The 72,089-nt window shown below is 40.7% G+C and overlaps 1 long non-coding RNA gene across 1 annotated transcript; it reads left to right on the top strand.

The window, feature by feature from the left end:
* The first annotated feature begins 19,081 nt into the window (after positions 1–19,081).
* Positions 19,082–23,060, top strand: LOC126094734 (uncharacterized). Its single transcript, XR_007521866.1, has 3 exons — positions 19,082–19,228; positions 21,347–21,461; positions 22,956–23,060. It is a non-coding gene; the product is annotated as an uncharacterized LOC126094734 (long non-coding RNA).
* Positions 23,061–72,089: the final 49,029 nt, after the last annotated feature.

Raw genomic sequence — 72,089 nt, 5'->3', positions numbered from 1 at the left:
GTTAATAATGGTTAACCTTTAAGATGGTCAAAGTGATCTGGTCTTCGTAAGTGAATTTCCCGCAGTATGGACAGGTCAGCTTTGCACACTGGTAAAGACTTGTGTTAACACGTACCTTTCTGAGATAGTGACACGACGCAAGATGATTTTACACCGAGTCGACTCATCAGCTGCTGCCTCAATGTGTCCAACCCTTGTTCGATGTCTCGCACCAGGCACGCAAATTGGTCCAGCCAGACTACTGTTGACATCAGGAGCATCTCTTCCAAAGTATTCAGCACTGTTAAGCAAGGGAAATATATGCTCGTCTTTGACACGTAAGCACGTGAGGCCCAAACGGCGACCATCAAAACGACCATCGCCACTGGCACGAGGTCCTGTGTCCTGCTGCCAGTTTTGCACCTGCTCCTCAGGCCTCGTACAGATTTCAGAATCGACAAGACTTCGTCCATGTTTGCCGAACGAAGACCCTTACAGACGAGTGTTAAGGATGTGGTTTGCATCAAGGACATAGTTACGAAGGACACGGAGGCATCACGGAAAGTAACTTCGAAACAAGTAAATGATCCAAACACAACAAACAGTGTTGCACATAAGAAGGTTGTTATCCAGATAGCAGTTAGGATATGAGTTGCCGTCCTGTGGCTGTTCTGGTGGCTACGGGGACATGGCAGGAAGCCAAATGCCCACCACAGCTTGAGTCTGCCTGGATGGTACCACCCCATGGCACCGTTTGTTTCTCTCAGGGTCCACCCACGTCGGCGCAGTGAGCGGCCAATACGCATCTGGAGAGTGTCCGTCCTCACGTAGGTAAAATACGAGACTGATAACAGGCTACGGTGTCGACCTGTTTCAGGACATTAACACATTGTTATTTTGTATTAATTTGTATACTTACGTCAAGTGTCCCAATGTAAGAGAAATGCAGAGTCCATTTTTACTTGTCAGCTTGTGTTCTTTTACAAATGGGAGCTGGAGCAATTACCAAACGTTAACGCAAAATCGTTTACATAAAAACGCACGTAAGAAGTCTGACAGTGCCACTTTCCGATCGATGTTCTGTCCATTATCGAAATGCCAGCCGCAAGCGGAGAGGCTATTCTCCAAGGAATATTTCAAAGTAATGGACTGCTTATTTCTTAAGCCTTCATGTGGCAAGCACATTATTGCGCACGAACAAAAAGGACGAACGTGTTCTCAAGTTATTGACTACACTGCGTCTTGAGAGCGATGCATTAATATTCTGGAAGACAATTTTTCTAGTCATTGTGTAACAGCCTCGCCTAGCGCCATCTGGTCTTGCTTAAATGTTCACCCGCCTAACAGCTTTCCGTCTTGATTGTGATCCATCAATCAGCCTCCTCTCATACTTGCAGGCGTAGTTAACCGTGGCCTCTAGTATAGTTACTGTATTTATAATCGAGCTACTGAGGAGTTATAATTAAGGAGCAGTTCCAGTGTGGGCTGTAATTATCGTATGGCAGGGAATATTGCTAGATACGCTAATACGTTAATGCGAAAACGATTTTCCAGTTTTGGCCACGAAGAGCAAATCTAGCGCTGTACATCATCTCGTCAACGTCTCCGGTGGCTATATTGAACAAACTGTGTAAGTGGCAGTTCAAGTGGTTCAAGTGGCTCTGAGCACTATGGGACTTAACTGCTGTGGTCATCAGTCGCCTAGAACTTAGAACTACGTAAACCTAACTAACCTAAGGACATCAGACACATCCACGCCCGAGGCAGGATTCGAACCTGCGACCGTAGCGGTCCCGCGGTTCCAGACTGTAGCGCCTAGAACCGCACGGCCACTCCGGTCGGCAAGTGGCAGTTAATAATAATAATAATAAAAATTATGCCTTCTCACTTCTGTGTCCTTTTCTGGCCATGTATCGCTCTTAACCCATTACATATGCAAACATTTCTATATTTTTTCTTCGCCAGATTGCATCTGGTGGTCAAAATTGGAACTAATTTTTTTCCAGCGTAGATTGGTTCCACATTAAGCCATAGAGGTTTCACTGCCATACGGTAATTAAAGCCCACAATGGACCTCTGTGAGTAGCTATACTGCATTATAAATTAAAAAAATCAATGATCGGTTGCAGGATTACAAAACGTTTAAACAAAGGTCATACGTAGACTCAAAGAAAAGGGTATATTGAATAAAACTCTCAGATACAGACAGAAAAACTTGTTGGAGTTACTGCATCTAGTGCCCTGTCTGTGGGAAAATTAATTATCATATCGTCTCTACTTGCGGAGGATTCTAAATTCATTAACTAAAAAACTAAGGAGATAGAAAGAGGATAATTTTATCATTAAAATATTCGTAGACTATATTAAAATGAAGAAATTTCACATTGCCGGGAACACCCTTCACAAACGTACAAATGCAGCCAAGGGTCCACTGCAGACGACCATGAGCAACACACCGACACATAGTGAAACAGACATCGTTAATAAGTTACTAAATAAGTCATGATTACAGAGTGGTGGACAATGCTTTGCTAATCTAGAAACAAAATTTAACATCTACACTGAACATCTTACGATGTTTTGTACATAAAACTGCCTTTTCCTGCTGCTAGTACTTTATTTATCCCATACGCGTTTCGCCTTCTCCTGTTCCAAGGCATCATCAGTGGCATCTATAACGATACAGTTTTGTTAGTTATGGATTATCAAACAGTTCACTTCGCGATTTTTTGTAAAAAAGTAATTACTTACGATTTACTGATATGCGTTTCTTCACATCTGGTCTGGAGCTCGCACTACCACTTTTATCACTGCCATATAATCACATCTTTGTGTTCTCGCCTACTACACACTGTTCACCATGTTTCTCACTCTTTTTGTGGTGGACTATTGTTCTTTTGTCGCTCGATACAACTATTTCGTCTACACTGCTTTTCACAGCGTAAATATTGCGACTCCATTACGTGTTTCATCTTCTTTGGTATGTTTACCTATTTGTTGCCAGCCTAACGAAGTATATGTTCGTTACTAACTTCTATTTATGATGTTTATACAGTGTGTGTGTGTGTGTGTGTGTGTGTGTGTGTGTGTGTGTGTGTGTGTATGAGTGAGAGAGAGAGTGAGGGGGATAGAGTTTTTTTTAGGGGGGGGGGGGACTAGCTGTTAGCGACTGGCTGAAAGCTGAAAACTTTGGTGACAGCTGTTTTGACTTTTCGTTTCAATATTCTGTGGAGGGCTTCATGGATGAGTGAGTGTAAAGGTGTTGGGTTCTATTATTATTACATCTGACGGAATTAGACGGTATTATTATATTAATACTTTTTGCGAACGTTATTCTAATATTTTACCTATTAGTGCAAATAATGAATTGCTTGGCATGTGTTGAATGACCAAATACACATGCCAAGCAATTCATTATTTACACTAATAGATAAAATAATAGAATAACGTTCGCAAAAAGTATTTATATAATAATACTGTCCAATGAAATAATAATAGAACCCAACATCTTTACACTCACTCATCCATGACCCCTTCCCAGAATATTGAAACGAAAAGTCAAAACAGCTGTCACTAAGGTTTTCAGCCACTCGCTAACAGCTAGTCACCCGCCAACCACACCTCCCCCCCCCCCCCAACCACCCAAAAAAAAAGTCGACTCTATCCCCCTCTCTCTCTAACTGATACACACACACACACACACACACACACACGGTATAAACATCATAAATATAGAAGTTAGTAACGAACATATACTTCGTTAGGTTGGCAACAAATAGGTAAGCATACCAAAGAAGATGAAACACGTAACTGAGTCGCAATATTTACGCTGTGAAAAGCACGTGCGACGAAAAAATTGTATCAAGTGACAAAAGAACAATAGTCCACCACAACATAGGGTGAGAAACATGGCGAACAGTGTGTGGAAGACGAGAACACAAAGATGTGATTATATGGCAGTGATAAAAGTGGTAGTGCGACCTCCAGACCAGATGTGAGGAAACGCAGATCAGCAAATCGTAAGTAATTACTTCTTTACAAAAAATCACGAAGTGAACTGTTTGATAATCCATAACTAACAAAACTGTATCGTTATAGATCCCACTGATGATGCCTTAGAACAGGAGAAGGCGAAACGCGTATGGGATAAATAAAGTAACTAGCAGCAGGAAAAGGCAGTTTTATTTGCAAAACACGTAGTTATATGCTTGCTGCGGAGGATGGCCACACAAAAAAACTTGATCTTCCGATGTATGTGGAGCAGTTAAATGAAAACGAGACAAGTGGAGAAAAGTAAGTAAACTGTTCATTATTGCAAGAGTAATTGCCCCAAAGAAAGACATTCGTGGCCATCGATTTACTTCGGACGAAGAGGTGCATAGCTGGATACTATCATGTTTCCGTTGGAAACAGCAAACATTTCTCTGTGAAGGCAGTGACCGACATTTCTCACAATGAGGTAAGTATATTAACAGTTATGATGATTAACTTTGAAATAATAAACAGGTCACTTACATTTTTTCCATATGGGTCTTTTTCATTTGACTGTCCCTTGTTGTTGTTGTGGTCTTCAGTCCAGAGACTGGTTTGATGCAGCACTCCATGCTACTCTATCCTGTGCAAGCTTCTTCATCTCCCAGTACCTACTGCAACCTACACCCTTCTGAATCTGCTTAGTGTATTCACCTCTTGGTCTCCCTCTACGATTTCTACCCTCCACGCTTCCCTCCAATACTAAATTGGTGATCCCTTGATGCCTCAGAACATGTCCTACCAACCGATCCCTTCTTCTAGTCAAGTTGTGCTACAAACTCCTCTTCTCCCCGATTCTCTTCAAGACCTCCTCATTAGTTATGTGATCTATCCATCTAATCTTCAGCATTCATCTGTAGTACCACATTTCGAAAGCTTCTATTCTCTTCTTGTCCGAACTATTTATCGTCCACGTTTCACTTCCATACATGGCTACACTCCATATAAATACTTTCAGAAACGACTTCCTGACACTCAAATCAATACTCGATGTTATCAAATTTCTCTTCTTCAGAAACGCTTTCCTTGCCATTGCCAGTCTACATTTTATATCCTCTCTACTTCGACCATCATCAGTTATTTTGCTCCCCAAATAGCAAAACTCCTTTACTACTTTAAGTGTCTCATTTCCTCATCTAATACACTCAGCATCGCCCTATTTAATTCGACTGCATTCCATTATTCTCGTTTTGCTTTTGTTGATGTTCTCCTTTCAAGACACTGTCCATTCCGTTCAGCTGCTCTTCCAAGTCCTTTGCTGTCTCTGACAGAATTACAATGTCATCGGCGAACCTCAAAGTTTTTATTTCTTCTCCCTGGATTTTAATACCTACTCCAAATTTTTCTTTTGTTTCCTTTAATGCTTGCTCAATATACAGATTGAATAACATCGGGGAGAAGCTACAACCCTGTCTCACTTCCTGCCCAACCACTGCTTCCCTTTCACGCCCCTCGACTTTTGTAACAGCCATCTTGTGTCTTTACAACTTGTAAATAGGCTTTCGCTACCTGTATTTTACCCCCTGCCACCTTCAGAATTTGAAAGAGTATACCAGTGAACATTGTCAAAAGATTTCTCTAAGCCTACAAATGCTAGAAAAGTAGGTTTGCCTTTCCTTAATCTATTTTCTAAGATAAGTCATAGGGTCAGTATTGCCTCACGTGTTTCAACATTTCTACAGAATCCAAACTGATCTTCCCCGAGGTCAGCTTCTACTAGTTTTTCCATTCGTCTGTAAAGAATTCGTGTTTGTATTTTGCAGCCGTGGCTTATTAAACTAATAGTTCGGTAATTTTCACATCTGTCATCGCCTGCTTTCTTTGGGATTGGAATTATTATATAGACCAGAAGGATTAGACATTGTACTTGCACTCATAACGGCTTGATAGAAAACACAAGAGGTTGGGGGGGGGGGGGTTCAATGTCTTCTTACCACATGGCAAATATCGAAGGTGGCATACAGTCCAACAGGCTGCTACAGTGCCCCAGCCTGGAACTATCTAGTCAAGCAGTATGAATGGAGGTTGGATATAACTGTGAAAACTGTATTCACGATGACAGCAATAAAGGGACTGCTAACGAGTGGTCATGCATCAAGCGAAAAGCCCTAGACACTGATGCTCTGGAGACACAAATAACAGCACTGAGTCCATTGGAACATGTCAATCCACTGCAGAATTATTTTACGACAATCTGCTTGAACCGAGGATAATATCAACTCTTATTAACTTGGGATTTGCAGGTCTACATGTGCAGGAGTGGCTGTTTATGCCCCCAATAACAAAGTGAATGCAGATGGTTGTGGATGATGTGATTCTTTATGCTTCTAACAAGACACAACGTACGGTCGCCGTATTGTCGGTGAAACTCTGTGGGTGTCCCCCTCTGGTATCTCTTATGCTACCGCCATGTCATTGACGTCTTCTGTCGAGGAGAGGTTAGCCTAGATTAATCTGGACTAAGTGACCCTACAGTACCGATTATATCCTACTTTTCGAGACAAATAATATCGAAGTATCATTCCTCACTCGTTGCAGTATCCAATAGTCATTCACTGGAAGTTTATCACATGGAATGAATGGTATCGTAGCCAGTTAATCAAGCAAACAACCAATACTGATATTTCTCTGAGCAATCAAATAACATATCAGTAATCAGTCAGTAAGCGTTTGAGCAATCACGGCACATTAGGGATACCGTTAAGCCTTTCATCTACCCCCATACCAGGTCTCCGAGTTTAGCACTGTGTTCGTCACAGCTCGAACAGCAAAACAAAGAAAAAACAACAACTACAAACAACATACAATAATGGGAATGTTGATACTCCATTCATGTGTTTAACTATCTAGATGGACACTCCAACTTCTGTGGACAGGACTAGGTGATACTACCATGGTAAACAGTTTGAGTTTGTTGATAGGTTTTCTGTTCTCCAGGGGTATGCACCTAGCGTGGTGTGACTGGTGATAACAGAGACCCCAAGCTGTTCACAGGATTCCCTTCCAACTTGTTTCATACTACGATCCACCTACCTTATGATCAAGTTACCCTGTGTCATCTTGCTATTACACAGACACCCACACGCCTCACAAGTACTCTGAACACTACATTGCTTCAAGTACGTCGTACTGACCATACCCACATTCGAAGTACTCCGTATGTCTCAGACTTGTAGCCATGTTTTCATCAGTTTTGTACGTGTTATGTCTGTTGTTGGATGGTAGCGGGAAATGGGCATCTGGGTAGTCAGACATTTTTGACAGAAATTCAGAACAAGGAAGTTTGCAGCTTCAAAACTGGAGTTTTATTGGCTCCAAACCTATTCTCTAAGGACACAGATGTGCTGCACCCTGCGGAGAGAGAAGGCTTCCAACGCCAGACAGTGGGCATATTGGCCGAAAACAGGAAGGAGCTGGTAAACACACCTAGTGAGGGGGAGAGCTGGCACGTGACCACTTATAGCCCTCCCACTGGCTGTTCGAAGGGCACTATTCACGTACCTTGGTCAGCATTGCCTTTGGAATAGTGGTAGCCTCTGTGGGAAAGCTACCTACATGTGTAGGTGCGCATCGTGTAACATCCGGTACTCCACCAGTCGAGAGCCAGAAGGCAAAGTCCTAAACAATGAAATGTAACAAAATAAAATTTGGAAAAAATGATTCCCCACTCCTTGCATTAATCCCTCTGTCTGACTGCTCACCACGCACATTCCCTCCCCCTTCTGTATGAACCCAGTTATTGGTATTAATTTTAATTTAGCAAGTACAAAGGCAGAAAACAAGTTAAGGATTCCCTTGGAGGATTGGAGGACATTTAGTATAGGAACTTAATGTAGAGGACATAACAGTGAATTTGAAAGACTCCTTTAAGCGAATCCAAAACTGCCAAGGGCGCAAAAGTTATCAGTTTTAGTTTTCATATGACTTGATTGAATTTTGTCAGTTTGAGAAGATAGAAGGAGCGATCTGGTTTACTTGGTATAAACATTTTAAAACCGAGAGCACATAAATATTTCTTTATTTAAACAACCAGATTTGAAAGTTTTTGCTGTCATCTTAAAGTCTTATAAAAATCTCGTTGTTACTAAACGTGTTCGTTTTAAGCTGGACCTCACGCCAAGTTGCCATGTAGATACCTGTCCATTGCGGTGTCACCGCCAGACACCACACTTGCTAGGTGGTAGCCTTTAAATCGGCCGCGGTCCGTTAGGGTACGTGGGACTCGCGTGTCACCACTGTCAGTGATTGCAGATCGAGCGCCGCCACACGGCAGGTCTAGTCTAGAGAGACTCCCTAACACTCGCCCCAGTCGTACAGCCGACTTTACTAGCGATGGTTCACTGTCTACATACGCTCTCATTTGCAGAGACGACAGTTTAGTATAGCCTTCAGCTACGTCATTTGCTACGACCTAGCAAGGCGCCATGTTCAGTTACTATAATTACTTCAAGAATGTATTCTGAACAGATAATATTGTGAATCATGTACCGTCAAGAGCGACGTTCATCATTAATGGATTAAAGTTAAGTATCAAACTAATTACGTCCGCTTTCTGAATTCTCATTCCTTGTTCCAGACCTCACGTCAGTAAGCTAAAACGCGTGCATTTCGGCCTCCACTCGTAACACGGTGTTGGCTCTTCTGCTAACACAACATCCATATACGCCGTTTAAGGTGTATTTTCAACGTTTAGAATATATCCAGCTTATGTAAACAGATACGCTACTGTGTACTGTGTTTTTGTGACGTAACAATCATCTGCGAGTGATATGTACACTAAAGTGCCAAAGGAACTGGTATAGGCATGTGTATTCAAATACAGAGGTTTATAAACAGGCAGAATACGGCGCTGCGGTCGGGAACGCCTATATAAGACAAGTGTCTGGCGCAGTTGTTGGATCAGTTAGTGCAGCTACAATGGCAGGTTATCAAGATTTAAGTGAGTCTGAACGTGGTGTTACAGTCGGCCCACGAGCGATGGGACACAGCATCTCCGAGGTAGCGATGAAGTGGGAATTTTCCCGTACGACCATTTCACGAGTATACCGTGAATATAAGGAATCCGGTAAAACATCAAATATACGACAACGCTGCGGCCGGAAAAAGATCTTGCAAGAACGGGACCGATAACGACTGAAGGGAATCGTTCAACGTCACAGAAGTGCAATTTTTCCGCAAATTGCTGCAGATTTCAATTACGGGCCATCAACAAGTGTCAGCGTGCAAACCGTTCAACGAAACATCATTGATATGGACTTTCAGACCCGTAGGAAAGCCGGCCGCTGTGGCCGAGCGGTTCTAGGCGCTTCAGTCCGGAACCGCGCTACTGCTGCGGTCGCAGGTTCGAATCCTGCCTCGAGCATGGATGTGTTTGATGTCCTTAGGTTAGTTAGGTTTAAGTAGTTCTAAGTTCTAGGGGCTTATGACCTCAGATGTTAAGTCCCATAGTGCTCAGAGGCATTTTTGAACCCGAAGGAACACTAGTGTAACCTTGATGACTGCACGACACAAACCTTTACACCTCGCCTGGGCCCGTCAACGCCGACATTTGACTGTTGATGACTGGAAACACGTTTCCTTGTCGGACGAGTCTCGTTTCAAATTGTATCGAGTGGATGGATGTATATGGGAATGGAGACAACCCCATGAAGCCATGGACTCTGTATGTCAGCAAGGGGCTATTCAAGCTGATGGAGGCTCTGTAATGGTGTGGTACGTGTGCAGTTGGAGTGATACGGGACCAATGACACGTCTAGATACGACTCTGACAGGTGACACGTACGTAAGCACTCTGTCTGATCACCTGCATCCATTCATATCCGTTGCACATTCCGACGGACTTGGGCAATTCCAGCAGGTCAATGCGACACCCCACACGTCCAGAATTGCTACAGAGTGGCTTGAGAAACACTCTTCTAAGTTTAAACACTTCCGCTGGCCACCAAACTCTCCGACATGAACATTATTGAGCACATTTGGGATGCTGTTCAACGTGATGTTCAGAAGAGAACTCCACCACCTCGTACTCTTACGGATTTATGGACAGCGGTGCAGGATTCGTGGTGTTAATTCCCTCCAGCACTACTTCAGTCGAGTCCATGCCCCCTCATGTTGCTGCCCTTCTGCGTGCTCGCGGGGGCCTGGACGATATTAGGCAGGTGTACCAGTTTCTTTCACTCTCCATTGTGTAAGGACATTTGCACAACGTGTTTACGTTTATAAACATTTTATTTATGACAGCCCTTTTGTAATGTGGCGCTGTTTTATCCACATGACAGCCTGGCGTGAGGTCCAACTTAAAATAAAGATCACAAAAGATTTTTTAAGACCTGAGGCTGACAGAAAAGTCTGTCGAAACCAGTTAATAAAGAACCGTTTACTTGGCTTTAGAATATTTCTTCAAATAACAGAATTAACTACACTACTGGCCATTAAAATTGCTACACCACGAAGATGACGTGATACAGACGCGAAAACCGACAGGAAGAAAATGCTGTGATATGCAAACGATTAGCTTTTCAGAGCATTCACACAAGGTTGGCGCCGATGGCGACACCTACAAAGTGCTGACATGAGTAAAGTTTCCAACCGCTTTCTCATACTCAAACAGCAGTTGAGCAGCGATGCCTGGTGAAACGCTGTTGTGATGCCTCGTGTAAGGAAGAGATGCGTACCATCACTGTTAGCAGAATATGGAATCGATGGGTTCAGGAGGGTAATACGGAACGCCGTGCTGGATCCCAACGGCCTCGTATCACTAGCAGTCGAGATGACAGGCATCTTATCCGCATGGCTGTAACGGACCGTGCAGCCACGTCTCGATCCCTGAACCAACAGAAGGGGACGTTTGCAAGACAACAACCATCTGCACGAACAGTTCGACGACGCTTGCAACAGCTTGGACTATCAGCTTGGAGACTACTGCTGCGGTTACCCTTGACGCTGCATCAGACAGGAGCGCCTGCGATGGTGTACTCAACGACGAACCTGGGTGCACGAATGGCAAAACGTCATTTTTTCGGATGAATCCAGGTTCTGTTTACAGCATCATGATGGTCGCATCCGTGTTTGGCGACATCGCGGTGAACGCACATTGGAAGCGTGCATTCGTCACCGCCATACTGGTGTATCACCCCGCGTGATGGCATGGGGTGCCACTGGTTACACGTCTGGGTCACCTCTTGTTCGTATTGACGGCACTTTGAACAGTGGACGTTACATTTCAGATGTGTTACGACCCGTGGCTCTACCCTTCATTTGCTCCCTGCTAAACCCTACATTTCAGCAGGATAATGCTCGACTGCCTGTTGCAGGTCCTGTATGGGCCTTTCTGGATACAGAAAATGATCGACTGCTGCCCTGGCCAGCACATTCTCCAGATCTCTCACCAATTCAAAACGTCTGGTCAAATGGTGGCCGAGGAACTGGCTCGTAACAGTACGCCAGCCACTACTCTCGATGAACTGTGGTATCGTGTTGAAGCTGCATGGGCAGCTGTACCTGTACACGCCATCCAAGCTCTGACTCAATTCCCAGGCGTATCAAGGCCGCTATTACGGCCAGAGGTGGTTGTTCTGGGTACTGATTTGTCAGGATCTACGCACCCAAATTGCGTGTAAATGTAATCACATGTCAGTTCGAGTATAATATATTTGTTCAATGAATAGTCGTTTATCATCTGCATTTCTTCTTGGGGTAGCGATTTTAATGACCAGTAGTGTAATTTTCATACTAAAGAAGTTTGGCTTTGTAAATAAGACATAAAGAGAGAAAGCAGCTCTGTTTTGGTTTGTTCCTTTGATGCGTTGCCATTCGAGCGAAGATGGTGCCAGAATGGCGACGAAGGATGGAGCTGATGGGGCAGTGCGAGGACAGGCCAAGAGCGTCAGCCGGGCAGCGGCTGGATGGCGCTCTGCAGTATCCGGGCGCAGTGATAGGGAACATTAATCAAGACCAACAGTGCTGGGACCGAAGAAGGGTCGGCAGGCGGGACGTACAGGCGTCGCAGCAGACTGCAACACTCGGTGAAGAGGGCGCATCGGCGGATGTGTATAGGAGGATGTCGATATAAAAGGGGGAAAGAATTACAGGTAACAGTGGCACAAACTACTTTCAGTTTACAGTGAAATATCGAATAGTGGTTGTATCACACTTCAGTTGCAAAAACTCTCTTTTGAACTGACTAATATGTAACACATTACTTTAGTATTTGGCTTCATATGGTTCAAATGGCTCTGAGCACTAAGGGACTCAACTGCTGAGGTCATTAGTCCCCTAGAACTTAGAACTAGTTAAACCTAAGGACATCACACACATCCATGCCCGAGGCAGGATTCGAACCTGCGACCGTAGCAGTCTCGCGGTTCCAGACAGCAGCGCCAGAACCGCGCGGCCACTTCGGCCGGCACTTTAGTATTTGGATTATGTAAGTTATTAAAAGGTCATTAATTGTTTGATATCCCCATTACTAGGTTTCCATCATACAAAGTTACGTGTTCCCTTAATACAAGACATATGAGGCTTTCAGCATTTCAGTCACAAAACCAACGGTTGCATTTGCATAGCTGACTGCTGTAGCCGAGCGGTTCTAGGCGCTTCAGTCCGGAACCGCGCTGCTGCTACGGTCGCAGGTTCGAATCCTGCCTCGGGCATGGATGTGTGTGATGCCTTAGGTTAGTTAGGTTTAAGTAGTTCTATGTCTAGGGGACTGATGACCTCAGATGTTAAGTCCCATAGTGAAACTTCCTGACAGATTAAAACTGTTTGCCGTACCGAGCCTCGAACTCGGGACCTTCGCCTTTCGCAGGCGAGTGCTCTACCAACTGAGCTACCCAAGCACGACTCACGACCCGTCCTCACAGCTTCAATTCTGCCAATACCCTGCCTCCTACCTTCCAAACTTCACAGAAGCTCTTCTGCGAACGTTACAGAGCTGTCACTCCCGGGAGCGCTAGTTCTGCAAGGTCCATAGAAGAGCTTCTGTGAAGTCACGCGAAGAAGTTAGTTAATCACTTAGGGAAGAAATTAAAAATGACCTTCAATCAATAATTAACAATTTTGCAACTAGATTACGTGACCTTGAAACAGAAGGGGAAAATTGAAAACAAGTCAGTGTAATGACAAGGACGAATTGTTAGCTAAAATCAACATTGTAGTTCCGACTGCGATAGTTACACAGGTAAAAGAACAGGACGAACATCTTAACACAACGGTAAAATAAGTTAGCGAACTGATGGAAACTTTGACAAGAACGAAAAGAACAGTGAAGCACAGCTAAAGAAAAAGTTGATGACCTAACAATGAAAGTGGCAAATTTGTCAACGAATGCAGACAGAGATTCAAAGGACACAATGCCAGTACAATTTTCTGACAAGGCAGAGTATCAGTCTTTAACAATTTTAAAGAAAATCAAGCGAAAATTACTCGGGAAAATAATACTATTAATGAGAATGTCGAACGTCTTGAAAGCTTAACCGCGACGACGAAAAAGACGAAATTGATCGTGTACATTCATATTCAGAAAAGTTTGGTGACCATAGAGAACAGAACCACATATCCAGACACTAAAATGAATCGCCGATGTCTTGCAAGCAGTGATGAATACAGCCACTTTCCCCCGGGTAGGGAGGGGGGGATATATAGCTTGACCGGGGGTGGGTGGGTGGGTGGGGAGAGGACAAAGTTAGAGGCTTAAAATTTAAGTGATAGCGTTCTAAAGACGTAGCAGCGCTATTAACATTTAAAATTTTTCGTGAATAGCTAATATATAATTAAGTAACTAACTAACTAAGCTGTTAGGCTAAGCCTAAGTTCATTATATTAAATAATAAAATAATTTTATTGCATGCAAAAAAACTCACATTTACATCAAACTAATACGTCGAGGCTTTTTTTACAGCATATCTCTTGATGACGTCATCAATAAAACTTTCTGTTGGCTCGTCGTCCCCTTCAGTTGAAATCTTCACACAAGCTTGGAGCGCTTCCTGACCCATACTCTTCCTTAATTTTGTCATTACCCTGTTCATTGTGCTAAATGACCTTTCCACACTGCAAGTCGAAACGGGAATGCACAGTACACATTCAGCGAGTGCCCATAGTGCTTCGTAGCCGATGTCGGCTCTCAGAATGAAAGAAGCATCATCAGAAGACGTATCGTCTAATTTATTACTAACAACGTACCTAAAAGAATGGAAGTCTGCAATAACAGAGTCGACATTTGTAAGTCCTAAAATCAAGCACAGTTCTTTACAATCATTATCACTAAACTCTAGAAATTTTTTAAAACTTTCAAAATATGCACTTAGTTCTATCACTTTTATTGCCTTCTCATCAAACCGTTGTCCAAGTTCATCAAACATACTTTTAACAAATTTCCTTGCGCTTTTCATAGCTTGAATCTGTTCTTCTACGTTCGTGAATAGCACATCTTTAACTTCTGTTGCGTCCTCCTGCAGTTTTTTTTAATTTTAGAGTTTCATTTTCTGCACTATGTCCATCGCAGTCACAAAGACAGTCGATGTGTCTTAAATGTTCCAGAGTTCCAAAAACAAGTAGAGGGATTTGCGAAATTTTAAGTGATTGTCTCTGCAAAACTTTACATAAGTTTGAGATTGCATTTAACGTATCGTCTAAAATCACTAAACCTACAATGAAATTGGAATTCATCATTTCTAACAAGATTCCTCCAGCTAAACTTGTAAAATCCGCACCGAACTTGTGTATATGTTCACATGCCATTATAATGTACTTGTAGGTTAGGAAAATAGCATGAACTGTGCGATAGGCATTTAGCCATCGGATGTCAACAGCTTCGGGTATTTTTAAAACAGGTTGCTCTATAGCACACTGAATTTCATGTAAAACATTTTCTCGTTTGGAAGAACCATGAAAAAGTTTGTAAATGTCTTTAACAACATGTAATGTGCGTTTTATAATGGGGTGTTAATTCCTAGAGTTAGCAATTGACAAAACATGTGCTCTACAGTGAATGTAAGGCAGATTATGGCCCTTCCTCTCTGACAACCGAGCGCGGACTCCTGAGATAGAACCACTAAAATTAGCAGCCCTGTTGAAAGAACAAGATAATAATCTGTCGTAAGAAAGTTTTCTTTTCTTTAGTTCAGTGTCAATTGCTGTAAATATGGATTCAGCTGAAGTTCTTTTTAACTCAACGAGACATAAAAACCTTTCCTTCACTTCAAACGATGGAGACGGTGCAACATATCGAACTACTAAAGGCAGTTCACTTTGGTTGGAAACATTTGTAGATTCGTTTGCCATTAATGAAAAACATTTGTCATGGAGAAGTGTTTCATCTTGAAAGTCTAAACACTCTCCCATACAAGTCAACAATTCTGACGCAGTATACTTACTAAGATATGTGGACCTTTCGCTCTGAAATTTTAACCACTTTTCAAGATTAATGTCGCTTTTCAGTACTACCTTACGAATTAGAGGTTTATATTTTGTTGTGTGGGGTATTTCTTCCTTACTAAGTAAATACAAACTTCGAATTAACGATGACAATGCTTGGCGGTTTAAAGCTTTTTCATTTTCATTTTGTTTAAATATCTGTGTATGAATTGGAGCGTTTAATCCCTGTAATCTACAATTTTCAAGTGCAACGTCTCTTGCATGTTTTTCTGTGTTGGTTTGCTTTTCTAGTTTTCCCGTGCTTCCGGTATCTTTTCTAAATTTAGTAAAAGGTACAGAAATGAACACTCCTCCTTTTTTCTGAAGAGCGTCGATATGGTTTTTTAAATGAATTTCGCACAATTTGCAGAAAGCCCCACCCCGCTCGTGATCAAAGTACAACCAATTGTACTTACACTCCCATTTTTGCTGATACTTAATCTCGCGTTGAATACCTTGTTTAGAATTGCAATTTACGTATGGGCCAGAAATAGCACATTTATCGTTGGAAAACTGTGGAAGGGAAACTGAAGACTTGGTAATCTACGCAATTCATCGTCACAATCACTAGCACTTCTTTCAGTAGACTCACACTCGACTTTGTCTTTTGCAATACACTGTCTTTTATTAGAAAAGAAAGAAATTAAAGTTTGTTGTTTCGACACTAACACTTCTTTATATGTTATAAACTGATGAAGACTGCACGTAGTACACTACATAATCACATCACACTTCCACAGTAACCTGTCAACTGACTGTTACAACCTCACAACAGTTCCAACAATGCATTGAGTTTTTATACAACAATGAAAGCTTAGATTATACTGGTAGAGCAGCGTTGCCAAACGTCCCACTCATGGTGGAATGTACCACTTCTTTAGGCAAAAATTGTGTGTCCCCATTGACACTCCGAAAATCATTGTCAAGTGTACACAAATATTTGGTTTGAGCTTTGGACTCATCGATTAGGAAAAATCTATATGGCTATTAAATCTTTGAAATATTCCCAGTAATACAATAAAAAATTACAACAATGTTTTATAATGTCAGATGGTACTTCCAATTCCGTAGCAATACCTGGGGACGTGTTTTGCGACATCAGGTTTATTCTAAGGGCAAATAAAGTATAGATACGAGTGGCGGATAAGAATAAAGTTCGCAGCGAGGGTGGGCTGCGAGGTGAGGGATTAGCTTACACGTTAGGCTGATTGGAGGTGCGGTGAGGGAAGACATGAGAGAGGAAAGGCTGACTTTTCCACAACTGACGTTGCCAACACACCTTGCAACGCTTAGCTTTACTGCACACTTATTATACAGCAACTGCTAATTTGTTAGTGTTGGCAATAATAATAATAATAACAGAACAATAGACGCTAAGTGTTCCAAACCGAACCGATAAGTAACGAAATCAAACTACAAGGACCCAGCCGCCACCTATTGTGTTACACATTCATTTTGCTTGTAAAAACTGCATGTCATCATGACTTCTCCATAGTTGACTCCAAACTTCGTTAGCAACAGCAGCTGGCGTAGTTTAAATTTTGTCACAACGGTACAAGTTAACAGACCAGGTGATAGTTTTTATGTTTCACAACAACTATAGATATGAATTTTGCGGGGGGGGGGGGGGGGGGAGGGGACTTTTCCCCCCAGATCACCTCCTGAATTCATCACTGCTTGCAATAGAGAACAGTGTAGGTCACACAGAAATGGTAACTTCTATTACAAACACTTTTTGACAGTACATAAATTCGAAGTTTTTAGGAATTACAGTAACGAAATTCACCCCAAGCTTGAACTGGTCAGTTCCTATATTCATTTCAATCAAAGACTTTGAAGCGAAATACTTTGAAGACATGGCACGCAGAAATCAGTACTTATCAAACACATACAGTCAGTCGGAATTAATTCGCATTTGTGTAATTCTGCAGTCGCCGCAGCGCCTGTCCCTTGCATGGTAAATCGGAATAACACAGGTACCGCAACATGGTAGAAAGTCTCTACACTAGCTCCTGGACTTACAAAAAGAAGCGAGCAGAGGACTTCAGTTTGTACATGAGGAGAGAGAAGATTTAATAAAATATTTTTGTTACTTAACAAAAACGTGACTACAACTGACATTTTATGTTTGCTTGTAGTAATATTTTTCTATTATGCTACTGACAGATGATGAACACAGTGCAAGTTTTATTGGCAAAAACATATTTTTCATGTGGTACAATTACAGTTTGACAAGTTCAGGTTTTTTCCTTTACTTGTACTGTGAAACCTTGCTTCTTGTCCATTTCATGATTCTAGGTCAACAGGACGTGTCCTACAGGTTTTTATGAGTGGGTTCACGAGTATCAAAATATTTTATAGTATTGTCTTATAACGCTAAAGTTTTTCACCACCAGGTTACGACAAATCTTTGTATGTGATAGAAATTTCAACTTGATGCATCTACCCACTCCTAAGCAAATTGGTTTTAACATTTCGACGACACTCGGATAACAGTTGGCAAAAAAAAATATTTTTTTCATGTGATATAATAACAAATAAGCAATATTTAAATTTGCAAGACGCAATATTTACAAAGGGGCAGGAGAAATCGTGACTAAACACTGTCAAAATACGAAACATAATCCATGAATAACGAATTACACAAAACAGTTCGCCTTACCTTAACATTCACAATACTTTTACCAATGTCCACAGGCTCAGCGTAAGTACACAAAAACATGTTTGGCACACAAAAACAACTTGTCACAGTCCAGGACTAGGCAAATACTGCAATGGTAATGCCAAAATCGAGCTTATGCCACGGATTTTACCTGAGCACACATTGCAATGTTTGCAGATAACATGGCGTACTAATTCAGATCTGTGGCTGATTTCGACTGGCAGTCAGAGGAGACACACAATTGAAAATAAAAGTTAAAGTGCATATATAATTTAAATAACAACAAGGTTTGTGTAAATGCACCTTAGAAAAATAAAAGAAAAACAAAAGAAAAACCCACTGAGGATGCCATTGCTGTGGTGAAACACGTTTGAATGTTAAAACAAAACAGTATTTTGTGTACTTGCAAATAGGCGGACCAATCCTTAGTTCGTTATTATTTTCCGCTAGCGCGGAACAGACCTCGAAACTCCAATACGATATGTAATTAGCGATCGCAATTCTCGTGAGGCCGTCCTTCGTAAACAAAATAACTGCCTGCTTATGGTAAAATAATGGAAGTCCCTTATATGGTTGCAAAGACGAATTTAAGATAGAGAAAAAAATACTATATGATTTAGTATTCCGCGAACACGAAAGAATCGCGCGATGGTTCACGATGACCGGCCAAGTTCAGACATAAGTAACACCTGAAAGCTATTGCTAGAGTTCGCACTTCGTCCAGCTGTAGGTGCTGACGCCGCTTCGGTAAATGTTCACTGCTTCGAAAGAGTGAGATTGTTTTCCGCTTTCTGCTCGTAATCGTGACTCATGGCCGACCGCGGACTGGCGTGCTACAGCAGCAGGGCACACCCCTTCCCCTCCCACCCTCCCCCTCCTGATACGTGTGACGCTGCCAGTGGCTGGTGGCGGCAGCAGCGTAGCGTGATTTAGCGCGGGATTCCGCGTGAAGTTCACGGCCCATGCCGCGATTGCTGTTCGCTGCGCACGGCACCAAGCTCACGACGCCCTCTATATATGCCGTGGCGGGCCGGCGGTAGGCATTCAGTCGTCATCAGACGCCACTATCTCTCACTGAAACTTTGAGCCGTTCACCACAGCCAGCCAACATGCCTGACCCTTGCTGCGGAACTGGAGAAAGTAAGTTAACTTTGCCTCGATGTATGATACAAACGACGACTAAGTGCCGTTTACATCTGCTGTCAGTGACAGAGTGGCTAACATAAATGACTGTCAAGAGTGCTTAATCGTGTAGAGCACTTTTTTATTAAAAAAATTGCTCTTGGCTCTATGGGACTTAACTTCTGAGGTCATCAGTCGCCTAGAACTTAGAACTACTTAAACCTAACTAACCTAAAGACATCACACACATCCATGCCTGAGGCAGGATTCGAACCTGCGACCTGAGCGGTCGTGCGGTTCCGGACTGTAGCGCCTAGAGCCGCTCGTCCACCCCGGCCGGCACTTTTTTATTCTTAGTCCTCTCTGCGTCTTGGCGAAGTCAAAGCGAGGGAGAAATAGTAATTGTTAGTCATCTTCTCTGGACAAACTGGGCGCGAATTCCCTAGTTCTACTATTGCAGTGTATTCATGCCATCATATGATGACAGTTTGTTGTGTTGATTCTCCTCAAGATGGTATGTGACATTGAATAAATTTTGGGTTCCAGCATTCAGGTGCCATTATCTACATCTGAACTCCTTTTCGAGAGGTGCTAGTCGCTTTCCCAGTTACGTCTGACAATTCGAATATTTTCAACAAATCATTTTGCAATGTTCCACTAATGTGACAAATCTGTCACTATTTGTGCTGCCCTACGCTATACACATCCAAAGTTCCCTTTTGTTCCAGCATGAGTAATAAAAGTGTTTTCTAAACAATGTTTATAGACGAACTGCTGTTTCCTAGCATTTTAACAATAAGTCAAAGCCTGCAATTTTCATTACCTACAAAACAGTGTAGCAGTAGTCACTCTTTCTATCGCTACATCTTGTGACTCCTAGGTTATGGACACATAAAAATGTTTTATTTACCACAATAGACGAAATATTCGTCTTGATAGCATCGGCAACTTGTATTTGTAGTTGAAATACTCCTCATTTATTGTTCAGTCTCAGTTGCAGACCTTTTTATTTATTTTTTTTAAAATGAAATGACGCGTTTCGATCACTGGATTATCTTCAAATCTAAATAGTTGTGTGAGCAAGTTTCTTCTCTGTTCAAAAACTCGTACACAGTACACTGGTATGAGTTTCTGACTAGACAAGACGCAACTACTGAAATCTGAAGATGATCCATATTGGTCGAAACATGTAATTTAATTTAAAAAAAAGTGCGACTGAGACTGAACAATAAGTGGGAATTGTTTTATTTATTATTTGATGAGCAGTCATGAGGCTTTCCTTTATGGACGAAAAAATCGTGTGCCTACAGATAATTCATATAAGTCCCATAGACCATGTAACCAGCTTTATTTGTAAATAATTATACCAGCACTTTTATGCTTTAATAATAAGCACACTAGGCTCGTTTCTTTCAGACAAAGAACTGCTACTTTGTTGACCTGTGATTTGATATTACAATAATTTTATGTACAGTCCACTTCTTTGTAGTGTATAGGATACGTCAAGCAAGGTGCATCTAGCACGTCACTCCTATTTTAGAATGTTTATTTCTTGGAATCACTTGTAATATGGTCGTAGTAGGAGGAACCAATGATCTCTGAAGGCAGTGACAAAGAAAATACTCATTTGGTTTAACAGTTGTGTTGCAATAGCTTGTTAGTCATGCAATGGCGGTAATATTCATGAGATTACACTTCAAATAGGTCGTTATGATTATTGTCAATAAAATCGAGTGCTTATTCTGAAATATGGCTGAGGCCGACTGCAGTAATAACGTGACATCTTTTTCGGTACTATTAATCGATGTTGATGCTGCTTAGGTAGGTGAACAGTCAAGCTTCAAATCTGACACCTTCAGCAGTTTTTGATGTTGGGATTGTTGCCTCAAATCTCCACGGCTTGATCTTTCCAGTGCTTACACATAGTATATTCTTACTGGTCTAGTCTTAACTGTCATTCATTTGCCACAAACGTGTCTTTATTTCACTAAATTACATGTTAACTTCAGCGACATCTAAACCTCTTGAAGCTCCTGTTTCCCAGAGAATATCAAAGTTAGGAAAACACACGTAAAATTCGCCGAGGTTGCCAGTGTTGTCCCTGTGTTTTCTGAAGTGGTCTGTCTTGTTTTCCAGCTTGCGAGGGCTCCAGCTGCAACTGCGGTCCCTCGTGCACCTGTAAAAACTGCGCATCTGGCACCAAGGGCTCTGCCACCTCCAAGTGAATGACTGTTTCCTTAAGTCCAACATGGTGAGCACCAACGCAAAAGCAAACGTTTGCAGTTGCTAGTTCTAATATTAGAGTAAATACCGAATAGATTATCCAAGTTATTCAAACACACCTCATCTACAGTTTTCTTCAGTGCTATACTAACATTTTTATAAATTTTTTGTTGGTGACATTGACATTATGTAATAATGAAATACATCTTGATATGACTGCCATCGTTCACATAACCTATCTGATATTGTTTTCACATCCAAGTAGTGATATCAAATAATCGATACTAGCATATAAAATAAATATCGAAAGGCTTGTTGCATGAACGCCTTGAGATGTTCTGATGTGATTCATAAGACATTCACAAGAGATTAAATGCCTCTTTTGGAGACATGAATCAATTAGCTCGCTGCAATGATTATATTCTATCGAGTCTCAGAGTACGTACTGAAATATTTTGCCACATTTCTGCTTGTTTTCTGAAACTCGCTGCACACAGGTGAGGTGTAGAACTTGTGATCCAGGAAGTAGAGATACAAAGCACAGGACCTCTTTCTGAAGCACAGGAGTTCCATATTGCTATATGCTTCTAACATAACTTTTCTTATCTCTCCATTGGTGGTCCTGAGATTAGGTACAAATCTTTATTACAACCACGTAACCATTCTCGTTCACCTTCCCAATAGCCTCGTTTCAAATATTGTTAAGTGCAAACGCACACACGTCTTTCCACTCAGAAATATGTTCACCTTTGAATACAAGCAAAAGCTGCTTGGTTAAAGATGTGAACTTTGAAGTAGATACGCAACATCTTGTTACCAAATAGCTGTAACAGCTCTTGTGCATCATGCACATTACTACCTACTCTAGAGCGTTATTTCAGTGTTTGGAGTTGTCAGGCAGGTCGGACAATAGACATTCTACGAATCCGGAGGTGCACTACTGCGTCGTAACAGGTCGGTGTAGCCAATATGAAAGTATAACAGAAATGCTGGAGGAAATTAAAATGCAATCATTAGAAGAAAGACGACATAGTTCTCATGATCTCTGCTCAGTAGATTTAGCGACTCAGATAATCTGAATCCGAAGAAAGACTGTGCGACTAATATGCTGTCATCATGTAGGAGTTACGAGGGTAAGGTAAGAGAGATACTGGAAGTTTAGGAAATTATCCGGTATTGTCACTAAATGAAACTGCAGAATTTCCAACATTCCTCTGCGTTGTTTCATTTGTTGATCCCGAAACAGTTCGATTACACTCACAGCTGCAAATATGGAAAGAGATATCTCTTTACCATGTTTCTTGCAGTTTTCTGTGGCTAACCTCAACACTTCAGGGTCATGTGTTCTAAAATGCCACTGGCAGAAAATCTGAGGCAGCAGATTTCTGCTGTTGCTTTGCTATTGGATTTCCGAGTGTAAACATTTGGATAAATGCTTTGTTTGTGAGCTGTGTAACCATGTATATGTTTTCCTTTTAGAAAGTATTTACTTCGCTCTAACGAATTATTTCTTTTGTTACAGGTGTGACAACCGTCTTGCTACATCTCACTCTATTTAAATTTCACTGCACTATTTAAATGTTTCTTGCTGCATTTATTCATCAAAATAAAATGCTAAAAATCTAAGTCTTTGTGTACCTTATTGGTTCAAAGTACTGCCCCCAAGCTACCATTTCTTTTGCTATATTACGACTAAGCGAGCAAGTGAGATATTCGTCTCCAGATACATGAAAGAGTAAAAGTTCGCTATAGGGCCACGCAGTACAACTAACCCACTGCTGCAGGCAAAATTGAAATGTGGTGTCAGGTAGGGAGGAAGAGGCAAGTTTAAATTGAAAGGTAATCACTCACATGTGTCTGGGTGGTTTTTGTGGAAATCCACAGCCCGCAGATGGCAAGTACACTGCTTGAGGTGCGATCCAACTCTGTGTGTAAATGCAGACTATCAGCAGATGCCCAGCAAGATGAGGTGATAACAAAAGAGTGCGGGTGAGGCTTGCCTGTAGCATGGTTGCACCAAACATGGAGAATCTGAATATTTCTGCTAAGAGATTACTTGCACAACTAATTTCCAGAAAAATTCAGTAAACCCAGACCTCTGTCAAATTCCTGTAATTTCCTGTCTTTCCACCAGGCCTGTCCTACAGTATATGTTTTCAATGGACGCAGCTCCTAAATATAGACACTGTATAAGCAATTAGTGGAAAAACTAAAAATGCTATGTTTGAAAGCTGTAAGGGCAAAAATATAAATATCTGTGGAGTTTGAGCACGTTTATTAGGTTGCTACAATCAACTGATTACTTTTTTGTCTTATGACACGTTTTGGCCTTAGCCCATCATCAGAACATCTACCAAAATGAAACATGGTTCTCATGAATGCAGAAACGCAACAAATATATGACATTAAGAGTAAAAGTAGTTAAAACACCCTACCGAGCGAGGTGGCGCAGTTGTTAGACACTGGACTCGCATTCGGGAGGACGACGGTTCAATCCCCCGTCCGGCCATACTGATTTAGGTTTTCCGTGATTTCCCTAAATCACTCCAGGCAGATGCCGGGATGGTTCCTCAGAAAGGGCACGGCCGACTTCCTTCCCTAATCCGATGAGACCGATGACCACGCTGTCTGGTCTCCTTCCCCAACCAACCAACTTAAAACACCAACAATTAAGTTTACATACCGTATAAAATATCTTAATGCATACTATTCCGTCGCATAACTGCATCTCTGACATTGATGTTTAACTGATGACGAGGTTCTGTTTCAAAAACTGACTACCACTGCCGGCTTCCAGGTGGAATGATTGCATGGTTGTAGTGGCATTAAAAGCTTAAATGACAAGAAGATGGAAAAATTAATTATAAAAATAGTATATGAAAAAGTGTAAATATAAGGAAAATTAAAAATAGGCAAAAGCGTTAAAAACAAAAGGTGCTTCGTCTGAGCGCTGATGGGAAGGGGATGAAGAGAGGATAAGGGGGCAGCATACGGGGGCAGTCACAAACCAAATGTAGCTCATTCATTATATTGTAACAAATAAGCCCTCTGTCACAAATATTAAGTAAAAAATTGACCTGGTTTCGACGCTACTATGAGCGTCATCTTCAGAATTAGACTAACTGTACTAAAACATTAGGTATATAGTACATTAATAAAATTAAAGTTTGTACTGACTCGAAAAGATGCAGTACTTACAAGTCACATATTTAAAAAAGATCTCAGTCGGAATGGCGACGTCATGAACACTTGTCAGATGGCGAGCCGCTAAGGGCTGCTCGTACAGTGGACAAGGGGTGCAACAAGATTGAGGTGCCCACTTTAGAAAGTGTGGGCAAGTAAACATGGTGTTGCTACGAGCGCCATCTAGTAGCCGCAGAAACAACTAGGCTACTGTACATTCAAAATTAGACTCATGAAATTGTGATGCAGCTGATTCAGGCATAACGTAAGCATTAATAACAGGATGAAGTTACATATTTATCTGCTTTAAACACAGATACATTTTGTAACGTAAAAACGTTAGTTATGACATACAAGAAAACAGCAAAGATGTGACAGGAAAACAACATTTCGGTAAACTGCACGAGGAAATCTGAATCAAAGATCAAGCAATGGCTTTATACAGTCAAAAAAGTTTTTATTTCGCAGCTGCAGCTGTTCGTTGAGAATGAGGCCATCATGACGAATGAGATGTTTGAAAATCTCCAATTCCTCTAACAAGGGAACCTCCCCATCGCACCCCCCTCAGATTTAGTTATAAGTTGGCACAGTGGATAGGCCTTGAAAAACTGAACACAGATCAATCGAGAAAACAGGAAAAAGTTGTGTGGAACTATGAAAAAATAAACAAAATATACAAACTGAGTAGTCCATGCGTAAGATATGCAACATCTAGGATCGTGAGCTAACGTGCGCCGTGGTCCCGTGGTTAGCGTGAGCACCTGCGGAACGAGAGGTCGTGGGTTCAAGTCTTCCCTCGAGTGAAAAGTTTACTTTCTTTACTTGGGGAGGTTCCCTTGTAAGACATCTAACCTACGCCCCTTCTTTTCGGTATGCAGAATATTGTTATCGCCTATGGCTTTAGGCACGTGTCCAGTAATTAAGAGATGATCGGCAAAGGATGAATTTAGTGGACTGGTGCCGTTCTTTCTCAAAAGACGTTCTTTATATCTGACGGTGAAAGCACGTCCGGTTTTCCCTATATAATAGGAGGAGCAGGTATCGCAGATGATCTTATAAACGCCAGAACTTTCTGTAGGGGAGCGAATGGATTTCAAATTATGAATGAAATTTCTCTTTAGATTATTATTAGTAGAGAACGCAACATTGCAGTTGTATTTGTTGCGAAGCATGCGCTGAATCTGATAGGAAATGGGTCCTATGAAAGGAATAGAAAAACGTTTTTTTGGGTTAATTTCAGTGCATGAGGTGTTGAGCGTGGTAGTTCTTGCAGTTTTCTTTTTTAGGATATCGTCCACTATGTTAGGCGTATATTCATTATTGACTGCTATGATTTTAAGTAAATTAATCTCCTCATTAAACTTTTCTGTTGAGAGTGGTATGGAGGTGGCTCGGTGGACGGCAGAGTGAAAAAAGGCCATTTTTTGAGACTGTGGATGAAAAGAGGAAGCAGGCACGATTCGGTCAGTATACGTTTCTTTTCGAAAGATATTGAAAGTGATGTTATTGTCTTCTATTGTAAGCGTCAAGTCTAAATAATTTAATTGGCGGTTATCGTTTTCGAGTTCAATAGTGAAAGAAATTTTTTCATGGAGGTCGTTGAAAAGTTTAAATATATGATCAATTCTATCGGCGGGTCCGTTATAGATGACTAGAATATCATCAACGTATCTTGTGTAAGAAAGGATACCTAGTGAAGCGGCTGAGACACGGTTAAACAGTTTTTTTCCAAGGAATTGGTGAAGATGTCGGCGAGGATGCCGGTTAAAGGGTTGCCCATAGCGAGCCCATCAGACTGTTGGTACAGTTGTCCGTTGAATTCAAAGTAGTTGTACTTGCCAACGACATTAATGAGATTCATAAAATCAGTAATCTGTTGATCTATCAGATGAACAGATTACAATTTTTTAAATTGACGTAAGTTTTCTTCCACAATGACGAGCGTCTCATGTACCGGGACATTGGTATAAAGATTTTTAATATCTAAGGAAAAAAGCTTGGTGTCTGAACTGCATACTAAGTTTTTAATATTTTGGACCAAAACGTGGCTGTTATGAATGGAATAATTATTTTCGAAAACGAAGGATTTTTTCAAAGTTTCGTGTAGAAATCGGGCCAAATCGTGATATGCGCTATTCGTGCTACTGGAGATTGGACGTACTGGATGATTAGGTTTATGGATTTTGAACTGGGACCGAAGTTTAGGGGGCTGAGGGTTCATATTGATGAGTAGTTTCTTTTGGAAAGGTTTTATAAGAAATTTTGCATTGTTCATGGCTGACCTTACTTCTTTCTGTAATTTAGGAGTCGGATCATCATGCAGCTCCGATATGTTGTTTTCACTGAAGAAATTTTCAGTTTTAGAAATATACTCAGAAATATAAACAATGACTAGACAACAACCTTAATCGGATTTAGATATTAAAGCATTTGCTGTTTTAAGTTTATTATTAATGGAAGTTACTAAATTCTGTCGTTATGCGTAGCATTAGACAAAGTAGCTGCATTTTTCTCTAGCATGCGGGTTACATCATACGCAATTCTGGTTTGAGAAGCATTATCTATCTTATTATAATCGAGTCCGATTTTTAAATCAACAAGCATATTTTCTCTTACATTTCTATCTGACAGGTTAGGCCTGACATTGTATTTTAGTCCTTTTCCTAACAGGACTTTTTCATTCTCAGTTAAGACGATGTTGGTTTTATTTAAAATTCTTTCATGAAAGACGTGACTGCTTTTTTGAAATGTATTCTGAGGACACTTTTCATTATTTTATTAATGTACTATATACCTAATGTTGTAGTACAGTTAGTCTAATTCTGAAGACGACGCTCATAGTAGCGTCGAAACCAGGTCAATTTTTGACTTAATATTTGTGACCGAGGGCTTATTTGTTACAATATAATTCTGCCACTGTCACTGAACCTTAGCAGCTATGCTCAAAGTAGCTCATTCAGTTGAGAACTAACAATATACAGAATATACAGCACAGCTGAATCTAACTTCATACATGAAATAATCACGTAAGGTTCTTTAGGAAATGCACATAGCCAGGCCAAGGTGAGGGAGGAGCTGAGGCATTAGGTATGGGGAGAAGCAGCGCCTTTTTTCTAAAATTTTCTAAATGTTACTCTCAGTTGTAGTTAACAAAACATCACGATCTTACAATTTTCGGCAGTTATGATGAGTAAGGATAAACTTCATATGGAACTAAACAAAGACATAACATCATTGTTATTGAATTAATAGAACGTAATCAAAAGATCAGGGGTAGATTCTAATCAGAGGCCTGTGGCACAGAGGTTATTTGAGTGTAATTAAGGGTTCTGATATTTATTAAATGAAAGTTTGATTACACTGGGTTAATTTATTAGCTGTCAATATGTCAAAGTGGTAACTGCACTTAGCATCTCTAATCATTTTACATTATAAACTTAATTACACAAATAAAAATAAGATTGCGGAAGTGTCTCATTTTGCTTACAGTGAATTCCACACGGGTTAAAGGGGCTGATCACTGCCATCTTCACGCTTCCCCTCCTTGCTTTCCGTGTCGATCGGCAGATGTCTTCCTTTCAGGTACCATGAATTCACTTAATCCACAGTTTTGAAATTTCGTAGTAGAGGGCCAACCAACTTGACGAACATAGGATTTGCTACTGTATTCACATGCTTACTCTTGTAGGAGTCATGATAAATTTCATTTGTGAAAGCCTGTTTCAGATTCACTTGTCGAAGTTGGAACGCTAGTCGTAGAATTAACAAGGGGCAGCGGAGACATTGGATATTTCTTCTCAGCAACATATTACGGAAACGTATAAAAATTAAAGCCTGAAACGTTCAAACAAGTTTCGTATTTCTGCTTCTCGATAAGTTAGATCATGACTTTCCGGCCAAGTGGTATCGTCCAAAACTGTAGCCTGTTCTGGGGTTTCATGTCTTCTGTGTTAGAAAGCGGTTCTCCATACACCAGCCCAGCCACTCAGACACTCACAGAACTTCACAGTACAATACGATTTCCTTTATTTCAAGCTGACATCAAACAAATGCCAGCTATACATTAACTGTATACATGTGGCTGTACATTAACCGCATAGCCAACATGTAGCACTGAAATACTTGTTTTTGCCTATACGAGTAAAATTTCTTCAAATAAGGCAGCAATTACTAAGCTTAAGTTGGGCAGATAATAATAAGGGCTAATGTTTCTATTCTGCTGCTTACTGCCGAGTTCCCGACCAAGAGAAACTGATTCGATAAGTCGATTTCAATGGAAGATCACTTGAAATCTTCTCCAGCTGTTGTGAACAGCGCGTTGATGCCAGCTGATCGGTTGACTTCCGAGTCGGAAGTTACATTTGCTCGGCTAGACAGAAGATAGAAATGTACCGATATTTTTTAATTAAACAGTTTTCAGATGTTTAAGGTTTATGCGTGCCACCGCGTTCCCCCTCTAAAAAAAAAAAAAAAAAGCCCTGGGGGAAAATATCTTTATTGACTTATAGTGTGATGTACTAACAGAATTTACGGAAAAATGAAATATTAAAATTGTTAAATAGTTCATGCATTTACAAATTTCATTAGAATAATTCTGCACATTAATCCTCTAAAGAAAGTAAGAGAGGGGAAAAATACTATGGATTTATTAGTGACCTAATGAAACAGTAATATAAGACGTTCTCTGAGTTTACACAGTGGTCGAAGGGCTCCTGCGCGACCTTCTGTCGCAACAAATGCCATTTGGTACTTTACATAAAAATATAAGTAGCTTGTTAAATAAAACAGGTATGCTTCTTACTTCAGTACAGGAAAGTGAAAAATTTTAAAGGAATTTCTACAGGTATACAGTGTGTGAGACAATCTTATCTAGAAGTGCGTAAAACAGGAGTACGTAGATGGGTACAAATTAATATAACGTTACTAGATGTAAGGGGGAAAGGCTGTATACACCAATGGAGTAAAGTCACAGGCCACAGACCTAAGTGAGTATTGCATTGAATGTCTCTTTGCGTGATCCATTTCAGTGATACAGGGTAGTAGTTATAACAGTCCACAGGCCCCCAAGAGGAGATATTTTAAAATTCATTAAGCAGTTAGGGGGAGTACCAACGCGACTTTGTAGAAATAACTGAGAAGTGGTTGTATGTAGAGATTTTAATATTGACCTTATTTCGGATAGTTCTTTCACAGGGCGTCTAGAGTTACTGGTCGTCGCTCTTGGTTTGATATAACCCGTAACATTTCCAACATGAATAAGACATAGTGCAACAGCGATTGATAATTTATTTCTAAATCAAACTGTTTTTCACGAAATATGTGTGGAACCTATAATGAATGGTTTGTTTGGCCATAACAGTCGAATAGAAGCGATCAGTTTCCAAAAAGAAGGGTAAAGTGCAGTTTCACAGAATGGTAAGTGCTGACTCAGCTACACTACCCAGGGAAGTTTACGAACGACAATCGATAGATGAGAAATTTGATTATATGCCAGGAAATATTTTTGTGAAACGATTCTAGTTTTTTTGTAATGAATTGGGGACAATGAGAACGCAAGCCGAGGAAAAGAGTAAATAACATCTACCATGAAAATATACAATGCAAGCCGAGAAAAAAATAACATCTGGCATCAAAATATTTTGCACTATGAAGAAACAGCTTCACTTAACGCAGAAGACTATCTCTAAACAAGGCTTACAAGTACACTCCAAGCAGCTGCAAAATTCTTCAGTGTATCAGCAAAAAGGGAAAAACCGTGTGCTGCGCCCAAAAAATTCAGTACCTCAAGCGCAAGGCAGAACAATATGGATTTGTTTTAGGCATGAAACGAATAAACACTATAAGACAAATGATATTCGACTCTCTGATGACTAGCTGTGAGCCAGATGACGTTAGATCCAAATCATCAGCCACCAGATTGAGTAGATTCTCCCTAGCAGTGCAGAAAACACAGGGACAGAAATGGTACACTCGAAAACAGTTACCGCGCAAGAGGGTGCAGTGGTTGAAACACTGGAGTCTCATTCGGGAAGTCGACGGTTCAAATCCCAGTGTGGTTCTCCTGGCTTTCCTGTGATTTCAGTAACGCTGGGAGAAAATGCTGGAGTGGTTTCTTCGAAAAGGCACGGCAGATTTCCTTCCCATCCTTCTTTAATACGAGCTCAAATGACCTCGATATCGAGGGTACATTAAACACAAATCTTCGTTCCATTGAAGACAGGCCGTAATATTTACTGAGATAGGCATCACCAGCACAGATCTGTTTTGCCAACTCATCTGTTGAAGAGAGCACAAAGATCATGAGGTCACTCATTTAGCTCCGATGCTATCTGAAGCAATGTACGAAAATTTTGTGCTGACTTATTGGCCCCACGCTCCTCCCCGCTCTTGAATTTCCCTTTGTAATTAAGCTATGATTGAAAGTGTATTTCCTGAAATACTAAAATCTTCAGTGGTATTACCCACTCGTAGAAGTGTAGATAAGTTTTGCTATGTCCTGAAAAGTAATTGAAAAGGTAGTTCCAAACTCTATATTGTTCTGTTAGGTTTCTGTAAGTTTTCTCTGCAGAGAAAACAAAATATAATCTCTCAAACTCTGCTGTTGTAGGGCTAAAGAAAAAAAATTGCCTTTGAACTTACTAAGAGCTTCAGTGGTCTACATCAAGAAATTCAACTTGAGGAAACTAAAATATTATGGCGTTATAGGGAAGCTCCTTGATCGACAGACGGCAGAAGACTGGTAGCTTTAGCAAGTGATGGCACAGAAAAAGATCGGAATGGAGTAATATTTAATATGACGTTTCGACAAGTTCGGTAGTCTTTTCTTTGACCTACGTAAATGTTTTAGCACGAACATTGGGGGGCTCTTAAAAACTGTAACGTTAACTGGCGACAAGAACACTCTAAGAAAAAAATAAATAAAACTAATGAAGCTCAGCAACGGAATTATCCGAATGGGACGGAAATCGTTAGATGTGATGTATACGTGCAGACAAACAAATGATTACAATTTCAGAAAAACCATATGATTTATTGAAGAGAAAGAGCTTCACAAATCGTGCAAGTCAATAATGCCTTGGTCAAGTAGAAGTCACTTGCAGGTACCATAAACTCCCTGTACAAAACTCTTAGCCATTGAGGTGGGAAACAAACTGAGGTAGCATCATCGTGATCAGCAGGTGGATATGCTAAGCAAAAAATTCAGTTACTTCTGTTTTGGGCTCTCAATGCATTGTCTTACAGAGTGGTTTACTAGTGTAAACTTCTATATTGTACACTTGACACTGTCTTGTGAGATAATCATCTGCGACAATGCAGTTAAGAAAATTTCCCCAGAGGTTTGAAACAACTACACAGTCACAATCCTCCACAGCTACAAATTTCTAATCAAAAACGCTCCTGTTTTATTGTAACGTCACTTGGGTTTCCATTCTATCACTCCCTCCAAATCCTGAACTAAAATTCATCCCCACCTCATCTACCGTGTCCGTCTCTTCTCCTTCACTCCGATCCTGTATTAGCTTATTAATTTCCTCTCCCACACTGAACATCTTCGATTTGCTACTCGTCCTGTATACTTGACGCTAACCACCCAAACATGTAAGTGTAATTACCATGCCTTGTCTCTGCTGCCCTTATACCTGGAAATACCCCCAATCTTACACACACACACACACACACACACACAAACACACACAGACTCAAACACACACACACACACACACACACTTTCCACTTAATATCCCAGCAAAACTGTAATCACCTCCTGCCACCTAACATGATACTCCATTTCCTGTTCTCCCAACTTTCCTCCTCCTCTTTCCAACAATTATATTCACAATCTTCATACTTATTTCAATCCGGTAACCTTACCTGCACATACAGCTCACTACTTTCTCAAAATCAAAGAATGACATTTCTCATTCATCTGTGCTCCCTGTACCTTCCGTTACTATCGCCATCAACAATACCAAACTCGTGGGGAAGACATTATGTATATAGGGTGTTTATAAATGAACATCGGGGATTTAACGCTTTATAATATTTATTACGTTAAATTTACAGTTATAAATGATAAGTCAAATGAAAGAGCAACTCACACAGTTTGACCAAGAACGTTATAAATGTTCAATGTGAGCACCTTTTGTCCCACGGCACACATAAAGGCTATAGCCCCAAGCGCTGGATAGGCCGTAAGGGGCCCAATGACAGGGTTTGCTTTGCATGGCCTCCACGTTCACCCGACTTAAAGGCTAGGCGCAAATTGAGACGCGTATAGCGCGTGTGGCGCGACGCAGCGATGTTTTTGTAACATCACAGGTTCAAATGGGACCGCGCAAATTGCGACGCGACGCGACTGGGACGCGCGGCGTTGTGGTTGAAGGACAGTTTCTCGCGCCGCGCGTCGCGCGGCCTCGCTAGCACGGTGGGAAATTTGAGGCGGGGAGCGGAACAGTAGCCCGGCCATACGCTCACATCGGAACGGCGCATATGAGCAGTGGCAGTATTGGCCATACGATAAATTTTGCCTTACTGTGTACTAGATTTTATTGTCTTTGGGTAGTGTTTCGTTTTCCGCCATTTAAACGCTCCAATTTTCTTCGTTAGTACATCATACGATTCTGTTATTTATATCTGTAAAGTTTTGTTTTGTTTTTCTTCTGTAAAAAAAATGCATACTTCAGTAACTGATGAGACATTGGCCGCTGGAATTGCTTCATATGCCTCCGCGATGTTTTCAGATCGCAACGAGGGACAGAGGGTAATGAATATGGAAGCACGGAATATTATAAAATCATGTGATTAAGAATGAAGGCAGGAAAGTAAAAAAAAAAAAGGTTATCTTCTCGCTGCCTAGAATGCTGGGGTATCTGTACGTTCTGTTACAAAAATTTAGAAAGAGATAATCTCCACAGGTGTGATCCCTTTGTGCTTCTGGTAAAAAGCGTCCAAGATCTGTAGTATAATAGTCTCACTGTGATTACTCTGATATGGACGTGATAATGTAATACGACACACTGTACTACATGCATGTGAACATCACATTTCCACTGCAAGCTAGAAACAGTCGAAAAGCAGTCACAAATAACAATGTTTTAATTGGTTTGGCGTGATAAGAAAAAGAATTTCAATTGTTGCATGCAAATTATCAGCATTAATAAACTAATTATACAACAGGCTACACATATGAAGAAAATGGTCGGTATTATTACGAAAGTAGGAATATCCTAAAAGAGTATTATGATTAGATATATTTAATTTGTTGAAATGTACTGCTGACAAACGCGGATCTACTTTCATGACAATGTTTTTCGAACTCAAACTCACAAGGCACACATGGTTAGCTTGTGCATTCCTGTCGTGCGCATTATCCTCCGCTACTGACAATACACTGACCATTGTGTTGTGCAACAGATCAATTGTTTATTTTTCCCAATCACAACTATTTTATTCGCGATCACACATTGTCAGTTAGGCAAGCCGTAGGTGAGTAAACAGTATATGGCATGTGCCTATCATTCCACATGAAGGAACGCTCGTCATTATTTTAATACTGCTCAGATCAAGAGAAGGAATAAAATCCTTTTGTAAGTTTCCATTCCAGTCGCTCAGTATTAAGAATACGATGGGTTATGGGGATTCCACCAAAACTCCAACTGAATTGGCAATCTATTTTTGTGTGAGTTGTTAACCTTTTTTCATTCGAAGAAGCGTCACCGTTTGTGAGTAACGGCCACATTTCTCTTGGTGACTGGTTTAATTGTACTTCCTTTGTCACAGTGTAATTTGCCAAACTCATCTCACAGCAGCTATTGAGACAGAATTCCGAAAAGGAGTGCCTCATTAAACAAGTAATTGGCAATCACACACCTCAATAGCTTACGCAAAACCTCATGGTGTCGGTTTGCAGTAACATAAAAGAAGAAATTTCATGTTTATTTTCATATTAGGAAGCTCTTGTTTCGCTAGCTGTCGATAACTCTTAAAAAATTAGTCATTGGAGTGAAATAAATAAAAAGGGAAGTGTAAGTACCGATATATCGCCATAGATAAGTAAGTTCCGTGTGTTTAAGAATTGGCAAAACACTCTCCCCCTTGTTTGCTATCATTCGCCAAACTTTCGTTTCGATGTCTCGAGCGGTTTAGGAGATATGAGAGACGTTGCTAGTATTTCATTGTCGCGGGCGTGGGATCGGGATTGAGCGCGCTACATAGGATCCATTTTCTTGAGATTGGAGGCAGATAGAGACCTCCTCCCAAGTCTAAACAAAAATTCAGCATGTTAGCTAAATTTCACACGCAGCAACATATGGTGTAATACGCACCAAACGCAAAATCATAGCGACCCCTAATTTTCGATGCAAAACTTTTTCAGTTTTGCGTAGTGTCTGACTATAATGTGTACATCACAATAAGAACGGTCATTAACGAGGTGATGAGCACTGTGGCAGGAAGCTGACATATAACGCTACAAGTAAGGCAAAAATCATATATTTTCAGTTAATAGTTTCTGTAAAATCGTTTGAGAAAGGTAACAGGTTGCGCGCGCTTCGGTTCTGTCAGCGCAGAGCGTCGCCAGTCGGCGCGTGCGAAGAATGGTGTACGCGGCGCAATATGCGCTGCACCCGCGCGACCCGTACGGCACGTGCGTGTCGCGCTGTAGTGTCGTGTCAAGTCACACGTGCTATACGCGTCTCAATTTGCGCCTAGCCTAACGCCATGCGATTTTTTCCTTTGGGGCTTCATCAAGGATCGTGTGTACGTGACTCCGCAACCAGCAGACCTCCCTGAATTAAGAAACTGGATTGAAGCAACTGTTGCTACAATCACACTTACCAACGTTTGGGAAGAACTCGGCTATATACTTGATGTGTGCCGTGTGACAAATGGTGCTCACATTGAACATTTATAAGATTCTCGGTAAAACTGTTCGAGTTGCTCTTTCATTTGACATATGATTTATAACTGTAAGTTTAATGTAATAAATATTATAAAGCGTTAAAAACCCGATATTCATTTATAAACACACTGTATTTATATAATCATAAAAAACGACTTTTATTCTTTAGGAGCAATTTAAAAAATGACCACTAGCTTAACATCTGCAGCTTATCACCTGTTTGATGTTTTTAAATAATGCTGGTACATATATTTATGCCCGCCCGTTAGCAGTGCGGTCTGACGCACGGCTTTACGGGCGGGAAGGAGCGCCTGGTCCCCGGCACGAATCCGCCCGGCGGATTTGTGTCGAGGTCCGGTGAGCCGGCCAGTCTGTGGATGGTTTTTAGGCGGTTTTCCATCTGCCTCGGCGAATGCGGGCTGGTTCCCCTTATTCCACTTCAGTTACACTATGTCGGCGATTGCTGCGCAAACAAGTTACCACGTATGCGTACACCACAATTACTCTACCACGTGAACATAGGGGTTACACTCGTCTGGTGTGAGACGTTCCCTGGGGGGTCCACGGGGGGCCGAACCGCACAATAACCTGGATTCGGTGTGGGGCGGTGGAGGGTTGAAGTGGACTGCGGTAGTCATCGTGGAGTTGTGGACCACTATGGCTGCGATGGGGACGGAGCCTCTCTGTCGTTTTTAGGTCCCCGGTTCACATACAATACAATACAATATGTATACTGATCAGAAGTATCCAGACATCCCTGTGTAATTCTGAAATGACGACTAGACGTCACGAGCGGAAGACCAGCCAGTATAAAAGGGGGCAGGGAATAGTGTGTTGCCATGAGAGATTCCGCAGCAGACGAACGCTTCAGTCAGGAGAGGTCATGACTTCAGACTTCGACTAACAATTGGAGGTCACCCGAGTAATAAATCAATCATGGACTTTTCAGTCCTCCTAAAGCTGCCCAGATCGGCTGTTGGTGATGTGATTGTGAAGCGAGAATGCAAAAGAGGAACCACATCTATGACAAGACTGGGTAGACCTCATGTACTAGCGATCAGTGACCGTCGTATATTGTGGGGGTAAAACATCGCATGAAATCGGAGGAAGGCTCAAAATGGCTCTGAGAACTATGGGACTTAACTTCTGAGGACATCAGTCCGCTAGAACTTAGAACTACTTAAACCTAACTAACCTAAGGACATCACACACATCCATGCATGAGGCAGGATTCCAACCTGCGACCGTAGCAGTCGGGCGGTTCCAGACTGTAGCGCCTACAACCGCTCGGCCACTCCGGCCGGCTCGGAGGAAGGAATCACTCGTGAGTTCCACAGGGTTACAAGCAGTCCAGCTGGAGCAAAGACTGGCCATAGAGAGTTCAAAGGAATGGGGTACAATGGTCGAAGAGCTTCTCATAAGCCACACATTTCCGTAGTTAACGCTAAGCAATGCTTGATGTGTTGTAAAATCACGCTACACCTTTTGGCAGTCCGATGGAAGAATTTTGGTTCGACGAATGCCTGGAGAACTTTACCTGCCATCACGTGCAGTGCCAACAATGAAGTGTGGGGGAGCTGTTTATACAATAGGCAGGTGGTTTTTCTTGGCAGGCTGCGTTCCCCTTACTGTGCTTAGGAAAACACTAAATGCGGAAGGATATGAACACATTTTACGGTATTGCTTACAGTAGAGGAATAATTCAGGGATGATGATTGTATCAGCATGACAATGCACTCTGTTATAAAGCAATATTTGCGAGACAGTGGTTTGTGGTCAATAACATTCCTGACATGGACCGCCTGAGGGAATCCCGATGAGATGAGTTAGAACACGAACTTCGCTCCAGACCCCCACTTCCTTCTCTGATTGGACTCTTGAGGAAGATGGGCAGCCATTGCTCCACAGAAATTGAGACATCTCGTTAAAAGTGCTCCCAGCAGAGTTCAGGCTGCCATAAAGACGGTAAGTCCGGATATTTTCCACGAGGTAGCGTATTTTGTAATTCTGTCTCTGGCTGGAGAGGGAAGACATTATTATTGCTGAATCTCCTTCCCCGTCTGTACAGAGTTACAGGGATAGAATTACAACAGAAGAAAAAAAATCGCAAAAGTTTCAAACTTCACATTAGTATTTAGGAAGATAAAGGGGATTAGGAATAGGACACTTAGCACAGTCAAGGATAATCGAAAATTTAGTTTGGGAAACGAGTGGTAGACTGCGCGAGTGCTCTTGTGTAGGGCGTCGTCTTTGACTTTCTCAGCATGGGGTCACGGTTGACCTCCCAGCTGATGCGAGGCGTAATCGTTTCTTAGTGTTCGTTTTTACTGGAGTTGAGTTGATGTGATGAGATGAACAAGATCAATAAGCAGAGTTCAAGTACCTACTCGTGCTTATTTGAGCGCTGGTGTCCCATATAACCTCCTCTGACAGAAAACAACAGAGCGTCACAGTCTGCTGCGTTACTCTCTCGTTAGAAAGAGGCACAAGGACGAGCGCTTTGTTAGAACGTCGAGCGCGATTTTTTTTGCGAGAACTGTGAGCGATTTCTATAGTAAGAAAATTCTACAGTTCTTACCATATCAGTGGCGGTGTTACACGGCTATTAGTCTGCGAAATACGAAAACAACAAAATAAAAATAATCGCTAAGTGGAAATGTGTCGATGTTTTATATGTGAATTAACAGTTTGACTTCCGTTCCATGACGTGATGAGAGGAAATACAAATGGTAGGGGAACAGTGGCAATCTGCCCTCAAAGGCCCGTTGCTGTCCTCAAATAAACAAACTGGCCACCTGTCCTCGTCCAGTTCAATGATCCTTATGTAAACAAACTGCTTACTTCGGTCTCTAGGTTTGTTTATTAGGCACTAATTATTGGCTGAAAACTAATTAATTGCCATAATTTGTGGCCCAAGGTAGACGCCGAGTAGGGTGTCTGCGCTCATATTTTCCTACATCTCCAACTATTTTAGTCTAATCTTATTTACCATAATTTATAATCCAAAAATGTTAATATCCCCTCCCCAATTATGTAATGCGTTCCCATTCGTCCCCCATCACCAGTCCCCTCCCCACCAACACTCTCCGCCTACACAGCATCATGAGAAGAAACTTAGCATTCCTGATCTGTAGCTCTATTGCTGAACAGCAGCAACAGTAGCAGCACATTCAGATAATAATCGTAATTTCGTTCCTTTTTCACCCCAAGATTTCCAGCAGAGTATCACGCCCAATGCTGCTTTCTGCAGACACGTCACTGTGTGACATGTTTTTTCGTTTTGGAGTTATTTGCTACAATTCTCCCGTTTTTCTCCCACTTTCCAAGAAAACACAATTTCCATAGTGTGACACTTTAACAAATACACCGACCAATTTCCTTGATGCTTTGTTTAACATACATACCTTCTGCAAGAACACAGCCATCCTCCATTACTGCTATCTGCTTTGGGGCAGTTCGTTAGTGTTCTGCGGATTTTATCCGACTATTTCAACGCCATTCGAGACTTCTAAATGTTAAACAATAACCACCCTGCAAATTACACAGATACCCTGTGTTATATATTTCCACACTTCATTGTTTAACAACAAATACGCTCTTGCTATGCATGAAGTATACAGGGTATTGCAACGGAATATTATCGTAGAAGGGGAAAAACGTATGGCAGAAGAAAAAAAATGGTGTGAAAATTGATCAATAGCTGACGCTGTATGTGTCAGAATACGTAAATGAAGACACCTGTCATACGCACGAGCCACTGAAGTCGGCGTGAACACGCCGTGTTCACGACTTTTACTCCTTTCGCGTCTGCGACTTTCGCTATGACTGTCTCAAAGCAGGATCGCGCTCTGCTTGTAAAGCTGTGTCACAAGAATGATGACTGTGCACACGTCGCTCTGCAGAAGTTCCGGACACTTTTGAAGAAAGCCGTTGGTCCGGTGACTCCCGTGTGTCTGGAGAAAATGATTCCGAAATTCGAAAAGACGGGTGTGCAACCTGGTAGAGGGAAAAACGAGTTGATTCGACGTCAGTGGAAGCAGTAGCCACAGCAATGCAGGAGGAGACGAGTGGTGGTGTGCAAACGTGTAGTGCACGGAGAATTTTCCGAGCATTGGACATACTCTAGAGCGCGGTGCGTAAAATCCTAAGAAACATCCTTCTTTTCTATCCATTCAAAATTACCCATGTGCACCAGTTGCTTCCTCTTGACCTGTCAGCAAGAGAGATCTTTGCTTTAGAATTTTTTGCTGGCGTGGAAGTGGACTATGATTGGCCGTGGAAGATTTTGTGGACAGACGAAGCCCACTTCCATCTTACAGGATATGTCAATAGACAAAATTGTCGAATATGGGCGCAACGGAAAATCCACACTTCAGTAAACCAGTACCACTTCATCCTGAAAAGGTCACTGTGTGGTTCGGGTTTACGGCATCATTTATCATATGTCTATATGTTTTCGAAGAGACTGGTGCTTCCGGTCCTGTTACCTGTACCGTCACACAGTGGATCAGAATCCCAAAAAGCTGGTCAAAATACAGTATAAGTAGTTGTTCAATTTGTACCAAACTTAGTATGTACGGGTTTACGGAGTTTCTGATTAAGAATATGATATCAAAAAGTGAAAAAAACAAAATGGCGGACCCAAGATGGCAGGCTCTATGTACACTACTATCATTTTTTACGTATAAAAGTAATTTTTAGGGAATTAGCGAGGTTACTGATGATGACAGAGTTCAAAAAATTTAAAAATGGTGGATTCAAGATGGCGGTCGAAATCTATGTCTTTTTATTTATTTATATTTATATATTTTTATTCATATAAAAGTCAGTATTTAGGGGTTACTGTAGTTAATGCTTAAAAAATAAACCAAAAAAGTGGAAAACTCGAAGAAAGGACCAAATATAGGTTACAAGATGGTGTAAAATATTACAAAAAATTATTTCATTTTAATTATAATTATTTATTTTGTAAATTTTTTATAACTTAATTTACAAGTTTTCATTTTCTTATTCTTTTTCATCTTCTGCTTCAACTGAATCGTCATCATCCTCAAACACTGTTTCCTCATTATCTGCATCTGCATCTGAATCTTCATAGTCTTCCGCCACAGGAACTAAGAGGGCAACGGCTTCTGGCGACAAACTCTTCAGTTTCTTCGGCGAAGATTTGCGTAAGGAAGAAACGTAGGGGTCTGTCGTTGCCAACAATCTCCTGAACACGTCTTCCATAGTCTTAACTCTTGAAAACTTTCGAGAAAAACTCAGGCGATATTGCTTTATCAACTTATTGGTTGATTCCTGAGCATCCTCCGATAGTTGACCGATGGGTAAAATAACCGAAGAAATAATGTCTGGACCGTGGATCAACAATCTATGGACTGCTGTTGGCATGTTGTACCAGGGGTATTCTTTCACGTAGTGCCTGGCAGTTGCTCAGGCGTATGCTCGAAATTTTTCAACGTCGATCTGACGTCCGCTCGAAATCGTCTGCAAAATTATATGGAAACGGTGGATTAGTTCTTCGGAAACTCCAGTTATCAGCGCTGATGTTGGAGTGTTTTCAAAAAAACGTCGAGCGGGGTTTCCGTCATTCGTACTGCCAAACCCTTGTTTCGGCATGTCAATTACAATTCCAAGCTGCTCTTTGAAAGCTTTTTGAATGTTGGCTTTCAGTATTGCTTTTTCCTCTTTATCTTCTGCTTTACGTGCCTGCCACTTTTTTGTTTTCATTTGGTATGCCAAATGAATACAACATTCAAAACATCGAATCCAGGCGTGAAGAGTTGATAGTCCGTATTGCAGATAATCGGCGGTAACTTGTTTTTTCAAAACATCGTCAATGTTATTAAATTGGGCAGACGTAGCCTTGCAGAGATAGCACCGTTGCGCAGATTTCGTGTTGGTGATAGCATTGCACACTTTACCAACTGCCATGGTCATACTTAAATTGTATTTAATGGAAATGTCTTTCCCATGAATAACTGTTTCGAATGACTGGAGTTGTTCGATCTATTTGTCGTAATACGCTTTCTCATTTAAAGACGTTTGCTCTGATTCCTTTGTAAATTCTAACTTCAGTGGTCTGCAAAAGAGGGTTGAAGACGGCTTCGGATTAATCCATAAGATCTTTTCTTCTTTAGTTTCTTCATTTACACCTGCAAGTTTCAGTGGAACAAGCGAAGTGAAAAAAAAGTTGCATCTGAAATACTCGAATCTGAAAACTTCATTTTATACATGCTTTGCCCGGAGGTTCCGTCAAAGCCCCACTTACAAATAAGGGCCATATCAGACATTTCCGAATCACTCATATGTAAAATATCGTCTCGTTTCAGCAGTAGAACATGTTGAACAGTGTGGTCTAACAAAGCTTGCAACCGTACCTCAGCTTTTGATTCGGTAAAAGTGAAGGTTACGTCTGGAGGGCAGCAAGCTTTTTTTGCTACCAAAACAGCTGAATACGGTGGATATAGTGTGTTTAAGCCTTTTCCTTTAGCCCCATTTCTCAAATGCTGGTAAGATTCTTTTGACAATTTCAAGTCGAAAAGGAGTGCTAGACCTTCATTTGCATCCTATGAGGATGGCGATGATGTTGAAAATCGCAAGCCTGCCCTGTATTTTTTCACCTTGGATGGACTTGAGAGTGTGACATCTTTCACAATCTTCGCAGCATCTGGGTGCCCCGAAGATCGAAGACTCATTTGCGCGGCGAACGATAATTCGACAGGACTGAACGTCGTACGAATCTCCTCAGTTCTCCTTCTTTTAGACCTATCAGATAATGTTTCAAATTTTGTAGCAGGTCGGCCTGTTGATTTAGTCACACTTGCAGGTTTCGAATCATCGGAGTATATACTATTGTATTTAACCAGGTTTCGTTCTTCTTGAAAAAATATTCTTGTCGCCGAGTTGATTCCTTATACTTGCTTCTTAACTTTGTTAACAAAATCGAAATGGTAGGCCTCATATCATAGGGAATTTTAATTGTATGTACACGTTTTTCTGTCAACGACCTTTCCAAATGTTCTATGACACCTTCCAAATCATTTGACAAGTACTCTTTTGTTATTAGAAAAATATCTTTCCTCGAAAATCCGATTCTGGAATACGCAGGATCAGATGAAACTAAAATTTAAAAAAATCTGTGTTATACTTTTCGTCATTTTTCTAATTATTTTATTCTTTACAATGCTTCTACGTGTCGATTGTAATTTAAATTGTACAAATAAAACTCATAATTAATTGATTCTACTGTCATTTTTGAAGATGTCTGACATTGACATTTTGCAAGTGTCGCTTAAAACGTGGCTCAAAGCCAGAGTCGTAACTAGTCGCAGGATTTGAAGATTAATTTACAAAGGTAATAATGTATACTTGCGTACACAGCGCAAAAGAAAGCGGAATGTCGTGGAATTCGTAACTTATCTCTATTTTTTAAGCGCATTTTACGATTTTGTCATTCATTTCCCTGTAGTACGTTAATTATAATGTAAACGTGCATAATTGATGATTTAATAGTGATATAAGTGTTTTTCACCACTACATACCTCCTGGAATACATTCCATATTGAAAGTATTGGTTTCACTTGCACAAAACATAAATAGCTTCCTTCAACAACACGACTGTTTTTGTAGCCTGGCCAGCTGCGCGCACGCTAACAATGAACTGCCGCATTTGACCTGAGATATTACCGAACAAATGAACATCTGGTCGTCTGCACAGCCGGCATTCAGTTGTCCCAGCATTGCTGCTGCCAACCTGATAGTCCAAAATCCCCATCTTTAAACTTTTTTTTTCCTTTTTGGCCACATTTTCAAGATTCTGGCCCACTGTGCAGCCGGACCTGCTCTGCAAGGGGCCTCCCGGCCAATGATGCCAAACACTCATTTCCATTTTCCATGACTATCCTTGAAGAAACGGAGATACATTCACATGCACACAATAATATTCTAAATTTACTTTAAGAACAAACCGACCTCAAGCACAGAGAACACACTGAAAACTTTATTGATACTATAAAGCAACTAAAGAGATAAAATAAACAAACCATAGATACTCACACACATCCATAGTAACAGCAGAAACACCATACAACGAAGGTATGCCATCAAGAAAACATCACAGATCATATACTATTACAAAATTGTTATGTAAAAATAAGAAATTAAAATAAAATATAATAATCTTAACACAAACCAGACAATATTTCAGTTATAAACATAATCAGAACCAAAACTAAGAAAAGAATCAAAACATTAACGTATTTCCACACATCACCTACTTCTAGTGGTAACTATGTAGACATGTAATATCTCTGATCCACTGTCATCCATGCTGTCAAGAGAGAAAATAGAGCACAAAAACTGACAAATCTATATCTTGCAAACGTATAGATTATATCAATAAATAGAGAGTGCAGAATACAAATTGGAATCAATCTGTTACTGTTTGTTTTCAACAGACAAAATAGATTAACAACTTCAGTTAATTAGCCATAGATTGTATCTTGAAGCTCATTGTGATGCATTTAAATAATATTCTGAATCATTCGTCAGTGGCACAACTATTTAAATATTATTACAGAACAATTATAATGCGTATTTCATTCACATATCGGGGCAACGTAAATAAGTTTGCATGAAAACGTGTTGATAACTGTGCTGACCAATATATTAATGAACCCAAAGAATCTGCAAAATTATCATCAAACGTATAACAAAACAAAATAAAACCTGTCACATTGCTACAATTAGATATCATGGGAAGAACGTAAATAATACACACGAAACATGGGGTAAGCATCGTGAAGATAATTTACATGATGAATATATAGGCAAACTTATAACGAATACCAGACGACATAAAGTCAAAGAAAATCACAGTGCAGAAACAGTGAAAAAAGTCTTTTAGACTTCTGTGATATCATTCAAGTGTCCTACACTTGGAGGCCATTATTTACAGTGAACAAGGATCTGTTTCTGTAGCATTCCCTAGCAAACACGTCAATAAGATTTCATCTGATCATACACGAAAATTCCAATATCCTAAATGATATACAGTGTTAGTATATTCTGCTGACCGATTTTCGACTTATGAATCCCTCATCAAACTTGAAATGACTATCACGTCAAAGAGGGTACAATATTGGTGAACACCTTGAAAAATTTGTTACACTTCAAGAGTGAGGGGGAAATACGGAGTAAATGTCATCCTTAAGAGTACAGTGGTAACGTAACTGAAAATGTTAAACAGTAAACAAGTACAAAGGGAACAAACTAGAAAACATTAACACTAACCTTCAGGAAACAGTGAGTGAGTGTGTGTGTGTGTGTGTGTGTGTGTGTGTGTGTGTGTGTAAGCAGATGACGATGAAGTGAGTAGGTGGTCATAAAACGAAACTGTTTTTATTATAATGAAATATCAGTTATACTACTCTTTATGCGAGTTTTATTGCGCAAATCACAGACAGCTCATTTCGGCCCATTGCCATCATCAGGTATTCTGTAAATACGTTAATAGGTGATAGTCTTGATACTGAAAACAGTGACTATGATCGTAATGGTATTATACATTCTATTGGTGTTTTTATCTTCAGATGCTGCCAATTTGTTGGAATTTGTATTTAGACTTTGTTTGGACGTTCCTTATAGAATTACTGTTACATATGATTGCTAGATATAGATTTGTCAGTTTTTGTGCTCTATTTTCTCTCTTGACAACATGGATGACAGTGGATCAGTGATATAACATGTCTACATAGTTACCACTAGAATTAGGTGATGTGTGGAAATACGTTAATGTTTTGATTGTTTTCTTAGGTTTGGTTCTGATTATGTTTATAACTGAAGTATTGTCTGGTTTGTGTTAAGATTATTATATTTTATTTTAATTTCTTATTTTTACGTAACAATTTTGTAATAGTATATGATCTGTGATGTTTTCTTGATGGCATACCTTCGTTGTATGGTGTTTCTGCTGTTACTATGGATGTGTGTGAGTATCTATGGTTTGTTTATTTTATCTCTTTAGTTGCTTTATAATATCAATAAAGTTTTCAGTGTGTTCTCTGTGCTTGAGATCGGTTTGTTCTTAAAGTAAATTTAGAAGATTATTGTGTGCATGTGAATGTATCTCCGTTTCTTCAAGGATAGTCATGGAAAATGGAAATGAGTGTTTGGCATCATTGGCCGGGAGGCCTTACGGGGCAGGTCCGGCCGCCTTTGTGCTGGTCTTATTACATTCGACGCCACATTGGGCGACCTGCGCACTGGATGGAAGGCAACACAACATCCAATCCCTGAGAGGAGAAAATCCTCAACCCAGCAGGGAATCGAACCCGGGCCCATAGGACGGCAATCCGTCACGCTATCAGGGCGGACAAGGATAGTATGGCTGCACCCATTTGCGAAAAAAAGATGTTTGTGTTCAAACTTTTGAGCCACACAGAAGTTCTGGCAGTGATGTCGTCCAATCCATCGACCAGGGAAGACACAAATGAGATGCATCTGGATGTTAACAGTGAAGTGGACTGGAGCACCATCATGTAGCAGCCACATAACGTTCGGATCATCAATGGCACTTCTTCCAGCAGGGGAGGCAAACTCACCCGGAAGAAACGACTATAGTTTCCGGTCTCTTAGGCGACATGGAACTAAGACTGGGCCCAAAATACGGCCGCCAATTACCCCTGCTCAATGCTGATGATTCGTTGTCACCACACCATGGTAGCTCTGCACACTACCCACACATGACTTTTGAAAGCTGAATGTACCACTTTGCGCAAAGGTGGCCTCATCTGTGAATAGGATGGATGGCACAAATCCCGGAACTGTGGTTGCCTGTTGGTGAAACCAGTGACAAAACTGCTCCCAATGTTGAATGTCTGTCCCTAGTAAGCCCTGCACACGCTGTAAGTGGTAAGAGTAGTAACAAATCTCATGGAGAATGTTCCATTCGGTCGTCTGGCTCACCCTGTACTGGCGTGCCAACAGCCTGGTACAGACACAGCGGTCGCCTTCCAAAGTGTTAACCACATTATCCCCAAGTCAGGTGTCCAAACATATCGGGTATGTCCTTCATGATTTCCTGCTTCCTGAAACGATCCTGTCTCAGACAAATGGTGAAACACTGTGCAAACATTGAATGCTGTGGCTGTTGTTGGCGACCACAAGTCTCCTGATACAACCTTGCTGCCAGCCGCCCGTTGCCCTTTGCCTTTCTGTAAGTAAACTCCGTGTCGACAAGCTCTCAATTCGACTACGGAACCATTGCTTATAACACTGTATCACATCCACTATGGGGTGAGTCAGCAACAGAAGTGAATCGGACACAACATTACCAGTTACTATGACTGGAGAAGGCGACAGAGCATCACATATGAGGAACAGTATCACCCTCTAGGAGGAAACCATGCATACTGTAACTGTGGATGTTTGGCACAGTGCGTATTAAACTGCAGTCTCTTTAACAAAGTATGGTTGAATAAATGGTCTCTAGCATGGAAACTATGAATTTCCGAACATAAGTTAATTAGACCTTTCTTGTTCCATATCCTGTCATCGATTAATCCAAATAGTTTGTACACAGTGTAAAAAATCACCCAGTATAATTTGAAATCTATAGATCTTATTTGCAATACCTTCATTTTATTACTCCACAGAGACTTGATCTGCTGGGGATATTATAAAAATAGATTTTTGTTCTCACTAGTCATTTCTATTAGTCACACCAAATCATAATCCTTGCCAAGATGGTGATTTGACTTTAGCACTTTTCCATAGTTCCTTGATTTGAGTTTAATGCTAGAATGCAGAATGAATTAGATGTTTAGAATAAAGGTTGCAGCTAAGTGTTTTGCAATATAAAGCTTAAAATTTTATTTATACATAAACATTCAAATGTTTTATGACATACAAGTCACCAGATAGTATATTAATGTGAACAATATTAGTTCATAGTTTAATACTTAAAATCTAATCTGTACATAAACATTTATGTTTTTAATGAAATACAAATGCATAGGTAGTGTATTAACATGATTTAAAATATTTAATATTTCCACTCAATATAAAAATGTGCAAAGTCATTCTGATTGTTCAAGTTTTAGATTATTTCTGAAATTATTCATGCCACCAATAACACAGCTCACAGGTACTGCAAATGGATTACGTACCATAATATGTGAGAAATTAACTCCTTACTGTATTATAATGATATTTTAACTTATCTGTGTTCATCAGGATTACACCATTTGCCGTGACTATGATAGATTTTCTAACCTGCGTAATACTCAACAAGCAAAGAAATGCTGTATCACTGTGTTGGGCTGAAGACAGGAGTTGTATCTTATTTTAATTGTTTTCTTCTCTGTTAACCTATGGAATCATCTTTATAACTCTCACAACTAAAATAAATACAATATTTATTCCATTAAGATGAACAATGTGTATACTGTTTTAAGTAGATAGCTGTGCATGTTGCAGAAACCTCTTTAAGATAATTGAATTCCTACAATCACTTTCCAAAGCATTTATCTAAAATGTTATTTGTGGTTAGTAATGCAATTCAGTTTCAGACATTATCATAGCATCTGCCAATGAATCTAATCGTTCAATTTCTTTCCCTCTAGAAAGTGTTACACCCAGGTTTTTGCAGGAATTGGCTGACTCCAATTGTGGCTCATTCCCACCTTGGTCATAGGATACTAAGTCAGCCACCACGGCTCAGTGGAACTAGGAGCACCTCTGAAGAAGTCTAATACAACGATGGACGAAACCTTAGTGACGGAAAAGTTCGATGAACCACGGCCATACAAACCGGAAATTCACCTTCAGATGAAATGTTACAGTATAGTTGTGAATTTAAGAAGTGGTATTGAAGGCTTCAGTTAATATACTTTTTGTTGTGACACATTCGTAGGATTCGCCTAACCCAGACCTCTGTCTACGTCACACCATAAACAAACCTATAATTATAGGTCTAGTATACAACACAATCCAAAACATTGTTCCCCTCAATGGATCTCCATCTCCACTAGGCATATTTATGTCTAGTAAATAAAACTACCCAAGTCACCAAACACAGAACTACATAAATCTTGATATTAACAATAAGAAAGTACAAATGGATATCATTTTTAAGAATCAGTCAGCATAAAGCTGTATTTAAGATATCTGAAGACAGCAGTCCACTTGCTTGCATGAATGTGTGTGTGTGTGTGTGTGTGTGTGTGTGTGTGTGTGTGTGTGTGTGTTTTAGCGTATATTTATGGGTTGCCTTTGGTAGTTGACATTGTATGTTGGAAGCTATAGAAACTTAGTAGGATATGTAATTTTTTTTACATTTACTTATTAAATATGGATGCAACCATGGGAAAAATAGAAAATATGATGTGTATAGGAAAAATATTGGGAAAATATTGAAAAATATGTATATGAAGTGGAGATACAGGATTTTTGTATTTATGCAGCAAGAGTAATCGAAATTTGCATCTTTTAATACAGGGTGAGCCAGATGTTATGTAACCGTAAATTTAAAAAGACAGTATGGTTGGAATCTGAGTTCCTCACAGGCAGGGATGTTTGTGTTGGCAACAAATGACCTGATAGGAGATGCTTATCACATGATAATCAAACAGTTTCCCTAACTTTTGATTTCAGTTTTAGCTGTGACTGTGTTTCTCCAAAGCTGAACGTGTATTCATTCTTTGAAGTTACTTCAAATCGCAGTTTTTCTTAAAACGTCAGAAAGACTTTAGGATGCCTTTTCCTAACACAAGGGTGCCTAATAAATCAACGATTTCACGTATAGTTAATAAAGATTTGAATTTATTTGAATTTAGGGTTGCATAACTTCTGGATCAACCTGTATAGCTGCTTGTTAAATATAGGGAAGAGATGCAGGGTGAATAACCTTAACCTTGCGTCTTACACCGTAAATATTGAAAAAAATGGAAAGTACTATCGATATGCTGTTTTCACAGAATGGACAGGTAGTCCAAGGGTCGTGTTGTTAGCCAATCAACAGGTTGTAGTAACACTTACAAAGTGTATTTTTTGTGCAAACATACACTTCTTACGTGGAACGATGCCTATTTATATTAACAAACAAAAAGTAGGGTAAATTAGAATGTCAGTAGTATTTGTTGCAGGATTCTAGTGCGGGTCGTTTACGAGAGATCATATTTTGAAAGTTTCCCACATCTACACTTGTAGAATACCTGTGGCAGCACACACTAAAGAGCAAGACAAGAGCATACACTAGTTATGTGGATTATGATCAGTAACGTGACAACTGACCGTCACAGGTTGTGTTCAAAATGATCACTGGGAGCATCAATAGAAGCTTCCAGTTTGATATGGAATGGCTGCTGCATATGTGCTAACGTTTCAACAGAGATGCCCAAGTAGGCTGCAGTAATACGTCGTTACATAACATAGGGTGTAGGTGTTACGTCCTTGTAGAAAGTGTCTTTCAGCCTTCCCAGAGAAAAAAAAAGTCTACAGGCGTCAAACCCGGGGAACAGACTGATTAAGGGACAGGTCTTCCACGTCCAATCCAACGATTTGGAAACAATTTGTGAAGATATGCTATAGTACATCTTCCACTACGGGCTAGACAGATCATCACGTTCGTACCACAGATTCCTCCCAGTTTGCAGAGGGACATCTTCTGTTGGAAGAAAGTGTGTTAGGAGGCTGTGATACTCGTGCGTGTTCAGTGTATCGTCTATGAAAAATGGGCGTACAAGTTGTTGATTCACTATCCCACACCACACGTTTATACTCCATCGGAGCTGACATTCCACCTGGTGAAGTCAATGGGGATTGTCAACAGACCAATCCTGTTGACGTTAACGAACTTTAAACAGAGCAAATTAAAATGTCATTAGTGTTTGTTGCAGGATTCTACTGCGAGTCCTTAACGAGGTATTGTGTTTTGAAAAGTTCCGACACAGAGACATGTAAAATATTTCGCCAGTTTACCAGGCCATAATTGGTAAACGTGGTTTCATCACTAAACAAGATACGTGATAAATCTGGAGTATCCTGTCTTAATACCCATTAAAAAAGTTAACACAATTCTCATAATCGCTTCCATGCAGCTCTTGATGGAGAGGTATGTGATAGGGACAGAACCTATCTTGACGGAGAATGTGTAGGACACTTGCCTGAAGAGGGGGGGGGGGGGGAGTTAATGTTATTTTTGCTGTTGCATTTGATCCTCCCGTAAGCTCCACACAATCGCATGAGGAAGTGGCATGAGACTTCCTCACGCAATTGCGTGGAGCTAACATGAGGATCAAATGCAACAGCAAAAATAACATTAACTCCCCGCTCCATCTTCTGTCACCACTTGTTTCCTTCTGTTACGCTGTCTAAGTGTTACATTACCACTTGCACGTAACTGGTTGAAGAGTTTGCTAAATAAGTGCCGGGATGGTTGACGTCATTTGGGATATCTTGCAGCATACATTGTTCAAGAATGAACTGCTTTCTTCCTACATGCTACACACACAATGAGCATGTCGGCCTTTTTTATATTGATAAATCCCATCTTGCACTCACAACATACTCCTTGGACTGTCAAACACTAGATGACTAACAAGCCGCAGTGCACTCAAGGAACACACAAGCACACTGTAAGCAAATCTAACGTCATACCTAACAACTATGCAGTTTCAATGGCACACTAAGTGTCTGTGCAGAAATTTTTCGAAATACGTTATCTCGTAAACGACTCGCTCTAGAATCCTGCAACAAATATCACTGACATTCTGATTTACCCTACCTTTCGTTTGTTAATGACAATAGGCATCGTTTTTTGTAGAAAAAAGACCCTCAAGCCCCCAACGTGGGATGTCAACCAATGGTCCATAAAGAAGAAAATTATCCAGTCCATCCAATAGTAAATTTCAGAGCAGCTCCTACATACCTACTAGCAAAAAAAGTGCAGTTACAGCTCACCCACTATTATAAACGAGAAAATGATAGAGCAATCAGAAATACCTCTCAACTGGTAGAACGTATAATAGACACTAAAATCACTGGCACAGAAACATTGCTCTCCTTTGATGTAGAAAGTATGTGCAGTTGCATCCCCATTAATGAACCCATAAAAATAGTTGAAGAAAACCTGAAAACACACAACCAGTTACCTCATGAACACATAGATTAAAAAAATTATTACAGTTAATAATACACCAAAATTATTTTGAATTCAATCAAGAATACTACATACAAGAAGAAGGTCTGTGCATGGGTTCACCTATTTTAGGAGAATTAGCTAACATTTTCATGAATAGTATGGAAAACTTAATATTTGAAGACATTATAACAAAGAGAAGCTACAACGCCATCTACTGGTACAGGCACATGGATTACATTATATGCATGGTAGATGAATGTAGAAACAGTATACAGCAACTACACAAAGACATGAATACTGTACACAAATACATAAAGTTCACTATAGAAGAAGAACAAGAAAACTCACTCAACTTCCTGGACATAACCACAAGAAAAGATAATAATAAACACACATTTCACACATACAGAAAGCCCCCAAGTGACATTATCTTAAATGCAACTTCAAACCACCCACAGAACCACAAACAAACAGAAATCAGATACATATTAAACAGACTGTACTGGAGCCCCTAAACACTTCTGATTATGAGAAAGAGCTAGCTATTATAAAACAAATAGCATTAAAAAAGGACACAAAGAAACAATGGCAGGCAAACTAAACAAAAAAATAATGAGAAAATAATGAAAAAAACTAACCAAACCACACCAACTCATACAACTTACATTACAACAAAAAATTGCATACAATGACCTACCACAACAAATTCACACATAAAATAGGCAAGATATCTAAAAAAACAAGCCATAAACATTGCTTAAAAAACAAACAATTCCATACAAAGCACATCCAAAACTAAAATCAAAATCAGACAGATACCAACAATCTGGTATCTATCAGCTCAGTTGCAGATATTGTGAGAAGATATGAATTGGAATGACTGACAGGATATTCGACGCATCAGAGCATTTAAATATGGTACAAATCATTCAACATCTGCAGATCATCTAAAACAAAAATACTATAGACCAAGCAACATTGAAAAAGAAAGGTTATCATAAAAATCAGTAAAGCCATACACGATCACGGTCAGTAATACTGCTAGGAAGGGGGAGGTTACATACTTACAAAGGGACTGTCCAACACGATGTCTTGAAACCTACCCTCGGTTATTTTATACAGGATGAATACACCAGAAGAAACACAATGTCATAATTTTAGCTGATAAGACACATTGCAAGCATTTCTTTAAAAATCTTGGACTTGCCAAATTCCCTTTTCGCCAGGGAGCTGGGGAAATATGCAGCTCTGTCGTAGTTGTGGCCGACAGCACATGCACAGCACTGTGGACACATATCCTTGATTGATGGGACGTCAGTAAACAGATAACACGACACAATGTGATCGTAATTTATAAAGCGAATTTCAGTAACCATTCATAGTTTCTTAGACAATTGTTCACAATTACTACTCGCTGGTATTTGCAACTCATCTAATGTTCACAATAATTAGTTCTTGCCTTTGCAGTATCGCCAAGTTTTAACAATGGAGATGAAACTGAATTCATATCTTTCGTTACTTCTTGGCATATGTTTGCTGGTAACGTCGGTCTTTGTACAAGTTCCAGGGTTTCACAGTAAAATGGAATCCAGTTACTGTTTTCAACCTTGCAGAGATGAAATATGAAGAACTTGGTATGCAGTCGAAATTACCTGCTTCTCAACAGGACCTGCATATGTGTAATTTATTAATTTATTTCTTGGACATTCGCTCAAATGATGTGAACATTTTGTTAGAAATTGTGGTAACTTCATAAGAAACAGGAATTATGAAATACTCACCAACACGAAATTCGCTGAAGTGTTAAAGAAAAAAATGTTGGAGAGGTTTAGAACTGATCATGAGAGTCAGTACACCGTTACCAAGGGAGATCTAGGGGAGTGGGTGCTCTGAATTGCAAGTGACATGAACATTACTGATTTCTAGGATTCTTCAACCTGGTTGAGCGGATCCAGAAAATTATATGGAAAACGGAGTTGCAGAATCACGAAGTCTACTGCTACACAGAAAAGCTGCATAGAAAGCCAATCAGTCAGCTGTCGTGCAAAACCAACATTGTCCATTTCGGGCAAAAGAAAGGCAGAGTCGCTTGTGCAGTCGAAGAGTGCTATGAGACATACGTATAAAACAGTGCCAGTGACAAGTATCAGTGGATTACTGTTCCCGCATCTATATCGCTGTCTTCATGAACATCAAGGCAAATAAGGACCAAAAATTTAAAAAAAGCACTGTTTACTGTCATATGTCTAGTAATCGACGTAGCAAAATGTGGAAAAAAAGGGAGCTAATAATTTTAAGTGTTTCATCTAAAACGTACTATTACCGTTTGCGGAGAATAATTCAATTGCCTAGACGTAATGATACCTCTGTCTTTACGGCAACGAATAAAATACCGTTCACAGAAATCGTATTCCACTCGGAACCAATAGTGTGATTTAGCCCATCAACAAAAAAGTTTTCAACAGTGTAAAGCATTTTTCAGAAATTGGCGCACAGTATACACTGATGGAAAAAATCACGACAGCAAGAAAGAATTGTGTAATATAAACGAAAGTTGGTAGGCATGTTTCCACATCTGAGAGGTGATGTCTACTCAGATTTCACGCCAGTTGCCAAGAGTGGTGCTTGAACGCCAATATGAGAATGCAAACCACCTTTGCTTTAAATACATGCTGAAACTTTCTTGAGCGTTAGTTACCTATGAGACTGGCGAGTTGATGTTAGTTAATAATACCTTTACAGCGACAAAAGACGCCATTATCAACTTCTCACTGAGTTGAACGAGATCGCGTAATAGGGCTATGAGAAGTTGGATGTTCCTTTGTGATACTGCAGAAAGGTTTGGCAGGAATGTGGGTAGCCCAGCGTACATGATTACTGACAGTGGTGGTTACGAGAATGTCTGATCGCAAAATCACGAGGCTGTGGACGGCTACGTGGTTCTATCGAGAGGGTAGACCATTGCATTCGATATATGGTTGTGGCCCATCCTATTGCATCTGCAGCAGGAATTTGAACAGCAGTTGGCACCACTGTGACACAACGACCTGTTACAAATCGACTACTGCAAGGACAGCTGCAAGCCAGACGCCCTGTAGTGTACATTTCACTGACAGCAAACGGCCGCCATCTGCGAGTTCAATGGGTCAAGCGAGAGCTCACTGGAGGGCAGGGTGGAGGTCTGTTCTGTTATCTGATGAAAGCCGTACAAAACCCAGCATGCAAATTGTTTAAGTGAAGCATACTGTAAATATAAGAGTCGAGGGACATGGAAGGGAAGCAGTGGTTGGGAAGGGAGTAAGACAGGGTTGTAGCCTCTCCCCGATGTTATTCAATCTGTATATTGAGCAAGCAGTAAAGGAAACAAAAGAAAAATTCGGAGTAGGTATTAAAATTCATGGAGAAGAAATAAAAACTTTGAGGTTCACCGATGACATTGTAATTCTGTCAGAGACAGCAAAGGACTTGGAAGAGCAGTTGAACGGAATGGACAGTGTCTTGAAAGGAGGATATAAGATGAACATCAACATAAGCAAAACGAGGATAATGGAATGTAGTCGAATTAAGTCGGGTGATGCTGAGGGAATTAGATTAGGAAATGAGATGCTTAAAGTAGTAAAGGAGTTTTGCTATTTGGGGAGCAAAATAACTGATGATGGTCGAAGTAGAGAGGATATAAAATGTAGACTGGCAATGGCAAGGAAAGCGGTTCTGAAGGACAAATTTATTAACATCGAGTATTGATTTGAGTGTCAGGAAGTCGTTTCTGAAAGTATTTATATGGAGTGTAGCCATGTATGGAAGTGAAACGTGGACGATAAATAGTTTGGACAAGAAGAAAATAGAAGCTTTCGAAATGTGGTACTACAGAAGAATGCTGAAGATTAGATGGGTAGATCACATAACTAATGAGGAAGTATTGAATAAGATTGGGGAGAAGAGAAGTTTGTGGCACAACTTGACCAGAAGAAGGGATCGGTTGGTAGGACATGTTCTGAAGCATCAAGGGATCACCAATTTAGTATTGGAGGGCAGCGTGGAGGGTAAAAATCGTAGAGGGAGAGATGAATACACTAAGCAGATTCAGAAGGATGTAGGTTGCTGTAGGTACTGGGAGATGAAGCAGCTTGCACAGGATAGAGAAGCATGGAGAGCTGCATCAAACCAGTCTCAGGACTGAAGACCACAACATCAACAACTGTAAATACCGCTAAATGAATGTGTTTTTGTCCTGATAAGTGTTTAACCAGCATTTTAGCCTTATTTGAGGTTTGTGTAATCTCTACGCTTTGCACCATCTCTTGGCTCATTAACACCACTTCAGCTGGGAATTAAAATACAGGGTGTTTATAAATGATTATCGGGGTTTTAACGCTTTATAATATTAATTATATTAAACTTACAGTTATAAAAGATATGTCAAATGAAAGAGCAACTCAAACAGTTTTGCAAAGAAATGTTCAATGTGAGCACCATTTGTCGCACGGCATACATCAAGTCTATAGCCGAGTTCTTCTCAAACATTGATAAGTGTGTAGCAACAGCTGCTTCAGTCTGGTTTCTTAATTCAAGGAGGTCTGCTGGTGGTGGAGTCACGTACACACGATCCTTGATGAAGCCCGAAGGAAAAAATCGCATGGCGTTAGGTCGGGTGAACATGGAGGCCATGCAAAGCAAGCCCTGTCATTGGGCCCCAGCACTTGGGTACAGGGAAGTTCTACCAATTGCGTACTGCGCTATGCCAGAGAGGTGGCGCACCGTCTTACTGGGAAATGAAGTTCTCTGGCTCATCTTCTTCCACCTGAGGGAAGAGCCATTGCTCTAGTGTATCAAGGTAAGAAGTGCCAGTTACAGGTTTCACCAAAAAAGAAAGACCTATGAACCTTCTGCCGGGATACGCCACAAAAGACAGTTTAGGGGAATCTCGTTGCAGTTTTACCACCTGATGAGGATTTTCTCAGCCCCAGATGCGTACATTGTGTGTGTTAACATGTCCACTAAGGTGAAAGGTCGATTCATCACTGAAGACAATGTGATCCAGAAAATCTTCATCGTCGTGAAACAACATTTCGTTTGTGAAGTTGGCACTTAATCCATGGTCTGCCAGCTTTAGAGCCTGTAATAACTGTAAACGGCAAGGATGTAGTTGTACGCATTTTCTTAAAACTTTTCGAAGAGTCGACACGGGAACTTTTAATTCACGCCTAGCCTTGCGGACTGATTTCTTTGGGATACGAGTGAACGACTCTCACTCGCTCAACAGTCTCTTCACTAACTCTTGGTCGTCCTGTGCTCTTCCTTTTACAAAGGCAGCCGGTATCTTCAAACTGATGACACCATCTATGAATGTTATAATCACTTGGAGGATCACAACCGAACTTCAGCCGGAACACACGTTGCACAGTAACTACAGATTCGGCCTTTGCAAACTGCAAAACACAAAATGGGTTCTGTTCACTAGTCGCCACCTTCGTTACTACCACTGTCTAGCGGATTGCGGCGGAAACATTGCGCGCTGCGCATACGCACTGGTGCCAAACACAACTGTTTGACTTGCTCTTTCATTTGACATATGATAAATAACTGTAAGTTTAATGTAATAAATATTAAAAGCATTAAAACCCCAATATTCATTTATAAACACCCTGTATAATGCTAGAAGTTTTTGTTTGTTATACAGCCTGTAGAGGTACCATCTACATTTCGTTCAACAGGTGGTAAAAGTGTACACAGAATAATCTGGCCAACAGATGCACAGTTGGCTGGGCTAGTGTAGGGACAGCGGTAGTGGTGGGGGTTGTGGGCAGGTGTTCAATGCGCTGTAGGGGAAATGCTGGGAACTGAACGGCAAGTGCCACTCTCAGCTGAAGCATACGTTCACATTTTTTGTAAACATTAATTGGGGCTTATCAACACCCACATTTGCATGGTGACCATCCAAAAACATCTACTGTAATTCTCCTTTGGTCAGTATATGAAAAAATTCTGCTGAAAATGCAACAAAAGCAGTGATTTACTTTCACCTGACTTATTAACATTTTTAACATTCGTAGAAGCATCATGAGTGGGTATTTTGAATAAAGCATATATTTATCTTACTGTTGCCATATTAAAATTTGCTTCTTTTGCCAAAACACAGTGGAGAGTTTACACAATGTCACTACAGAAACACACTGTGCAGACATAATTGCGAGAGAATTCTGAAACAGTGTTTCATTAAGTTTATGAAGTGAGGAACTGAGCACATATAGAATCAGTAGCTTACAAATAAACACATCCGCATTACATAAATAAACATGTAGTGTCTTCACTTATGTTGTTCCAAAACCTACTACATTTCTTGTTCCACCAGCTACTGATGGCCATTTAAAATCAAGTTTTTTATCGAAATGTACATAGTTAGTGAAATAACACAGAGGGTAATGAAGTTGCACATAATAACTAGATGGCAAAATACTCTCCTCTCTGTCATTTGCCAAAATCTCGATTCGATATCTCAAACTGTTTATGAAGTACGAGGAATGTTATGAATATTTCTTTCTAGCTTTATAGTGATCGCTTATGAGTGTGCAACATAACATCAATTTCCTTGAGGCTGATGACAGTGAACCCTGCCCAAGTCTAAAGAGAAATTCCAAATGTTAGCTAAATTTCATACGCAGCAACTTATTACGAGGGTGAGTCAAATGAAAACCTTAAATGTTTTGTAAATATTATTTATTGTGCAGAAGGGGTACAAAGCTGTATCACTTTTCAACATTATCTCCCCCACGCTCAATGCAAGTCCTCCAGCGCTTACAAACAGCACAAATTCCTTAAAAAAAATTCTTTTCGTAGTCCGACAATCACTCATGCACCGCGTGGTGTACCTCTTCATCCGAACGGAACTTCTTTCCTCCCATTGCGTCTTTGAGTGGTCCAAACATATGGAAATCACTTGGGGCAAGGTCTGGTAAGTATGGTGGATGAGGAAGACACTCAAAATGCAGGTTTGTTATTGTTGCAACTGTTGTATGGGCAGTGTGGGGCCTTGCTTTGTCATATTGCAAAAGGACACCTGCTTACAGCAATCCACGTCGCTTTGATTTGATTGCAGGCCGCAGATGATTTTTTAGGAGATCTGTGTATGATGCACTGGTGACAGTGCTCCCTCTAGGCATGTAATGTTCCAAAATGACGCCTTTTTCGTCTCAAAAGAGAGTCAGCATAACCTTCCCTGCTGATGGTTCTGTTCGAAACTTCTTTGGTTGTGGTGATGAGGAATGGCGCCATTCCTTGCTCGCTTTCTTAGTTTTCGGTTGGTGGAAGTGAACCCAGGTTTCGTCCCCAGTAACGATTCTTGCAAGGAAGCCTTCACCCTCTCGTTCAAAACGCCTAAGAAGTTCTTCACAAGCATCAACACTTCGTTCTCTCATTTCAGGTGTCAGCTGCCGTGGCACCCATCTTGCAGGCACTTTGTGAAACTGGAGAACATCATGCACAACGTGGTGTGCTGACCCATGACTAATCTGCAGACATGCTGCAATGTTATTCAGTATCACTCGGCGGTTTTCCTTCACTTTGGCTTCAACTGCTGCAATGTTCTGTGGAGTCACAACACGTTGTACCTAACCAGGACGAGGAGCATCTTCCACTGAAGTCACACCATTTGCGATCTTCCTACTCTATTCGTAGACTTGCTGTTGTGACAAACATGCTTCACCGTACTGAACCTTCATTAGTCGATGAATTGCAATAGGTTTCATACCTTCACTACGCAAAAGCCGAATAACGGAACGCTGTTCTTCCCTGGTGCAAGTCGCAAGTGGGGCGGCCATCTTTATACTGATATTGCGACGGTAGGTGTGCATCTGCACTTTTCTGCCACCTACAGGTCATTCTGCACGCTGTTTGTAGGACGCTTACCAACTTACAGGATAACGGCGCGAAATTTCGATATGTTATTACAAATTTAAGGTTTTCATTTGACTCACCCTCGTATACAGGGTGTTACAAAAAGGTAAGGCCAAACTTTCAGGAAACATTCCTCACACACAGAGAAAGAAACTTTCCATGTTACAGCTCATTTTATTACTTCTCTTCAAATCACATTAATCATGGAATGGAAACACACAGCAACAGAACGTACCAACGTGACTTCAAACACTTTGTTACAGGAAATTTTCAAAATGTCCTCCGTTAGCGAGGATACATGCATCGACCCTCTGTCGCATGGAATCCCTGATGCGCTGATGCAGCCCTGGAGAATGGCGTATTGTGTCACAGCCGTCCACAATACGAGCACGAATAGTCTCTACATTTGGTACCGGAGTTACATAGACAAGAGCTTTCAAATGCCCCCATAAATGAAAGTCAAGAGGGTTGAAGTCAGGAGAGCGTGGAGGCCACGGAATTGGTCCGCCTCTACCAATCCATCGGTCACCGAATCTGTTGTTGAGAAGCGTACCAACACTTCGACTGAAATGTGCAGGAGCGCCATCGTGCATGAACCACATGTTGTGTCGTACTTGTAAAGGCACATGTTCTAGAAGCACAGGTAGAGTATCCCGTATGAAATCATGAGAACGTGCTCCATTGAGCGTGGATGGAAGCGTAGGTGACGAAACTAAAATGAGCTCCAACATGGAAATTAAGTGTTTCCGGACACATGCACACATAACATCTTTCCTTTATTTGTGTGTGAGGAATGTTTCCTGAAAGTTAGGCCGTACCTTTTTGTAACACCCTGTATATAAATAAAAATGATAGCCAGTCTTATTTTTCATTGCAAAATTTTTCGTCTTTCATGCAAATATAACAGTAACTACGAACATTAACGAAATTATCAGCATGTGATCATGAAGCTGACATCTAATGCTGTAAGAAATGAAAAAATGAGTTTTTCCCCAAATAGTTTGTATAAAATCCTCTGAGAAAGGTAGAAGAGCATGCCTCTAGATTCTGGCAGCGCAGTGCGTCCCGAACCGACGGAAAGCGGGCAAACAGTGTCGGTCTCCCCTTCCGAAGTAATGATACAACCCTCCCAGCGCTTCGGAGGAAACTCCTCACTGCGCCTATAGTGTGCGGACTAATTCGTACGAAACTGATAGAGGAGTACGCTGTAGGTGGCGATTACGCTGCCCACCGAGACGAAGAGTGACCTGTCGACAGAGAAGAACCCGGCCGCAGAGAAACGAAGCGGCGGCACCTGCTGTGACCACTCCGAGAGCAGCCAACGGACCTCCCGGGCGCGTTGGGAAGCCGCTGCGCACGCCTCCACCATCACCACCAGCCGCAGCAGCGACTGCATCGCGTACGCCATACTCAGTCCCAACAAGACGCCTGTAACAGACACTGTGTAGTCGTCCGGGCTAACAGACAGGGCGCGGTCCACGCCGTCTAGCAGGCGCAGGAGGTCTGCAGCCACAATGCAGGCGACGCTGAGCCCGAAGTGGTCCTGCAGGAGATGCGCCGCTTGCAGGAGTCGCATGTACTGGCGGCGCACGCTGTCCGTGTCCAGGGTACACCAGGCATCGTCAGCACCTGTAAACAGAGGCACTTACCATCACAGCCTTCTTACCATACCTCAGCAGTATTTCTTCAAGAATGGGAAGGACACTTAAGGTGTATTTCACACTGCCAAGGAGAAGTTCCCCGTGGTGGAATCGACTTTTTGAAACCATCTGCGTGCTGGTGTGCGTTAAGATCCCAGGTATCTGTCATATCGTGCAGCAATTCACCCTGGTGGGGCTGTGTTTGCGAGTAATAATAAAAAAAAAGCAACTCGAATTTTACGAGACAATCAATAATGTTAAAAAGGAGTATTTTGTCGACTGCTTGTGTGCTTTCATTTGCTAAGACATTCAACCGCTGTAGTGTGTGGGTTCGAGCTTCATTAGGTACTTTAAATTTTCATCGAAATTACTTTTGATGATTATTTTTCTTCACTTAACTAGTTTAAATGTAATTTTGTATTTCTTTCCCTTTGTCACATCATTTTAGTCATCATACCAAATTCTGTATTTGCCATATTTTGCTTCCTATCTTTCTTTTTCTACTCAAAACTTTCGTGACTGTGAATTTAATTATTTTTATCTATTAAAACATTTGAAAATGTCGATCTATCGATCAAAAAACAAAATACGAAATATCCTATTTATATTGACTGTGCAATTGTGTCAAAAATGTATTTTTCATTACAATATGTGCATTTTATTTGGATGATATTCGCCATATAAAAATTTGAAACATAGCCTAAATTCCTATTGCACTGTGAACAAAATAACACTGATGAAGATTTAAATGGAAGGAGGGATTATAAGTAAAACAAAATTCAATCAATATGAGGGATAGAAATAATGAATGCAATAATATGGACGAAAAAATAGAATGATAGAACGAAAGAAATTAAATCGACATTAATACACAGAATTAATTAAAATTATATGAACAAAAATTTGAAGTGGGAAAAGAATGATAGGAAGAAAAACGAGAGCAAATAAACAAGTTTACATGATGATTTAAATGATGTAGCAAAGGGGTAGGAAAATAAAATTACATTTAAATCAATTAATTGAAGAAAAATAATGATCAAAAGTAATTTCGATAAAAATTTAAAGAACCTGACAGAGTGTGGACCCATAACCCTCAGCCTATTCATTACACCATACGAGCAGTCGACAAAATATTCCTTTTTAACACTACCGACTTTAAAAAAAAAATCAACTTTTTTCTTTCCTGTCATTCTTTTCCCACTTGAAATCTTCATTCAGATAATTTTAATTAATTCTATGTATAAATTTCGATTTAATTTCTTTCACTCTATCATCCTATTTTTTCGTCCATGTTATTGCATTCATTATTTCTATCCCTCATATGGACTAAATTTTGTTTTACTTATAATCACTTCTTTCATTTTAATCTTTATTTGTGTTATTTTGTACGTATCGCATTAGGATTTCACACTATGTTTCAAAATTTTATATGACGATTACCATACAAAAAATACGCACCTTGTAATGAAAAATACGTTTTGATACAATTGCACAGTCAATTATATAAGTTATTCTGTCTTTTGTTTTTTAATCGACAGATCGACATTTTCAAATATTCAAATATTTTAATAGATAAATACAGGGTGATTCACGAAGATATGTAAATATTTTAATACGTTATTCTACAAGTGAAACTAAAGAAAAAGAGTTCTTATAAACATAGCTCAGCAGATGTTTAGTTGCGGAGTTACGGCTAATAAAAGATTTTGCTTGAAATTTAGCAACTTCGCTAATATGAAGCCATCATAAAACTGTACGAGGTTAAAGTAAAGCACAGTTTCCATTTATTTTGTTGTTATTGGTCTGGTAAATGTAATAAAACATGACCCAGACGTGTAAATGCAGTAATTTTCCAGAATATCCAGAGAAGCAAAACTTATTATACAAGTAAATTTGTTTACTTTCCAGTAAGAATGTAGAAACGTGTATGTCATTGATGACAATCGTTACTGAGTTGTTTCAGTTGTTTCCTAACCTTGAAACGAGTTAGTTTTCTGTGTCGTTCAGTGAAAGAACATAATGACAACAATGTATTTAAGTGAAACCACATACTAACTGTTGTAGTTTGTAGATTATTTATGAAACAGGGATGCCTTTCAAATTTACGACGGAAGAATTCGCCGATATGGTGTTTATTTATGGCAAATGTGATGGTAATGCTACGGCTGCAGTTAACGAATATCGCGTACGTTATACAACTCGGAGGATTCCGAAAGAGCGAACAATTAGCGGAGTATTTCTAATGTTACGGGAGACAAGTTCTCTACCTAGCGTTCATAATCAGTACAAGCGCTCGATACGTGAAGACGATGGTGAGGATATTATGGATGCTGTTCGAGGCCCGCGTACCAGTACACGACGTATCTCTCAACGATTAGGCATTTCACAGTCAAAAGATATGGCGTACACTGAAGTACAATAATCTGTATCCTTAACACAAACGGAAAGTGCATCATTTACGTCCGAGAGATCCTGCCCTTCGCTTGGAGTTGGGCAACTGGTTAAATACTAATCGGCAGTTACACAAATATATTTCATTTACTGATGAGGCACAGTTTACTCGAGATGGTATAAACAATTTACATAACGAGCACGTATGGTCTGAAGCAAACCCACATACAGCAGTGCAACGCAATTTCCAGCAGTGATTTAGCATGAATGTATGGAGTGGTATAATCAACACACACCTTACTGGACCATTCATTTTCCCAGGACGTCTAACTGGCGAGACGTATTTACAATTCCTTCATTAAGAAATGCCCCACTTGCTCGAAGATGTTCCACTTGCTACGCGATTGCAAATGTATTTCCGACAAAACGGCTGGCCTCCACATTTCACCAAAGTCTTTACTACACATTTAAATTAACATTTTCCCCATAAATGGATTGTACGTGGTGCTGCACGTCTATGGCCACCCAGATCGCCTGATTTAATACCAACGGATTTTTGTGTATGGGGATGGATGAAAGATATCGTTTATGAGGACAAAGTCAGTACACGTGGGGCACTACTTGCTCGCATTATGAATACAATAGACGAAATTAGGAATAACCCTGTGAAACTGAAACGAGCAGGAGAATCTGTTCATACAGGTGCAGCCAAATTCATTGAAATTGGTGAAGACATTTTTGAACATTTGTATTTGTTGTGAATGTATTGTAAAATCGTATGTACAGTGTACAACTTTCTTAACACTGAGCTTTGTTTTTTTCTGGTTTAACATGAATTCACGTGTGCTGTGGTATTAATACAACCAGATTATCTGACACATTCCTACAGGTCCAGTTAGCGTTATTACCATCTTTTTTCCAAAATTAAATTCTTTACAAATTCTGTTGAAAACTTTGTACAATCGTCCGGAATTCAAAAAACAAATTGGGTCAACTAGTTAATAAATTAAATATATTACGAAATTATGTTTTTACTTCGCTGCTTGCTCTGGAAAACTACTGCAGATACATGTCTGGGACGTTTTACTAGATTCACCAGATCAATAACAACAAAATAAATGGAAATCGTGCTTTACTTTAACTTCGTACAGTTTTGCGATGGTTTCATATTAGCGAAGTTGCTAAATTTTAGACAAAATGTTTTGTTAGCTGTAACTCCGTAACTAAACAATCGCGGACTTGTTTATATGAAGTTTTTGCTTTAGTTTTACTTGTAGAATAACATATTAAAATATTTTCATATCTTCGTGAATCACCCTGTATAGTTAAACTCACATTCACAAAAGTTATGAGTGGGAAAAGAATAACAGGAAGCAAAATATGAGCAAATGAAGAAATAGATATGATGGATAGAATAATATGACAAAGGAATAGAAATAGAAAATTACAGTTAAACCATTTAACCGAATAAAAATAATAATGAAAGTCATTTTAATAAAGATTTAAAAATAAAAAATCCTGAATGCCTAACGAGTTTCGAGACCACGACATTCAGCTTGTGAGTGCCTAATCCTATCCACTCCACCACGCAAGCAGTTGTAAAACGCTGCTTACTTGCCACTATTGAGAGTAAGATAAAATTCCATTTTTTTTTCGTTGATTACTAGCAAAGCAGGGGCCAATAGGGTGAATGGCTGCAGTGTGTGGTACCTCAGACTTCAGCCTACATCACGGTATAGATGGTTCTAAAAAGTCAATCCCACTGCTGGGGACCTTCACGATACACTGAAATAAAGATTGCGTGATGGGACGCTTGTCGGACGACTATCTTGTCCCCACTGGGATGATACGGTATACGATATGATACGAGATGGTACCCACTCCTTAACGATCAACGAGGCAGCAGAAATCACGTTTCTGTTGCAGTTGCAATCATAAGCCCTCTGAAGAGTACATTACTGTGCCTTATGGCCTTTATAGCTCAAAAACCTGAAAAAGAAAGGCAAGCGCTGTGTGCCTCACACAGTGCTGTAAATTTCAAACGTAGTTCAGCTGTGGTTTCTCATGAGCTCTCCCGGCACAAAAGCAAATTCTACAGAACGAATCCAGACAGTTTTTGCACTTTTTGGAGCAACCGGTACCAGTTACACTGACAAAGCAGCACATAAATTTTCGGCTTATTTCTTCTCCTGCTCAGAAGCTTCTCATTACGCCAAGGTATGTTGGTGAAAGTGTTTGAGTAATGTCAAAAACGGCACCATGAAAAGCTTTTACTTATTAAGACTTTATTCAATATGGGACATCCTCCATACATATTATAAGAATGGTTGTACATAAAAATGTTCCCCATCTCCTCGTAAACCACTCGAACGATTTCAACCAAACTGCGTACATATGTCACTCACTGTCTGGAAAGAATAGATGTAGGGGCAAGAACCACGTAGCTATCACAGGGGTGGAGGTGGGGGTGAAAAAAAAAACAGCGTATCCAGTATTTGAGAATGAAAGCACTTAGTGAACTCCAATGAAAATTACACACAATTTCAAACCTTAATGGAAATTTTTCTAACTAACCCACACAAAACGATGAAAGCAAACGAATTTAGTGCTTACTACATTTTCACTGTTCATACAGTAAAACTGCCATATGAAGTATGACGTTTTAGTTTATTACTTCTTTACTCCAAACTCTGTACGCGACATATTACGTATACCACTGAATGTATCAGCAAAATTATACCATTATATGACACATAGTTTTGGATATATGAGGTCATAAAGAGTGAGATACGTCAAAAACCATCACATAGTGTGTGATATTTAAATTTATTACTTCTTTACTACTACCTCAATTCGTAACGATTTTCGCAGACAGTATTCACATGTTGTACTGAATGTAGTTGCAAAAACATATCCTTGTAAGTCACATAGTTTAGGAGATACGGTGACACAAACATTGAGCTGTTTGAAAATGAAACTGCTAGGTGAAATTTGCTTGACTTAAAATTGAAATATTAGTTACTAAACGGAAAGAAATATGTGGAGGTAAGGGTCACTAGCCTATTATTGAGGTGACGATGATAATGTGAAGAGAGAAGGGGAGGAGGAGACGAATGGACAAAGAGTGGGAAGCAGCAGATGTCCACAGATTTGGGAGGGGGGGGGGAAGGAGATGAACAGAGAGATGGGAAATGAGCAGAGACAGGGGAAAGAAGAAAACAGACAGATGGAGGGAAGAGGAAGATATGGGCATAGAAAGGAAAGATGAGGAGGTGGGCAGGGAGATGGTGGAGGACGAGACAGGCAGAGAGAGGGGGAGGAGCAGATAGACGTAGAGAGGAAAGAGGGAGGAGATGGAATCATAGAGGCGAGGACTTGATGGACAGAGGGGGAAGGAGCAGACGGGCAGGGGGAAGGAGCGGATGGAAAGAGAGAAGTATACGAGAAGATTGACACGGGGAAGGACAAGAGGGAATGAACAGGGAGTGATGGGTAGAGGAGGTGGACAGTGAGAGGAGGTGGAGGAGATGAACAGAGGTGGGGTGAAGGACGAGATGGATAGAGAGAGGGAAAAGGAGGAGATGGACCAACAGTAGATTGGAATAAGTACACTACTGGCCATTAAAATTGATACACCAAGAAGAAATGCAGATGATGAACGGGTATTCATTGGGCAAATATATTATACTAGAACTGACATGTGATTACATTTTCGCGCAGTTTGGGTACATAGATCGTCAGAAATCAGTACCCAGAACAACCACCTCTGGCCGTAATAACGGTCTTGATAAACCTGGGCATTGAGTCAAACAGAGCTTGGATGGCGTATACAGGTACAGCTGCCCGTGCAGCAACAAAACGATACCACAGTTCATCAAGAGTAGTGACTGGCGTATTGTGACGTGCCAGTTGCTCGGCCACCATTGACCAGACGTTTTCAGTTGGTGAGAGAACTGGATAATGTGCTGGCCAGGGCCGCAGTCGAACATTTTCTGTATCCAGAAAGCCCCGTACAGGACCTACAACATGCGGTCGAGCATTATCCTGCTGAAATGTAGGGTTTCGCAAGTATCGAATAAAGGGTAGAGCCACGGGTCGTAACACATCTGAAATGTAACGTCCACTGTTCAAAGTGCCATCAATGCGAACAAGAGTTTACCGAGACGTGTAACCAATGGCACCCCATATCATCACGCCGGGTGATACGCCAGTATGGCGAAGACGAATACACGCTTCCAATGTGCGTTCGCCGCGATGTCGCCAAACACGGATGCGACCATCATGATGCTGTAAACAGAACCTGGATTCATCCAAAAAGTGACGTTGTGCCATTCGTGCACCCAGGTTCGTCGTTGAGTACACCATCTCAGGGGCTCCTGTCTGTGATGCAGCGCCAAGGGTAACCGCAGCCACGGTCTGCGAGGTGATAGTCCATGCTACTGCAAACGTCGTCGAACTGTTCGTGCAGATGGTTGTTGTCTTGCAAACGTCCCCATCTGTTGACTCAGGGATCGAGACGTGGCTGCACGATCCGTTACAGCCATGCGGATAAGATGCCTGTCATCTCGACTGCTAGTGATACGAGGCCGTTGGGATCCAGCACGGCGTTGCATATTACCCTGCTGAAACCACCGATTCCATATTCTGCTAACAGTCATTGGATCTCGACCAACGCGAGCAGCAATGTCGCGATACGATAAACCGCACTCGCGATAAGCTACAATCCGACCTTTATCAAAGTCGGAAACGCATTTCTCCTCCTGCTGTTTGTGTATGAGACATCGGTTGGGAACTTTCCTCACGTCAGCACGTTGTAGGTGTCGCCACCGGTGCCAACCTTGTGTGAATGCTCTGAAAAGCTAATCATTTGCATATCACAGCATCTTCTTCGTGTCGGTTAAATTTTGCGTCTGTAGCATGTCATCTTCGTGGTGTAGCAATTTTAATGGCCAATAGTGTACATAGCCAGGCAACGCCAGATACTCAGCCAGTGTATAAACATTGTTTACAAATTGATAAAGCTCAGAACGTATCTCTTCCATTGATCAATTTCGCAAAGTAGTGTATGATTCAGCCTGTGGAGTTTTCGAAGAAACATTGCTGCATTTGAAGAGAGGTCAGTCGTCATCGATGGTGTAGCAGTGGTTGGTGAGATCTGCGTAGGGATAGATAATATGAAGAAATGGGACAAGTCCATGAAGATTAGGAAAATCCCGACGTGCCCTTCTCGTCCAGCTACTCATTCAGAAGTAACAGGAATTTGGCTTTCAGATCAGTTGTATCCCTGTCACAGTGTCTCCTGTGGTTGCGGAGCTTAGGCTGAGAGAGAGGCCAGTCAACATCATCGGTTTGCTTTAATTTCAGTTAAGTTGTTCCATTTCCAGCTTCGTCTTCTATTGACAGCAAACGATAAACAGAAGTACAAGCTAGTTCCACAATCCATATAGCAGACCATAGCAGACGGCACTAGCCTCGGGTGTGGCGTATACCTACCAACCCCCTCGCTGACTCTCCAGTATACCTCACGTATTTTCTCGAGAATGGAAACAGGTATCGCTCTCCTTCCACCGTTACAACAATTTTCAATATGTTTTGCATATTTCGTGTGCAACAATGTATGCTGTAAAATGCACCAAATTTAAACTGGCCTGCGACTACAGTTTTTACTGTAAATTTTCCAAAATACACTGAAGAGTCAACGAAACTTGTACATCTCCCTAATATCGTGTGGGGCCTCCGCAAGCACGCGGATGTGCCCCAACACGACGTGGCATGAATTCGACTAATGTCTGAAGTAGTGTTGGAGGGAATCGACACCATGAATCCTGCAGGACTGTCCAGAAGTCCGTAAGTGTACGAGGGGGGTGAAGATGTCTTCCGAACAGCACGTTGCAAGGCACACCAGATACGCTCAATAACGTCCAGGTTTGTGGAGTTTGGTGGCCAGCGGAAGTGATTAAACTCAGAAGAATGTTCATAGAGCTACTCTGTGGCAATTCTGGACGTGTGGGGAGTCACATTGTCCTGCTGGAATTTTCCTAAGTCCGTCTGGATGCACATGGACATGAAAGGATGCAGGTGATCAGACAGGATGCTTATGTATGTGTCACCTCTCATAGTCGTGTCAGGGGTCCCATATCACGCCAACTGCATTCGCCTCACACCATTGCAGAGCCTTCACCTGCTTGGACAGTGCCCTGCTGACTTTCAGGGTCCACGGATTTATGAGGTTGTGTCCATACCTATAAATGTTCATCTACTCGATACAATTTGAAGAAACATGTTTCCATTCATCAACAGTCCGATGCCAGTGTTGATGGGCCCAGGCAAGGTGTAAAGTGTACACGAGTGAGCCTTCAGCTCCAAAGGTCCATATCAGTGGTGTTTCATTCAATGGTTCGCACGATGATACTTGTTGACAGTGGAGAATTGAAATCTGGAGAAATCTGTTGAAGAGTTGCACTTCTGTAACATTGAATGATTCTCTTCAGCTGGCATTGATCCCGTACTTGCAGGATCTTTTCCTGGGTGAAGCGATGTCGGAGATTTGATGTTTTACTGGGTTCCTGATATTCACGGTACACTTGTGAAATGGTCGTACGGGAAAATCCGCACTTCATTGCTACCTCGGAGACGCCGTGTCTCATCGCTCGTGTGTCGACTAAAACACCAGGTTCGAACTCACTTAATTCTTGATAACATGCCATTGTAGCAGCAATAATCTATCTAACAAATCTGCCAGAGACTTGTTTTATATAGGCGTTGCCGATCACAGCACCGTATTCTGCGTTTGCATATCTCTGTATTTGAAAATGCATGCCTATAGGAGTTCCTTTGGCGCTTCAGTGTATGTGCGTTATTATTCTGGAAACAGTGGCTGGCAATGTTAATGAACATCTGGCTGCAATTCGTGTTGGTGGCAATGGTAGTGAACAATACTGCTGGGTTACTTTGGCGATAATTTCTTTGGGTAATGTGAAAGTACCTTAATGACGTATTAGTCGCAGCTCTCACTGAGGCAGTATAATATAACTTAACACAAGCGCCAACTCTATGGGGCCTGAGAAGGCCCGAGCTCCCGCAAAAATTCGTTTGGAGGGGCGGAGCCCCCCAATAATTTGAGAAAATTATTAGTTATATCATGTTCTGTAAAATCACAAAATTATGTTGGAATTTTTTATTTTCCTTGTTTTACGATAGTTACCTTTTACAACACATTCAGTAATGTGTTAAAACAAATAATTATTACGGTAGTAAGCATGTTAACTGAAAACGATTGGTGTGTATCATGGTCGTGTTACTGTGCTGTGGGTACACTTAGAATTTGTCCCGGTGGGTGAACCTTCGGGTAAAGTCTGGCGCCGGCGGACCAGCGCTGCGGCCGCGGAGACATCAGAATGACTGGAGCAGAAGCGCCTGGAACCCTCCGCCCCGTATCGCCTTGACGCTTTGAGACATTGTGAGACTGCAGCTATATAAAGCCCACCCTGCCGTCGCAGTCATTCATTGGGTGGATAATTTCGTTCAGTGCATGCTGCAGACGTGTTTAGTGTCCCGACTTTAGTGTCTAGTGGACTATTTTATATGACTACATTTTATTCGTTTACTTTAGTCTCTTAGTGTATTGTGAATTAAGTTTTCGATGGATAAATTTGTTACCAAAAAGGCGCGCTTGGGATTTGATGATACTGCAAGTCAACCTCCAACAATTATTGTCTCGTCAGTTGCTTCGTCGTCTTCAGGCGAGAATAGTTGACAGCCAAAACCAGGACAATACGGTAAGGGAAGATCATTTCAGAAGTCGGTGGTTGATCAAATATACATGGCTAGAATATGAAGCATCTACTGAAAAAGTTTTTTGCAAAACCTGCAAAGAGCAGACGCTAAAAATGTTTTACAATTTTCTTCAAAAGAAAAGAAGATGCATTTACTTCTGTAGGGTTTTCTAACTGGAAAAAGGCTTTGGAAAAATTCCATCTTCATGAAAATACGTTTACACATAAAGAAGGTGTTCTGAAACTAAATTCTGTTATTAACCAAAGTGTGGCCTCCCAATTGAATGAACAGTTAGACAGTAATATGAAAACAGGCAATTTAGCTCTTGAGACAATTTTTACTACCGTACAATTTCTATGCCGACAAGGACTAGCAGTTAGAGTGCAAGAAGATGTAAACTCAATTTTTTTTTCAAATGTTTGAATGCCGAAAGAATGACATACGTGACAATTTCCAGAATGAAACATACGTGAGTTTAAAGATTGGTTAGGGCGTTCGGTGTATAAGTGGACGTCCGACGATATTCAAAACGAGATCATTGATCTACTACGAAAGTTTGTGTTGAGAAACGTATCGACTTCAATCAAGAAGACTCAACATTTTTCTACTATGGTTGACGAAACAAGTGATTCTCCGATTCACGAACAAGTTGTTGTTGTTGTGGTCTTCAGTCCTGAGACTGGTTTGATGCAGCTCTCCATGCTACTCTATCCTGTGCAAGCTTCTTCA

Source organism: Schistocerca cancellata, chromosome 8 (genome assembly GCF_023864275.1).
Source record: "Schistocerca cancellata isolate TAMUIC-IGC-003103 chromosome 8, iqSchCanc2.1, whole genome shotgun sequence".
NCBI classification, from domain to species: domain Eukaryota; kingdom Metazoa; phylum Arthropoda; class Insecta; order Orthoptera; family Acrididae; genus Schistocerca; species Schistocerca cancellata.
This window is presented reverse-complemented; position numbering and strand designations above follow the sequence as displayed.